Source organism: Perissodus microlepis, chromosome 1 (assembly GCF_051167445.1).
Source record: "Perissodus microlepis isolate ML-2025 ecotype Zambia chromosome 1, ASM5116744v1, whole genome shotgun sequence".
Lineage (NCBI taxonomy): Eukaryota > Metazoa > Chordata > Actinopteri > Cichliformes > Cichlidae > Perissodus > Perissodus microlepis.
In genome coordinates, this window is record NC_140461.1 from 3,333,492 (window position 1) to 3,405,580 (window position 72,089).

Below are 72,089 nucleotides of genomic sequence, written 5' to 3' on the forward strand. Positions count from 1 at the left end.
GCAGGTTGTCCTGGAGACCCTGATCAACATGATGTAACCGAACACCAACAGCTGCTTCCTGCCGACACACCCGCTGCCATGAGCTCACTTCCTGCCGCTCAAAGACACACACTCACAGTCTCTGACCTATTGTTCTTTGCGGACTCAAAAAGTAAACAGCGTGTTTATCCTCCTAAACAGGATGAAGAAGACATCACAGCTGAGCTCACTCAGCCCATCAAAGTGGAAAACCAATATTATTCTGACAGTGAACCGAAAACCAAATAAAGAGCGAGATGATGAAATCATTAAAATTTTCATCAGTGTCCTCAGTATCTGTCAAACAAACACATGATTGTTAAATAAACTCTTGTGGAAGAAGAATCAGGCGGTAAATTAATGAGGCAGCAGATAATCTCATCTGTTCTTCTGGAGCTGATTGATCTGCTTTCAATACGAATCATCTTCAGATCAGTCAATGAGGTTATCAGATGTTATAAGAGGCAGCAGCAAAGCAGACGAGACATACTGAGAACCCGCAGCTCATATTTCTAAAGAGAGAAACTGATGGAACAGCTTCAGCTTTAGGCTTTGTGTTGAATATCTTTTTATAGGTGATAATTACTGTTATTTCTGTTATATCAACCGTTCTGCTTCCATCAACAGAAAGTGAGCAGAGTCCATTAGCTTCTCTCTGAGCAGCCAATGCTAAAAGTATGTGAGCAGGTCAGTGTTGAGTGCAGCAGTGCACCTGTTGTACTCTGACAGTTTCCCCACGCTGTGAGAGACAAACGTGAAGCTGTGTGTGAAAAAACAGGGCAGCAGCATCTGTCCTGTGTGAGGGAACGTTCTCATTTCCACGCTGATGAAAACCACAATGATTTCATTTTATCGTGCTTTTATTAAAGCTGGATCGTGGTTTGGATATTTATCCGTAAAGAACAGAAACTCACTTAATCACGCTGTTAAATGGTCTAGCAGGCCGCTCGGTGAGCCACAGCAGAGCCCCGTGCACCAGTTACTGCGACTGGCTGCTTTGATTTAACCCTTTGTCAGTTTAACCGTCCTTCTTCTGGACGTCATTCAGATAAACAAACAGCAGTTTTCTTCTCCTACGTACTGTGTGCATACCAAAGTTAACATAGTTAGGCATTTTCTAATTAGGTTTTATTTTTATTTAACTTTGAATTTTAATTCAGTTTTGTCTCAGTTACTGGGCTTGTTTCACTTTAGTTTTTATTGCTTGAGAATGCTTTGCTTTTATTTTTATTAGTTTCAGTGTTAGTTTTAGTCTTTTATTGTATGGAGACATGTGGCACAGGCAGTATTTAGGAACATCAGCACAGTGTGACATTAAAAACACTGAACTTTTTGAAGCAGTTGACTCTCACTCTTGTAGACATCCAAAGTCTCATTAAACATGTCCATCAAAGCTTTATCATCTAAGTTATGATAACTAATTTTAGAAGATTAGTAAGTACTGAAACTAAGGACATTTCCTCTATATTTTTATTTTATTTGAGTTAGTTCCTAAAATATTTCAGTTAGTTTGAAACTTTCCTAAAAATGTCCAGTTTTAATTTTAATTTTAATTTTAATTAGCTAAAATGTTTTGTTCACATGTAGTTTTAGCTTTGGATGGATGAGTCGCTAACTGCCGCAGACCAAATTTACCTGTGGGTACACATAAAACTCACCTGAACCTGAACCAGCATAGACTGGACATAAAAGATGGAAGTGCTTTATTAACCATGTACTTTTTTGCGACAAGCAGCTCGTAACAAAGTGCTTAAAATATAATTTAAAATTCTTTCCCAAGTTATCTGTTATGTATGGAAATTGGACTGGTTCATCCACTGAGTTAGGAGCATTTTTGTAATTGGGAATGATCCGCAGATCACACTTGAGTAGCTTAATAACCTCCAAAATGAGGTCAGGTCCATGGGCTGGACTTAAAATGAACAAAAAAGCAGCCAATTTCCAAAGAAAAACTGTATGACCTTCAAAAAGCCTGGAGAACTATTGCTCAAGACCACTTTAGTAATTACAATTAAGTCTCCTTGGAAACAAAATATTAAAAAATAAAGAGTGACTCACTAATTTTGCACATGACCGTACATGCATCTTTTATATACAGTCTGTGAATGAGAGCCTCAGAAATGTAGTTTCTGTGGTATTCACAGAGATTTACAGCGTTTAGGACGGTAACCTCCTGAAACTGTTGAAATTGTTGGTTGTTTCGTATCATTCACTCTCGTTTATTTGATCTGATGGCAACAAAGGGGACGGCCCTGCATTTTTCTTTCTGTCATCCTGGCCCTTTATGCAGCACTTCCTTTCTGAGACAAGCTCTTTGAGCTTCTGCCTCACTAAGGCCTTTCTTCTTCTTCTCTCAGCTTCCCTTTAGAGGTTGCCACAGCAGATTACCTGCTTCTATGTCATGCTATCCCAGGATCCTCCTCTGTCACACCAACCCTCTGCATGTCCTCCTTCACTACAACCATGAACCGTCTCTGTGATCTTCTTCTTTGTCTTCCTGCCTGGCAGCTCCCTCTTCAACATGCCTTCACTTCACTTCTGATTGTTCCACTTCAGGAAGCCTGATGGAGGGTTTCCTGAAGCTGGCGGTGCCTCAAGCAGAGCGCCATGTGACTAAAACTAAATAGCTAAGAATTCAGGGTGCCTTAGTTTCACTTATGTTGACCTCATTATTTGAAGCAGTGTCTTTGTTTAATACAAACATCCAGCATTTTAAAAATTATATCATGAGTGTGAAAGCAAAAGCTTCTTTTAAAATGCTGCCTGCCAAATCGCTGTCAGCCACTTTGTTTACATTTTCAGCGATCGGTCTTGAGATGTCTAACTTGGAAATTTCCAATTCAATTTGGTTTCCACTGAACAAGAAAGATGCTGAGATTAAAGTGCTCCCGATGAAAGCGTCTCAGCTGTTCTTTGTCTTTGTCGGCCTGCTGCACCGATCAACCTGCAGTTTCATTTTGTTCTGTTATTAAGGTGACGACTGTCTGCAGCGTTATATAAGGAGAGAAATGTTTATGTGAATATGGTGCTGAGAAGAGAGACGCATTTCAACCGTTTCAAGCAGAATAAAGAGCTTCGTGTTTTCGGTATAAATGTCAAAAATGCAAATTTGCTCATTTCCTTTTCCCCTGCTGAAAAGAGAAAAATATAAACCATAAAAACTTCTGGTGTCTGAGAGGTTCCTTTCTTTAAAATCAAACAAATACGATTAAAGCGCATTTTTCTGTTTTTAACAAGTTGAGCAGGACATGAAATGCACTGGAGTACCTGCAGATGTTTGCAGCAGCGTGTAGGCCTGCTGATCCCGTCTTACTGGATTCTACCTGACAAACATCAAAACACCGTTGCCATGACAACAGAAACACAAACAATGATTTAATCTGTCATTGCATGTCCAGCAGGAAGTTTCAGTAAAGTTCAGTTTCCTGCCACAAGAAGAACTGTTTGTGCTGCATCTATATTTCTAAAAACGTTCTGCAGGTTTTTTCTCTGCAGACGGAGAAGGGCAAATAAAACATCACGTTTATACTGCACCGTGACCTTTTGACCTCTGCATTAACTTCATCTTCTGGTTTAGTTTGAGTCATATCCTTGTATTTTTTGTTTTTGAAAGTTCTCATTGACAAGGTCAGCTTTACGTTTTAGTCTTATCTTCTATACAAAAGCAATAATCAGTGAATTCAGTGTTCTGAATAACATAAACAAAACAGTTAAAACCAGGTGTGTCAGTCTGGCCTGTCAGGAGATCCAAGTTGGCCCACTGGATGAAAATTGAAGACAAGTTACTATTATTTTTTCAATAAAATAAATAAAATAATAATTCAATAAAATGCACTGTTATGTTATTTCACAGTGAAGTAAAATAATGTTTCATACTGTCCTGTTTCAAAACACAATATATGTGATGGTTTTGTGCCTTCAAAGAGCTGCTGTAGTTTCAAATGTTCGTGTAAAAAAACATGGAAAAGTCACACTTATTTTCTCAAGAGATGTCACTCAGCTCATATTCTGTTTTAGAAATATGCAAACCTTTTCAGAATCTGCTTTATTTTATCAGGTAATGCAAAAGTTTTCCTGGTCCAGACGTGCCTGAGATCAAATCAGGGTTTACGGTGCACCGTGGAATAAAATGAGTTAAAATAGTTTCACCCTTCTGCTTCTGCAGCTTCTGCTCTGAAACACATTATGTGTCTGCACATGTGTAGCACCAGCTGATCCCAGCGCAGCAAAATCGGTCCATGTTTGTGTTTCGCTCATTTATCAGTGTGTGAATGAGTTTGCAGTTGTGCTTACACAGAAGATGTCAGCCGAGAGCGTGTGCAGACATTCTTGCACACTCAGCTGTAAAAATGTGATCGTATGCAGACCAGACTTCCTCCAGGGCCTGAGACTTCTCAATGGATGCAGGCCTCGGTGCATTCTGGGAGTGTTTACACCTGTAGTCAAGTCCACTTGTGATCAGACCTAATGCCATGAGTTTATGACATTTCACCAAGCTATGATTTTATCACGCCGTCTGCCTGTGGCTTTTTAGGACTCTGCACTCAGTGAGAAGCGAAGTACAGCTTCAGTAGAATCAGTAAAATCATCGTCAGCAACAATAACGTGAAGCAGCATGTTTTTTATGATTTTATCAGTCTCATAGTTGTGGAGGAGTTTTGGCCCACTCTTGTTTACTGCATTGGCTCAGATCATTGAGGTTTGTGGACATTTGTTTTTGCCCAGCTCTTTGAAGGTCCCACCGCAGCGTTTCAGTCAGACTGAGGTCTGGACTTTGACTGGATCACTGCAGCAGCTTGATTCTTTTCTTTTTCAGCTACTCTGTAGGAGATTTGCTGCTGTGCTTTGGATTAATCACTTGCTGCATGACTCAGTTTGAGTTGAGCTTTAGCCATCAGACAAATGCATTCACGGGCGAGTGGCTGAAAGGCCGCACCACAGTGACTGCAAATTATTGAGGTCCTGTGGCTCAAAACAAGACCAGTTCATCAGCCCCCCACCACCCTGATTGACAGTTGGCATGAGGTGTTTGTGCTGATGCGCTGTGTTTGGTTTTCCCACACTTTGTCTGTCTGAGCTGACACTGATCCAGAAGACTTTTGTTCAGATGCATCTTTGCATGCAAACCTAAGCTGTGCTGCAATCTTCTTTTAGAGAGAAGAGCCTTTCTCCTGGCAACACCCTGAAAACAAGCCATACTTGTTCAGTCCTTTTCTAATTGCCCATTTCATGAACTTTAACATTTAGCATGCTAACCGAAGCCTGGAGAGTCTGAGACAGAGCTCTCGGTTTTTTGCAATTTCTCTGAGCATTGCATGAGCTCAGGGTGAATTTCTGGGACATGGCAAGAAGATTACACGTTTACACACATGTAAGTCGTCCAGAACAGCAAACCGATGAAACTCCTGCTTCTATATAGGTGCTTACACTTGCTGGTGATCAGTTAATCATGTGCACTTGATCAGCAGCACCTGGCTTCTTATGGTAGAAGGAAGGGTGCACTTGCTTTTTCACATGACCGCATGTCTCCTTTTTACCTTAGAAATTCTCCAAAGCACTCTGTGTTTGCCTCTCTGTCACTGGCAGCAGCCGTGCTGCCTTTCAGCCGCTCGCCCATCATTACGTGCAGCTTTGACACAGAGGAAGGGGCCAGACTGCAAAGAGTATTTACTCAGAAATCTGTCATCATAACTTCATTAAATCTTATTTTCAGCCAGTGTATTGAGCAGCTGCTAAAACCTGCCAAAGGCTCAACAGAGTGTTTTTCTTGTTTTATGTTTATACTTTATCCAGCCTTTAATTTCAATTAAAGCATAAAAATCTGCATGCAGCATTGTTATATGATCATTATGACCTCTGACCTTTGACCTGCAGCTGTGGGAAACTGCAGGAGCCTGCATAAGCGCCCTGCCGTAGGACCAACCCTCCCTCTCTCTCCCCCTCGTTCTCTGTTTTATTGCCCTCCCCTGATGTTGGACAGGATGTCGCCAAGGCGACGGGGTAAACAGATGATAACAAGCCCTTAGCTCTTCAGAACTCATTTGAATGCTGCCACCGCTGCTGAGGGCCAGAAGAGGGAGAGCAGAGGCAGACGGAGGGGACTGAAGACCGACAGGTAGGAAACTGCAGGACACACATGCAATAAAAAAAGAGAGAAATCGGGGAATTTAAGAAAAAAGTTTTAGAGAATAAGACTCAAAGATTGAGTGTGGTGCAAATGTCAGAAGTGCAAAGCAAAGAAGAAGAATGGAAAAATTAAGAAGAACAAAAAAGTAGAAGTTGATGTGTTTAATGTAAACAGACGACTTTGTAAAAATATACAAGGATTTTTTTAATGACAGTTTTCAGATAAATTTTTAAAATCTTCACGCAGTCAGTGCTGGAACAAGTTTTTAGTTTTATTCCAGAAACTTTTTCTGCAGTGATTGAAGATCAGAGTCGGTTTAATTTCAGACATGCACAGAGAGCAGAATGTTTGGAGTCTGCACAGCTGGAAGCTTCAGTGATTCATCTGCTGTGTCTTCAATAATGCTGCCACTTATCAACTTAAAATGTCTGAAAGAAATAGTCATGAAGCGTTCTCGCCAAACAAATATTCAGATCTCACAAAAAACAGCAAACAGCAGGATCCTTCACACCAGACAAGATGTTTGATTACAATTTGCTAAAAATTGCTTGCTTAAAAAGTATAAAATTAGCAAACATGCAGGGATTTAATGTGCAGCCACATGCTGTCATGTTTTATGAATTTTAAAAGTGTGGACAGTCGGTAATCTGTTTATTTGTCTTTGCATAGTGACACACACACACACATGCACACACACTGACTGGCACGCCCATACACTTTACACAGTCTGTGTGGCCCCATGACTAAAACACACTCAAACTGAAGGAGAGCTGCTGCTAGAAACAGAGCGTGTGAGCCTAGCTGAGCTTTGTTTTTAACACTGAGACAGGACTGAAGTTCCTACTATTGATTATCAATCAAGTTTTCAATATCTGTCTGTGCGTCTCAAAGCAAAAAGATAAAGGAGCAGTGAAGTGTCAAAACCCAGCCTTTTCCCAGGTTTCACCTCTCAGGTGCAGCTTTTCCTACCTGCCTGGTGATAATTGTGCATAGAATATTTGTTTTTTCAGGAAACCCAGGAATTACACGAAGTAAAAGCAAGTGATAGGCAGATGCTTTAGGCGGTAAGCTACAGTCAGGATGCTTTTGTAACAGGCTGTTGGTCACTATGGGCAGAATAAAGACGGGGAGATGTGGGCAGCTCAGTCTATCGATGGTTAAGGAAAAAAAAAAGAAAGTAATTTTCACACATAAATGTTGGACAATTTCACAAGAATTAGTTCAGGAGAGTGTCTGAGAGTGCTAGCATGAAGCTAACAACGTTCTCACTACATGCTGACTTTTTACCACTGTTCCACTGTTTAATGTCTCATATAACTGCGTTGAATGTTTGTGTCGGGTGGTATCGTAAAAAGTTCCCAGCTGCAGTGCAGGTTTTAAATTAGCGCTGCAAATATTGATCTGAATTTATGTTTTTGTGTTTTTCATTATTTCTGTCAACGATAATACACAAGAAACACAATGAGGATGAGAAAAAAACTGTTACGCTTCAAACTGTTAGTCTACCTTTGCACAGGGAGGTTTCGCTTGCTGTTTCTGCCAGATGTGATGTCACAACTGCTGGCGTACCAATTTTTTGGTGCCATTTCGGCTTGTTGTGCACCACCCAGATTTGAACTTTAACCTTACTGTTTCATCTTTGTTTTATTCCTCCAAGTAAGCAGGACATTTTTCTGAGCAACGATACGTGTTTCTTAGGAAAAGACTACAGTGAGTTAAGTTCAAGTACGCTGACGTTAACGTTTATGTAAGCAGTGACCTTGGTTTTAACCTCGGAGCTGCAGCGATCTCCCATGTCACCTTCCTCTTATTTCTAGAATTTCTAGAATCGCATGTACCATAATACATCCGATTAACATTTGGTTATAGTCTCCTTTGTCTCTAACGCTCCTGCATTTCTCCTCAACCTCTGTGCTCCTGTTTTAACAGTTATTCATAGATTTGAATGTTTTAACATGTGATCGTTAAATGTCAGTCTCTGTTGGGATTAGTTGGCTTGGGAATGGTTTGTATCAGAGTGAATCATTCTACCACAATAACAGCTCAAACTTGACTGAACTCAGAACAGTCTTAACTTGTTGATGCACAAAGAGACCAGATTAATTCCTGCTTTGATCTGTCTTCAGTTTTAACTGCCGTGATTGTGGGATTTGGGTTCAGAGATGACCGACTTTCAGTCTTGCACCTAAACACATCTGATAGATGTTAGACAGTACCTGCCTTGCTGTGAGCTAATCCAGTCTGACTCCTTGCAATTAAACTATCGGTTGATTTTTAAATGTGTGATTTTGTGCAATATTTTCTGTTTTCTAAAGAAGCGATACAAATCGCTGCTCATCACAAGAAGTGAGTCCCTGAAGATTGTTACAAGAGCCAATTGAATGCAGAGATGCTTCTTATGTTGAGATGTCTAAAAAGAGACTGCAGGGGAGCTGCACTGATCACTCTTCCTAAAAACAAAAAGCAGGTTTAATGAATCAGCTTCCAAATAGAAGAGATCGCTTCACATTAAAACTGCAGCTGCCTCCACTGCCTGGAATCTGACACCTACACACCAGTTTTAATGGACAGATGCACTTACACCTTTCACACACTGTGTGTGTGTGCGTGTGTGTGTGTGTGTGTGAGCAGGGCTCATATTAACTATCTGTACTATAACTTCAGCCGCTATGGCCCGCAGCAGCTCTGATTCAGAGTTGTGCAAGTGGAATTTTCACCAGAAGCAGCATGACAAGGAGACACAAGTGTATTTGGACAGAGATGAAGCCAGTTCTGTTTCCATGAAACCCACTGTTATGGATTGCATCAATGTGTGTGTGTGTGTGTGTGTGTGTGTAGTCGCACAAGCCTGAGAAACCACAGTGAGGTCACGTCTCACACCCTACACACACACACACATATTCTGTGGGCACATGCACACTTCTGCTGGAGCTGCAAAGATAATCAAAATGATCTTCATGTCCAAAACACCTACACACAGAAGCAACAATTTCTAGCTGCTACTGGCACAGCAGAAGGTTTCCCAAAGGGAAAACTAAGCATTGTTTCCAAGAACCATTCAGAAAGAGGAGCTTTGCACAGAGAGGAGGAAATATCCACTCTGCTGGTTTATTTTACAAAGTGCTGTGCACGACATATTGACCTTCAGGAAATAACAGGATAGAAACTGTAACGAAGCTGTGCCAGAAACTGCAGTTCCTCTAATGGCCACCGGAGGGTGACTTCAAAAGCGAATCAATCTCCACAGAGAGAAAAAACATAATGGCAGCCTGATCTGGGTGTGGTTGCTCTGACTCCGCCGACACAGTCACCTGTTCTCTTGGCCCATCTGAACCACTAAACTGGATCTGTCAACCACAACTGTGATGTTGGTAACTGTTGAAGCATTTTAATTAGAATTATCTGACAGTGTGTGTGGCTCCAGGTGACTACAGGTGAATAAACTAAACGAACAGCTGTAATACATATGGCTTTGATTTATAAACTCAAAATGCTCTCATAAATCCTGTAGGGGGAGGAGATTACCTTCGCACACAATCTCCAGTGTTGTCCTCTGCTTAATTTTATTGTAGATTATCTTTTCATCATGGCGGAGAGTGCAGACATGGAGCAGCTCCTCACAGCTTTCAGGAAGTTTGCAGTCCATGGAGACACAAAGGCAACAGGCAAGGATCTGACCGGGAAGAACTGGGCCAAACTGTGCAAAGACTGCAAGATCACTGACGGCAAGAACGTCACCGGCACTGACGTGGACATCGTCTTCTCCAAAGTCAAGTGAGTGTTCACATCAGCGCCAGTGTCAAAAGACTGCATAAAATGCAGTTCCTCTAATGTCCACTTGAGGCAGGCTCCAAAAGTGAGAGTCCCATTTTATAATCCCCAGCCTCACAGTAGAAATGAACTGGTTAACTGTCATCATTAAAATGTAAAGCCTGGAACAGAAAGCAAATTTTTCCCAGCTTTATAACCAAGTTTGTGACCATCGGCTGATGAACTAGCATCTCATCTTAACATGGCCAAATCTCTCTCCAGAAACTCAAAAGGATTACAGAGGTGACTTTACACAACACCCTGCTGGTGACATGTGCGTTTTGAGTACTGGAGATATTTTACTGTGGTATTTGAAGACCTGCTGGTCCACACTGAATTTGAGGAAAATTGAGTACCATTGAGGTAGCTGTCACATTTTTATTGCATATGCACATTTAATGTGGATGATGGGGAGCTCAGTGTTTGGTGCAAACCTTGAAGGGCTTTGTGCTCGGACACGCTACAGATCATGTCTAATCTGGAAACGCCCTTTTAGAAGCGCCGTTCAAGCCTTGCTTGTAATGTGGGACAACAGTGCGTGCAGGGAGTGAATGTGTCCTGCTCAACAAAGGTGGGGCGATTAGTCGAACTTATATTTGTAAAACCACCTCCCTTAAAGTCTTTTGTTACCATATTGTATGAAAACACGTGCATAAATCTTACCTCTGAAAGACTTTTTGCTCCGTATTTAGTTTTTAAGTCAGTGTCTCCTCCACACGCCCTGATAAAACTGCAGCACTTTAGTCTATATTCAAACACAAATGTAGCACATAATTAGTTCAGACAGCGCTGAAGTCATACTCTAAAAACTGATGAGTGTCATCCATCACATGGGTGTAACATGGGTGGGACTGGCGGATAAAGACAGTCGTGGAACTACATTATGGGGGACAAAATGTTAAGCACTGGATGAAATGATTGATGTCAAGTATTTCTTTAGAAACAATAACATACACTGGGGGACCAAGAAAATAATGGAAATGTTTAGGGACCCGTTTTGAACTATGCCAAAGATTTAGACCTGCAATAAGAAGACTTTTTGCTGTGTTCCTGGGATGGATGTTTTTGAGGAATTGCAGTGCGGTGTATCGAAGGGGCAGCTGTTGTTTGTTTTCTGTAGTTTTGTTGCTCTACTTTTAGTTACTTGAGTTATTGTTGAATTCCCAGTCACCACCATTACTCTGACAGTTGTGCCTGTGTTCAGCTTCCCAAACTTTTCTCGATGAAACAAAATATCTGTTTAATAATTTAAAAACAGCTAAAAGACATTTTCCAACCAAGAGAATTAATAGTACAGTTTAGACTCTGAACTCTTCCATGTCTGTGTTCCTTTTGTGTATTTCTGTACAGACAGAAGACGTCTCGGGTCATCAACTACGAGGAGTTTCAGAAAGCTCTGGAAGAGCTGGCTCCAAAGAGGTTCAAAGGTCAAAGCAAAGAGGAGGCACTGCAGTCTATCCACAAGCTGGTGGAAGGCCGAGAGCCTACCAACGTTGGTGTGACGGTGAGACAAGATGCTTGTGTGCCTGTTGTTTTAAAGCTCTAAATCCCACAATAAAGATGCTCAACAGTAAAACAGGAAATTGTGATTCTATGCTATGTATATTTTGTGAAATGTATCATTTTTCTTTTTGTGCATATGTGTAAAAACAAAAGCAATGAGTCTCCAAAAGAAAAGACTTAAAGGTAAGTGTCAATGTAGTTATATGGATTAAGCCATACTGTCATACTAAGCCACACCCATACTTATATATAATAGTCCCCTCCATGAATCGCCACCTTACCGTGGTGGGGGGGTTTGTGTGCCCAAGTGATCCCAGGAGCTATGTTGTCTGGGGCAGTTTGCCCCTGGTAGGGTCTCCCAAGGCAAACTGGTCCTGGGTGAGGGGCCAGACTAAGTGCGATTCAAAATGTCTATGATTGGATTCATCAAGGACTGAGGACCAGGGATACCAGGACTCCACCCTGGAGCTACACCTGGGGTAGGGCCTCATTTGAGAGGGCAGTAGATAACACAGTGTATTTAAAGTAATGATAAAAAACATCAAGGGGCGAGTGAAGTCGGAACCAGAAGAACATAAAACTGCATCATCTGCATAGAAACGAATTTTTCTGATCAGTTTAGTCGATTTCCCAGCTCCACACTCTGAGCTACAGTTTGAACAGAAGAGTGTCTGTCTGTGAAAAACAGCAGCATAATCATGAAAACATGATTAGACGAGTTCGATTATGTGCCGCTCATATTTTATATTTAGCTCAGCGTTTAATCACCTCAGGCTCATCTTCTCAGTTTTCAACTGTAGAAAAACAAGTCCTGAGCTGCTCCACAAACAAGCGTCTTACTGCTCTAATGTTTCAGAGCCATGGCTCAATCACAGCTGGCTCATCCATCAGATCACAACTGCACACATCAAAGAGCTCTTATTTTATAATGATGAGGTCCTCAGAGCCTGAGCCAGCAAGTGAGGCAGTCTGGATCCTCTCCAGCTCATTAAACGCTCTTCAGTCATCAGAGCAGATACCGTCAACACTAACCTGACTGAAATGCATGCATTACAGATGACAGTCCATGAGTAAAAAACACGATCAAGTTACAAGCATCGATTCAAAGTTTTAAAGTTTTCATGGATTAAAGCAGAAGTTCTTGCTATCTGTGGAGTTACAAATGACACTGCATGTCATTTAAACTTTACCTATCAGCAGTACAATATGGGACTGTTGGTACCTATGGTGAAAATCAACTGTTTTCCTGAGGTGAAAAAGAACTGTTTCATATCCAGAATAAATGTGACTTTAAAAACTATCAGATGCTTTATTTAAATGTCCATATTCTTTAAACTTTGGTTTCTACTACCCTTCCCGTTTGCCTTGTTTTGCCTGCTCTGACATTGGGCCTTTTTTCATTCGCTTAGTTTCCAGTTACTCTATCTTATCCTCATTTCAGCTACCTGAAGAAAACTAATGAAGAAAGCAGAAATATTATTCTTGTTGTGGTTTTGCAGTGGAGTCTTCATTTCAGGCCCTGGCCAGAGAGGATTGCATAATGAAGGTGCAGTTTACAGGGACCCAGTGCAGTTAAATGCAGCGGGCTCCGTGTTATCTAAAATACTGTGCAATGATCACAATCATAGCTTAAAGCAAACAACAATTTTAATTCCACCTTAAACTAAACGTGAATCAGTAAGAGTTGCTTTCTAAGTGTTGTTGCACCCATGGTCGTACAGAAAACACAGAAGTTATGAAAAATAGTTGTAGCCACTGTGATATCACTTGTTGACTTCATGATTTTGCATTTTAATGATTTTTGGAATCACACGTTATCATCTGTGAGTTAAAAAGCAGACGAATAAAACACAACAAGCCAGAATATTTAATGTGTCATCTATTAAAATGCTCTTAAAGGCTCCAACGCCCAAACACACGATCAATAAGTAATGTTTAGTGACCTGAAGTAGTGGATGGTTTATGTTAGAGGCTGTAAACATGCTTTGTAATGTTGGATATTTTAACATGGAACTCTAGAAGGGCCAACCTCATTGTGGCCTCAAGTGGTCATTAGAGGAACAGCAGTTTTTGGCGCTTCTGCATTGTCTTCATTTTTCCCCTCTTGTTAAAAAAAACAGAGACACGTCCTGAAGCAGGGAAGATATTTTTTCTTTTACTGACTTTAATCTAATGTTTCTACTTCCATCAGAAAGTGGCAAAGACAGCAGCGGTGGACCGTCTGACCGACACGTCCCGTTACACTGGATCACACAAGGAGCGCTTTGACGACAGCGGCAAGGGCAAAGGTCGCGAGGGTCGTGAGGAGATTGTGGAGAACACGGGCTACGTGGGAGCGTACAAGAATGCCGGGACGTATGACACAAAGGTGAAAGCTGAGAAATGAGTGAGCCGGAGGAAGCGCCCCCTGCTGGGAGCTGACTGGAAGCACAGCTCCCCAATAGCGCACTTAGTCTGGACCAAACCTTGAACTTTGACCCTTCTATGTCTGTGTGGATGCCTGTGTGTTTGCACTGGACAGAACTTTATGTTCATTCTGATTTGCAGATAAATATGTGGATCTGACAGAGGTGAGGTATTGGCCTCATATCAACTCATCAGCGCCCCCCTTAGGCTGAAATATTCATCACACATCTGGACTTTTTGTTCATTCTCGGTGCCCTCATTCAGAGCAAGGAGGTGGGTGATGTAATCAGTACCTGCTCTGCTCAGTGATGGTAATCCAGTCTGCAGCATGTGACTCAGTGTTCAGCTCAGTAATAATGAGCTGTTTCTCTGACCTGGCTTCTCCTACTGTGCTTTCAACCCTGTCCAGAGCCTCATTCATGTGATTCAAATTCTTTCATTCTCCCTATGAAGGCACTGGTGCTGCTGCTAATCTGATTATCTCTATAGCTTTTATTTGGTTACACAGAAGCAGACTTAAAAACAGGAAACAGGTTCTGCATTTTCTGGAAATCATTTTAAATCTAATGATACACGTTTAAGTTTGTTGACTAAATTCCATCTCTGAGGATAACTGCACACACTTTGCTTCCCTTTGAGTCAGTAGCGCCCCCATGGGGAGGCTTTTGGATTTGTCCTGCTGAATGTCCACTTCTCTTACGAGTCCACTCATGATACTATGCTATCACAATAAGTCACCTGTGATAATGATGGTATCACGATACAACAACTCGTGATATTTGACACAATGTGCAACAATCAACGATGCAGAGAAAAATGTATTTATTCTCTGCTTTCATCTTTAATAACACAATAACACAATAATTCATTTAACGCTGTCCACACTGTTCTGGTTCACTGCAGTTTAGGGAATGTCCCTGCTCCCGCTTCCATTTCCATGAGGAGTCATGAAATGCTGATTCCAGGAATCCATTTAGCACACCTGCATGTTTGAATAAAAATCTCAGTATGTGCAGCTGGTGTACCAATAACATCACAGGAGGAAGCAATAAAATATCAGGACTGTAGAAGCTTCTTAAATGAGAAGTGAGACGTCTTCACGAAACTTAAAGGAGTCCAATCGCTTTATTCCCAACCTCCTTAGACTAAGATATCACATTATTGAGACTTCACTCCTCTGCTGTTAGCCTGAATAACTATAGTGACGGCTTCATTGCTCACCTCCTTCTATGAGGTTCATGTGTCTGAATGGGGCTGTAGTTTGTGTGTAAAGTCGTTTAGCAAATTAAATTCTCACTGCCCATTACAAAAAAAAGGTGTTGACTTATGGATACTTATAGTATATATATATAGTATATTCAATCTCCTGCAAAAAAGAAAGTCAAACAAACCAAAAAGCTCAATCATCTCTGGATCCACATCAGATTAAGATCAAACTGTTTCTGCAGCGCTGAGGTTTCTGAAGCCATGTTTGCATTTTTTTTAAAATCTTTCTTTGTTATATATAATTTTTCAGCCTGATTTTTCTTCTGCAAAACAAATATTTTACATCTTCCCCAAGAGCTTTACGTGTTAATTATTGTTGTTGATGCAGTGTAAGTAACTTTAGTGAACAAATAAAAGCTTTAAAATGTTTTTCTTGTTTCTTATTTTTGTCCCAAAAGGTATTTGCAGGTCAGTTTTATTTAAAGTAATGAGAGAAGACAGTCAGGGGGATGAGGAATAAAGATTTTTGCTGCAAGAGTTCAGCTTTTGCATTCTTTTATTTACATTTTACAAGCCGTCCAAACTTGTTTGGGAACAGGATTTGAAAATCCTAAGGCTTCCTTGTCTGCATGATGCTGGGGCTGGAATACAAATACATTTCACGTATTTGTAGTTTATAATATACAAATAAGCCCTTCAGGTTTCTGGACAATCTGACCGTATTTGTAAAAGACAGAGGACCTTTTCAATCACATGACAACCAAAGATCCAGATTGACAATTTATTTAGAATAAAAGCCTAAAAACATTAAATGACAAATAATAAAATCACACAGAGCAAACTAGCTGTCACAGAGTATTTTGTGTCCATAGCTGAACCTCCATGGATACGCCATGCACTGTGTATCTGAAGCATAATACCAGCAAAATCACTTCTAATGACGCCTCTGATAGAAGATGCCGCTAATATATATGATAAGATAGAAACACCCTCATCAATAATCCGGTGTGAGAGTGTAACATTAATCCTGAATCTCTGTAATATAAATCATATAAAACCTTTTACTGAATCAGGTTTTATTTATGTGTGTGTTGCTGGATTATAGCCCAGAGCCACTCCAGGTTATGGTCAAGCATTCAATAACATTTTTCTCAAATTAAATTCAGTTGTCAAATAAAAAGTGATTTGAATGATAGACTGTATACGAAAGGTGGAAGCAGCCTTTAGTTATGAAAAGTAAAGCCTTAAATTTTCTTATTAATGATCAGCTGGAGGAAAATCCTCAAAAGAAGTCTGATTGCATAGAAGTGTATGAAAAAATGACAGAATGTTTTACTTGACTTATGACCTCAATAAACATTTTCCTCAGATATTTGTGATCTCAGTCACCAGTTTTGGGTCTTACTGAACAAAACGTTAAAGTTCACTTTGTAAATTATTATTCCAGTTAGAGTGAAATAGATGATAAAGCAGGGGATGATTTAAGGTGTGGCTACTTTGGTCCCTTTGCTTTTTGCACGCTTCATCCATGACATTTAGTTGCAAAACACCAAGATGGTTTTGCCAAAGTGACTCATAATCATAATCAAGATTCAGTGCAGAGTCACTGATGTCATACCACTTGGGACAAAATGCAGATCCTTGTCTTTCCCTTCCACTGAAATTCAACATCGCTTCACACAGGATGAATCGCACCCCAAACTCCATGCCGATGTTTCCGTAACAAAGATTCAGCAAAGACTATTTTTTATTCTGCTGCCACTGTCATGGTCCTGAGCCGGTGACCCAGTGTTTTTGGTTGTGTGCTTTTACTTTTGATAGTTTTTGTATTATGACTGTTGTTTTGGGTTTCCTAGGGTTTAGTTGTGTTCCCTCTGTTTGGTGTCTTCCCTGCTTGTGTATCCCCTTAGTGTATTAGGTCTCTGTGTTTAGTCCGCGTCTCTGAGTCTGTGTCATTACGCGTATGTGTTTCCTGTTTTACTTTGAAGGTCTCTGTCTCATGTCAGTGTGTTCTGTTTACGGTTCCCCTGCCTCGTCAGCTGTGATGTCTTCCAGGTGTGTTCCCCTCCTGTTTCCCATCCCTTGATTCCTGGTGTGTGTATTTATAGTGTGTGTTACTTCGGCATCGTTGCTGTTTCGTCTGCTTCTCTCCGTCTGTTTTCCCGTGTCTTTTCCTGTGCCTCCCTGCATCTTCGTTTCTGGTTGGTTTTATTAGTTTTGCCCAGTTTAGGTTTTCTTAGTTCCATGCTCACCTTTGCCATTTCTGTTTGTATCTACTTCTGTTTAATAAACTCACTTGCACTAGAGCTGCTGCATTTTGGTTCTAAATAACTCCCACACGGCTTGCCCCGGCAACCCGTGACAGCCACTCTATTTTATAGAAGTTTTATTAAATATGTTTTAATGTTTTGTTTTATTTTTAGTCCTAATTTGTTAAGCACTTGTTGACTGTGTGAAGGAAGAACCCCTTTAAAACAGGAAGAGACCTTCTGCAGAACGATGCTTGCGCAAACTGGTTGGGGCGTGAGAGGACAGAGAAGAAAAACAGCGTATAGGCAAATAGTATGGGAGAAAGCAGCACTTAAGGCACGTGGAGAAGAGGGGTGGAGGAGAAGTTCTCAGTGCATCATGAGAAGTCCTCCTGCAGTCTGAGCCTCTTGCAGGGTCACCTGATCCTGCCTCATGCTGCAGAAAAATGATTAATTGGAGCAACTGATATGTTCTTGTCATGAATAAATTTGTCATGTTCAAGTCAACCTGCAGATGGAGCCTTTACCTCTCATTAATGCTATCAATGCAAACAGCAGTGGGGAATCTGACCCAACTCACTCTCATTTAAAATTTCACAGCAGTGAAAAGTGCTGAGGTGGAGCTGCACATCCAAATATGTTGGAGTGGTACTTCAGTTTTATGAAAGAATAAAAGACAGAACTTTATCCTGTCTGCACTGAGTTAGGCAAGGTTTAAAGTAGATTTACCTCCAATCATCATTTATTAAATCTGCATCCCTCGTAGAGCACCACCCTTGGCCGTCTGTAGCATCCACTAATCCTGATTACACATGGAGAGACAGGATGGGGTCTCCACCCACCACACCCCACCCAGAGATGAACGCATCACAGACTGAGGATGGGATTGCGACGACCACAGGAGGACACGGGAGACAGAGAAGAGACGGAGGACACGCGTACAGAAGGGGAGATGGGACGATGAAGGTGGAGGAAAGCTAAACTTTACCAACATGGACAGCAGAGGGAGGAGAGGAACTGATGGATCTTTCAAACGCTCATCCATAAAACGCAGCGCGTCCTCTGCATCACAGAAGGTAGGATGGAAAACTCACCTGGGAAGGTGGCAATATTTACTGCGGTGGCCAGGATGAGATCATTACTTACAGCATCAAATGGTCAAAAAGTACCTGAAATGTTACCTATAGTTCCTCTTTTTGAACTGTTAAAGAAGCTCATCGATAACTGCAATTAAAGCAGGTGGTTAAACAAGCATTAAGAGAAAAAGCTCTTTAGTAGTCACTGCAGGTAACATCAGCTGTATACATGCACAGCCTTCTATCGGATGCATGCATGCTGCAAGACTTCTGTTCTGTCACTGGACCCACCTGGCCACTATTTAGCTCCACTCCTGCACCTCAGACTTACCTTAACTCTCAGAACTTGAATGTCCTGCAATCATTCCCCTTGAGATTGTTTAGCATAATGTTTTGTGTTTTGAGTGTAAGTTAAAATTAGCCGGTGGGTGTGAACCAGAGTGAGCTCTTGGAGAAATGTTTCCTGGTCTCTCAGTTAAGATGTTAAGATGAACTCTGTGAAGCCTGTTTGATTTTTTTCTAGAATTTTTTTGGTGTCAGTGTTTTTCAGCAAACGTTCTGAAACTCATTTGCAGTTCTGAAAACACTCATTGAATATCTGAAGGCCTCCTCGTGCTGGTTTGGTCCTTGTTTGTGGTTTGTGGTTTTCTCTCACTGGTGCCATTGTGCTGATTTAATCATTTTTCTTTCAGTCTTACTTTTTCTTATTTGTCGTCTTTATCTTTGTTCTGATCATCATCATCACCACCGCCTCCATCTGACTCCGAGGTTTTGTTCTGAGACAGCTAAAAATGTTTGAAAAACTCCACAGAAAATTATCTGCAGACACTGAATCCACAGGGAGACAGCCAATCAACAACAGCATGAACACACAAATCACTCTTTGCGCTCTTTTATGACCGAGGGTTGTAACAGTGCAAAGCCCCCCCAGGGTCAGAACAGGAAGCTGGGTTTGGAGGTCAGTTAGAGGACAGTTAAACTGGTTTAAATAAAGTGCTACTGCAACTTCACTTTTAGTAGCATTAAAAAAACAAAAAGACAAATATCTGAACAAAACAAAGAAATCAGATTTTTGTTTTTAGGTTCAGGGAGGAAGCGGCAGCACCTTCTCTCAGACCATGTGACCTACTCATACCCTTCTCCCCTCCTCTTCCTCCTCAGATCATGTGTCCCGCTCACTTCACGGTTCATTGGCTTCATGTGATTTTGCTCAATGAACACAATCATCTGTTTATTTTCCCTGGAGAACATGTGACTGTGAAATCAGACACATTAAAGTGCGAACAACAAAGGATCTAATTAATAAAACAGAGACGCCAGCGTCGCACAGATGAGTAACACGTTCGTCTTAACACTCGAACCAGATCCTTTCTGTCAGACGCAGGCGTCACCTGTATCTCCTCAGTTAATCAGTTTCCCGTTAATTTGATAAATGACAAAAATGGGAAAAAACGTTTCATATTGTGTAAAAGTTTTTAGGAGTTATGAAGAAAAGGAACAAATAAAATTGACTGAATGTCATCGAGGGTTATACTTGTTTATAAAAACTAAGACACACACTTTTCCTATAGGAAGAAAAGGATTGCACAAAGCCTTTTGTAAGATAAAGTGCCAGAAAGGCAGAAAGAACATTCATTCATAGAACAACATAAGAATTAAATTAGAAAAAAAATCCTAGAATATCCTTCTCCCAAACTGGAGCAAAGAAGTTTTGGATTCTCTATTAATACAATTAACTGCACATTAATCTGTGATATTTATCACAGATTATACTCATATATAAAATGAGTTTGATAAAATTAATAAAATGGATTCATAATTGTATGAAAACTTTCAAAAGGCATCATCATAGTAAACCTGCATGTGACTCAATTCAGTAAATCAAATTAGTGGTGACCAGTTAAACATTTCAGCTAAAACCACCTTTACAAGCATCCACCTCAGACTTAATAATGCCAATTTTGAGCCTTAATGCAACTGAAATGCTCCGTACGAAGTAGGTATTATATAAAGAGAACCCAAAACTGTTTCACATCGCAGGCTGTAAACATTACTTTTTAAATTTCTGCTGTAAAGTTGGACATTTTAAAAAACTGGAGGCCCGTGGCGATCGTGGGAACTGCAGGGTTTGTTTTTGGGGGTTTTTTTTGGCACAAATGCTTGATTTTTCTTTTTAAATTCTTCCAGCATTTATTCATTGAGGTTTTTATTTTAGCTTTTTGATGCTACTTTTTGAGATATTACAGAAATATGTTTGTTGCTGTTTGTGTGTCTGTCAGAAAGATTGTGTAACAACTGCCCTGATGAACCTCAGTTAAGTGTTGATGCAAGTCCAAAAGAAGAACTTTACACATTTACTTCTGGCACAGGTTTATCAGTTTCCTAAATATTACTTTCACCGTTGAAAGAATTATCATCAGTATATATTTTTAATATGTTTTCATACAATATTTATAGAAATAAATTGAAATAGGCTCCAGTTCACATGGAAACACACGTGCAAACTAGAGACCACCAGGGATTGTTGTACAACCCCAACTGGTGTTGGTACTACATATGTGACATGCACTAAATCTGTCCAAAAACAAGGAGAATAAGTGTTTTATTTTTGCTGATTCCTCCCCATCAATGCATTGTGCTGCTGTTGTGCCAACTGAAGAGATTTGCTGTTTATTCCTACCTTGTTATTCTCTGATTGGTTCAGAGCTGCGGTCCACTTCCTGTCTCTGAGTGAAATAAAATAGAGCATAATACAACAGCTCATTATGCAAACAAGTAGTTCCTCTGAACAGCATTAATCTCATTTAAACCCCTGATAATCCAAATCTCCAGGCCTCTCTCACACACCCTGTGCATTGTTGCTGAGTCCTTCCTTTTTTCTGTTTTCGTTGAGAAAACACTCCTTGATTTTATTTTATTCACTTTAAAAGTACTTTAGCAGAATATTAGTGCACAGAAGCACGGTACAAATACTCCACTAAATGTTCAAGTATAAGTACTGCAATAAAAATCCCTGTGAAGAGGTCCATCAGTATTACTTACAGTATCAGAAGTAAAAGTACATGTTCTGATCGATTAGCAGGGGTCATGTATGAATTTAGGATGAATTTGTATTTTGTTATTGAGGCACCCGATAGATGTAGGAAAGAAGATAAAAGTGTTGCTGTGCTGTTTGCTGATTGCTTTTCATAAGTTGCTATTTCTCACTGATAAGCATTTAAAATGTATGGCTTCGTCTCAGCAAGTCAATTTTAAAAACTATATTTGATATATTCAGACTTCTTATTCAGTCCCTATTATTGATCCTTCTTTATATGCAGTCAGGTAGCTCAGTGCAGCGAGTCCCATTCTAGGACTTCAGACCCTCGGGGGGGTCAGAAGAAAAATATCGGGGTGACTTTAAACTTTAATTAAATTGTGCTTAATTAGCTTTTGTAAAATCTCTAATAAAGGAATCAATGTGCAAATGAAAAATGAAAAAGCATAACATGGAACAACCGGGTATTTGAATGAATCTGCTCCGGCACATAAACTGTCATATGAACTGAATGTGTGTTCGGTCTGTTGTGCAGGCAGACTTTGTTTCCCAGAATCCAGATGCAGTTATATCAGCGGTGCTTTTCTAAAGGCTAAAAATGGGAAAAACGTGCCATGATAAAATGTTAGAAAGTCTGGTTGGTCCACAGGTGAGGCCGTCCTGAATTAAAGTGGGCTCTGCATTTCTAAACTCCTGTGTGGAGGTGACTGTAGTGAAGAAAAGAGCACAGAATTCCTCTCTGAGATGCGGTGGAAAAGCAACCAAATGTAAAAACTGGAGTAAAGATGCAAAACGATTCAAACCAAAGAAGATGGACTCAGTTTCCATGAAGACAAACCGAAATCTTGAGGGGGAGCAGGTTCAACAGGTTTCAGTTTAAAGCTGAGCACATGGAGGATCAGGGTTTGGAAGGTTTTGGGCGGTTATGTTTTGGGGGGATTTTTAAAAGCAGATTTATTGAGTCTGGTCCCAGCAGCTCATGAAAATGCTCTTGTGTTGAAGCTTGATGGGTCATGAGACTCCCAGAAGGATTACCTCGGCCTGGAGTCATGAGACCAGGTCGAACAAAGAGCCCTGCTGCCTCACATGCTTGTCACATGAACTTACTCAGCTGCATAAAGTCAACTCCTTTCTTATCTGCTGAGCTGCACCCAGACCCAGTCCTCACAGGGTCCTCGCGGAGCTGGAAGCCAGTGGGAGCTCACAGAGCTGCTGGGTCTGCAGTTCACTTCAGGTTCAATACTGAGTGAGATGTTTGGACGTTAGAGTAGATGTGCAGGCTGCTGCTGGTGTCCACACAGACTTCTGACTCTTCTTCGCCTGATCTGAACATGAAGCATCTGAGAGGTTTGTTGGTTTCTGAAAGATTCTGTAAGAATGATATTCATAGTGGATAGAAATAGAGCGAATGTACAACAAATCTATTTTATCTGTTCAAAGATTAATTTTAAAAAATGTCTAAAAAGTACTTTTTTAGGTTTATCCCTGTTAATGTGTTTACGACCTCGACACACTGAAAAAACTGAAGAGAAACGAACAAGAAGCAAGATTTTGTCCACCATAAAATTTGGCTATTCTTGAGGTTGACATCCTTCATTGCCACTAGATAATTTCGAGCTGCTTTCTGGGTTTGAAAAAAAAACAAAATCAGACAGTTGTCACGAATCAGTTGCAGTCCATCGTTAGTCAGTGGTGCTGGCTTCAGTCATTGTGCAAAGGTACGGTTTATAAGGTTGGGGAAACCTGCAGCCAGCTGACACTTGGATAAGTGAGGAAACGTTTCTCCCACTGAAAACATTACGTCCAAATGAACAGAACTTTTTGGGATTGGTTCCGTTCCTGGGTTTTTATTCTTCAGGCTGAAACAACTGCAGAATCCTAGCTAGAGGCAATGGCTCACCCACTTTCATTTAACCATTTCTCCCTCTAGCTGTTGTCACACAGGAAACTCTGGACAATTTGGGGAGAATCCTGATGGGAACAAAGTCATCTTTTCCCACATGGAGCTCTCTGAGAAGCATTTTTACTACTGGAAACACTCAGTTTGCTGCAGGTGTGGGCACTGCCTGGCTCAAGCATACATAAAGCAGCATACATTAGAAAGCTGGCCTTACTGGATATCAGACGGATTTGTACTGAGGGCTACATTTGAATTCTCACACACATCCTGATGTGAAAATCATGCCCTTTATTTGTGACTTCTTCACATCTGAAGTATTTTCTCGGACACGTCTTTGTTTCGTTTAAAGTTAAACCCAGAACAGTAACTTTGGTTTCCTTCTCTACAGAACGTTTGCTGCCTGATGAATCACTGAATTTACCTGATTCTCTTCCTCTTCTTCCTCTTCTTCCTCAGCTGTCAGGAGGATGGGGAGGGAAAGATAATGATGATGATGATGGTGGAGGGTTATCGCTCACGTGAAATAGACAATAAAGCTGAGGCTCATGTGCCGTTCGGACGTTAATCCTCCATCATCCAGAGTGCAGGAATTTTACAAAGTGCAGACACACAATAACAAACAGTCATTGGTGCTGTTTGGATTTAAACACACACAGGAAATAGAGCTTTAAAGGGGAGTTTCGTGTGTTTTTCTGTGCAGCTCCAGGATTAGGACGGAGGGTAAGAGGATTGGGTGCATAAAGAAATGGAAAGCTCCACTCTCCCAGAAATTAGCCAGATATATTCAGACATGAGCAGTTTGGTGTTTCATTTGAGTCATTCTACAGCTGAACACAGGAACAAGAATGAACCACAGAGAGCACCGACACGCTCAGCTGACTTCCTGTTTATAGTTTTCTATATCAGTGACTGAATAAAGTTTTTGTTTTTATTATAAAAACTTACTCTGATGACTAAGTTTATCTTGTAATATTGCTGATGTGAGACATATTTAATCCATAATATCCACCTTAGGAGACCCAAACAACATAAAATACACCACCAAATAGTTATTTATTTATTTATTATTAACAGCAGGAAAAGTGGAATAAATCATTTTCTATGATCAAACTGACAAAACAATGATTCAGTCTCTTTGCCTTTTGTTACCTTCTTTGTGCAGATGATGTGATGTGAATTTATCAGTAGAGTTGAAAAAATATAGTCCTTAAATTAAAAAAATCACTGTGTTGGATGAGTGAAGTTTAATTTGATAAATTAATAATTAAAGTTCCTTTGAAGATGAAAGGAAGCAGGTGTTTCTCGGACATTCGTTTTCGTGTTTTTCTTGATGACAGTTAACCTGTTACTTTGTTACTGTGAAGAAGGAGAAGCAGAGTCATCCTCGTGATCACATATTTTCAGATCCAGAGAGCTTGGATCGACAGAACCTTCCAGAAGAGGGAATGTATCCAGATCATTCCCAGCAAAGACCCCAGCAGGTAACGACACAATCGAGTGCAGAACCTCAGAGAGAGAATTTTCTCTTCTTTTTAATTTCTCTCACCGGACAGAATGACTATGAACGAGGAGACGAGGTGCGTTCAGTCACTTTCAAGTGATCTTTATCAGCTGGTCCTCCTCCTCCTCCTCATGCAGCTATAATTACAGCTTCCTCTGGGGTTTGTTGTGTTATTTCTTTTCTTTTATATTTTTTAACCCTCATTTTCATTTTTGGAGTTTGATAATTGAGTTAGCTCTTTGTATTTTTTGTGTTTTGGTCTATTGTTCCGGCCTCTGTTTTCTTGCCTTTGTGTTTAGTTTATTTCCTTTTTCCTTTGTTGTTTCTTTTGTGTCTTTGAGCTAATCCTTAATGATTGTCCTTATTGTCTTCACCTGTGTCCCCTTTCGCCAAGCTGTCTCCACTTCCCTGATGAGCTCATCTGTATAAACAGACCAGTCTTTCACCTTATCCTCTGTGTGTTCTTGGCTCTGAGCTTGTGCTCGTTGGTGTTCGGGTTTTTGAGTGTAATGTAAATTAAGGCTGGTTTTCTGGAATCGCTCCCGTCTGCCTGAGTGTTGTAATTGTGTCGTACTTGAGGCCATGAGTGCAGCTTTTTAACTTGTTTTTGTTACAAGCAACTCAAGTTCCAGAGGAGCCAAAAAGCTTTCCAGTGACTGGAATCTTTCTATGTCTTTATTAGCTGCTTCTCTTCTACACTGATCGCTTCATTCAGTGTAATGTGACTGGTCACTCGCTGTTGATTATGTGCTTTAGTCATATGACCTCATGTCTGTTAAATGACAAACGAGACGAGCTTGATGGTAAAAACGAGTTGACCACCAGTTTATAATATGAGTTCTGCTGCTATGAGGAATTCTTGGAGAATCTGTACTATTAGTGTTTAACTTCAGGTTCAGTAATTTTATTGGCAGTAATGTTGCATAAAACATTCAGTTCCTGCAATTTAATGAAAGCCTGTCTGCAGAGTTGATATCCTATAAAAGCAAAAATGGTTAAAGTGGAAATGATAGTTTCTCATCTCGTCATATTATAGTAGAAACGACAGTTCCCCCTCTGCTCAGTGCAACAGTCATCTTGCACACTGAGGCGGTTAATGAACATCAGTGCCTGTAACCTGTTTGTACTGCTCTGTTTTTGTTCAGGTGTAGCTGTGGTCAGCTGGTGGCACAGCACACCGCCATCCCTCTGGGGGCCAAAGAGGACGGGGCCCCGCTGGTCCAGCTGGAAGTCCAATCTACGGAGAGATGGAGTGCCCTCAAACACACCCAGGTCTCCCCCACTGATGCCTACGGGGTGCTGGAGTTTCAGGGAGGAGGACATGTCAACAAGGCCATGGTAGTGTGCCTGAGGAGTGACACGCCAGTTTGACTGCTTCTGCAGCGTTCTAGCACTGACACCTCTTCCTCCTCCTGCAGTACATCAGGGTCTCCTTTGACTCCAAACCAGATTCCCTGCTCCACCTGATGGTGAAGGACTGGCAGCTGGAGCTTCCCACACTACTCATCTCTGTTCATGGAGGCCTCCAGAACTTTGACCTGCCTCCCAAGCTGAAGCAGGTCTTTGGTAAAGGGCTGATCAAAGCTGCTGTCACCACTGGAGCCTGGATCTTCACTGGAGGAGTCAGTACAGGTACAGCCTTCATTCTTTATGCAAAGATGACTTGATGCCATTCCTGTTCTTTGACATCAAAAGAGTCATTTTGTATATCATGACATTTTTTTAATTTATTTATTTTTTGTCCCCCAGGAGTTATCCGCCATGTTGGCGATGCTCTGAAAGACCATTCTTCAAAGTCCAGAGGGAAAGTTTGTGCTATCGGGATTGCACCATGGGGGATTGTGGAGAACAAAGAAGACCTGATTGGGAGAGATGTAAGACAAACCAGACTGAGTCTAAGCCAACAGTGTTTGCAGATATTTATGTAGTAAAACACCTGGCAGCAGAATGTGCTGTTCCTCACTTAGGTGAAACATCGGGGTTTCATGTTTTAGGTCACCCGGCCTTATCAGACAATGTCCAACCCACTCAGCAAGCTGTCAGTCCTGAACAGCAGCCACTCCCACTTCATCCTTGCTGATAACGGGACGTGTGGAAAGTACGGCGCTGAGGTTCGCCTCCGCCGGCAGCTGGAGAAGCATATCTCTCTGCAGAAAATCAACACACGTGAGTCAAACATGTGACCTTCCAGAAGGACCCAAAATGCACAATTGCTTTTAGTGTCAGTCTGAAGCTTATCAGTCCATCAATCTGTGTGACCTGTGGGTTTCCCTTTGTCATCCTATGCCTGGAGCTGTCTGTAAGGCAGGGACAGCAAAGGGGAGCTCAGCTGTCACCTCTCACTTCATGAGGCCACCATAAATGACCAGAAAATCAAGAGTTTTTCTATCTAACCTTAACTGTATCAAGTCAGGTAAGTCTAAGTGAGGCAGGCTGTTTCACACTACTACTTGTGGCAGAAATGTCTTTAACAAACCATTTTTAGTTTGAGCACAATGCATGGCTAGAAAGCAGTTCCAGAATGAAAGGGGAGCTGGGTTTGGGTACGTGGTCCTGCATAAAGGTGGAAGATCATACATGAGAGAGCAGTTTTCTGGTGGGTGGCTCAGCAATGCTTCAGAAAAGGAAAACCAAACTGGTGCAAGTGAAGCTAATCATTGAATGCTAAAGGTCATTATTTTGAATTGCAGATGCTGATAGAAGTTAGCCTTAGAACTCGTTTAGTTTTTTACATTTTTGTGTATGGTGGTTTCAGGTCTTGGTCAGGGGGTCCCAGTGGTCTGTCTAATCGTAGAAGGTGGTCCAAATGTTATCTCAATCACACTGGAGAGCTTGAAGGAGGAGCCCCCTGTCCCAGTGGTGGTCTGTGATGGCAGCGGTCGAGCTTCAGACATTCTTTCGTTTGCTCACAGATACTGCGAGGAAGATGGGTGAGCTGAACGAATGTAAAAGCCAGACTTAACTAGATCATCACACCTGGTGGCAGTTATGGTATTGATACAATCAGAGGATTGTCATCGACAGATTGTAGTCTGGCTATTTAACTTCAATGTCATGTAGAAAATCAAATTTGCTTCTAAAATACACAATTACTAAGAATTCAATTTATCAGATCATGTGAGACACTCATCGTATTCCAGTTTTAATATGGGAATATCTTTATCCTTATACCCCTCTGCGTTCCTTAGTTTAATGTTAATGTGGCTACCTGGATGTTTCTCCTGCACAGGTTGGTTAGTGAGAGTGTCAAAGACCAGCTGCTGGTCACCATCCAGAAGACCTTCAACTACAGCCGCAGCCAGGCACAGCAGATCTTCCTCATGGTGATGGAGTGCATGAAGAAGAGAGCTCTGGTAGGTTGGGGGCAAATTGAAATTAAGTTTTTTCATAACTGCATTTGTCTGTCACGTATGTCCTCATCAGTTCATTAATAAACCTGATCTCAATCCCCAACCCATCTCGTCTGTCATTTATCACAAACCAGCCCTACTGCTTTCATACAGTTGTGTTACTGTTGGGGACGAAATAATCCCTGCCTGGATCTGAGCGGTTCAGGAGTGCATGAATATGCTGCAGACTTACTAAAGACAACCGAATGTCAAACTGTGATTTGAGTTCACAATGAAACGCATCAGCTTTTGTCAAAATTAAACGGTCTGCGCCAGTTTTTTTTTTTTTTCTTTTTTTTTTTCCTTCCTTCGTCTTGGCTATGCATTATTTATTTTTTTCCAACCCTGCAAAAGAATTAAAGCCATGTAGAGGCCTGATGACCGAAGGCAACCAGGGGGAGCTACCTTACATGCTAGGGTGCACAAGTGTTGGTGCCAATTTGAGGACAATGGCTTAAGTCTCTGAACCAGCACTGAGCAAACACTTCTGAAGATTGCAATGACATAAGCTCAGTTCTGTACACTTTTTTCCTCCAATTTAAAAATGGTTTAAGTTCTTTTAAACCTCACATGTGTAACTGTTGTAAGCTAACCTACACTACTGGTTGGACACAGTTTCTGCAGATTACAAATTCATGTTATACAAACCTGTTCACTTTGAACTGACACTGCAGCACTTAGTGGAGATTGTTCTGTGACCCTCCACCATTTATTTAATCCCACAATCCTCTGCTTCTTCCAGAGAACAGCTGCAACAGCAGGCTGCCCATAAATTAAAAAATCTGAACATCAATTCACTTAAACTGATCTGCTGTCAGATTAAAATTGCTTGGCTGCAGGTTCACATGTTTGTCTGCAGACATGACCTGAAGTCAGAAACATGAGGAAAATAAAGCTCATGTAAGTCACACACGTGAAAATGCCCATGTTCAGATTTTGACTTCCAAAGATATCATTATCCATTAATGTCTTCCAGAGAAGAACCTGCCTTTTGAATGTAAATAAATTAGTAAATAAGCACAAAGACCAAATCAACAGAATACAGATGGGATTGGGGGGGAACCAGCAGTGCAAAGCATCTGAAAACCTCCCGCACATGTCCAAACAACAGATTCTCACTCCAGATTCATCCTTTACTGACACTTCCTGAGGGTCCTTCATATTTTACCACACTGAGAAGCCTTCAATGTCATTTTCAGTGACACTCGATGGTCTAGCTGAGATTGCCAGATAAGGAGGTTTAAATACCAAACGGGTTCCTCATGAGTAGGCTGGATTGATGCTGCTGGAATATATTAGAGGACGTCATCAGATGACCTATTCTTTCATTTAAGGACTTTTTAAATTAAAAAAAAAAAAAAAATAGATGCACAATCAGTGTTGATTAAGAGTTGAATGTGATACAGCCTGCATCTAAAAATTAATAAAAATAACATTATTAACAAATGTCACAAGACATTTCTGTTCAGGTTGCTGTATTTACTTGAGGCGTGAGGGGTCGACACCACCTCTGCAGGAGAGCTGCTCAGACCCTGGTCTGCTGCATAAATCAAGACCAACGTCTGTTAGATCTGGAATTATGACAGTTTCATCACATTTACATCTAATGTCTGCATCCAACTCTGCATATGTGAATAATAACTGCTAACTTTTATATCTGATCAAAGGAAATAGATCCTTGGAGGCTCAGAGATAACAGGTACAGATTTACCAGATTACGTATGCCTTATTCCATCTCAAATCATCACATTTTTACGACCTGCTTTATTGTCTCCAATTTGCATAAAAATGTTATTGTAGATAGTTTGAAGATAAATGATGATTCCTGTGAAATTTTAGCTTCATATATTTTTAATCCTTTAAAGATCTTTTTGAATCCTTTAAATGATCAGCTGATCCACTTTTCATGAACATCTCAAAAAGGCTAAAAATGTCACTGTGTGAATGAATGAGTACTATGAAAAATTTAAGGTCTTTTGTCTAATATTTGATGCTAAATAAAATGCAAAATAAAGCATGCACAATTCTTTCTGACATTAAATTAATTTATGTTGACTCAAAGAAAGAATCTTGAAAAACATAATTGTCACAGTAATCAGTCTATATGTGTCCAAGCTTTGCACCATAAGATTTATAAGTAAGTTGGAGCCAGCAAAGCAGAAGATGCACATTGATTTGAGTCGGATGACCTATAATGGGGCCGGTTCTCTGCCCTGAGCTTTGCCTCTCAGGCTCTGGGTGTCTGGTGTGGTTTGTGTCGCTCACTGTGCTGTTTCTTTGTTGTTTGTGTAGATTACAGTGTTCAGGATGGGCTCAGAGGGACAGCAGGACATTGAGATGTCCATCCTCACAGCTCTGCTCAAAGGTTGGTGTGTGAAAGGGTTTTAAGAAGGAAACGCACAACAATGTTAATGCTGTTGTGTTAGGTAACATCCTATTTTAGACAGGCGACTGCCTAAGAGAAATGTTGGCCTGCGTTTAAGTTCAGGATCATTTCTCTGATAGGTCTGAGTACATCAAAGCAAATTATGCTTTTCTCCACTTAAATTGGGACATTTGGTGTAATGAGTGTCATGAAAGCCACATGTGGCTGGCAATACAGATAATTTCTTCAAGCATATGGAGTCGCGGTGATTTCACATGGTTTAATTGGTCAATGTAACAGCAACACATTCGTATTTCTAATATTTATTCCAAAAACATGTCTGTGTAGGGACGGAACTGAGGGTGAGATGTTTTTTTCCTGGTTTCAGGTACAAATGCATCTGCGTCTGATCAGCTGAGCTTGGCTCTGGCCTGGAACAGAGTGGACATTGCTCGCAGTCAGATCTTTGTGTATGGACTCCACTGGCCTGTGAGTTCACAGATACAACAGCTTCAGACACTCTGTAAACTTTGTTTTTCTTTCAAGAGAAACTTTTTTCTTTGACATCAGCGTTCTGTCATCCATTTGTCTGCTTCCTCAGCCTAGGTGTCTTTTACTTCTGTGTTTGTGGATTATTGATTCCTCACTTGCGTTTGTTTTCTATTTCAGCCTGTGCGAACTTCACCTTCTGACCGTCCAAAGAGCCCGTTAGCCCAGCGGCCATCAGCAGGAGGGGCTAAAGGGAAACCCCGGGGGAAGAAGGGAAAAGGAGGAAAAAGCAAACCTGAACCTCCTGAAGAGACGGACCCTCGGAAACTGGAGCTGCTCAACTGGGTAGGAGACTGGACTAAAAGTGATGTTATCATCTTGAATAGCCGCCACCAGCATCCGCTCAGTGACTGACACTGACTGATCGAGGCAAATCTGTGATCCAGAAGCAGGTGGCAGGGGATGATTGTCATGATGGTGTTTTTGTGTGGGACAGGTGAACTCACTGGAACAGGCCATGATGGACGCTCTGGTGTTGGACAGGGTCGACTTCGTTAAACTTCTGATTGAGAACGGCGTCAACATCCACCACTTCCTCACCATCCCCCGTCTGGAGGAGCTGTACAACACGGTGAGAGGAGGACCTACTCCATGACACCTCCCGTGTGCATAGTTGTCATAGTTGATTTACAATGAAAAAAGTGCTCTTTGCAAGAATTATATATATATATATAAAAATTAAAGATGACCTTGAATGAAATCAGCATAAAAATCCATCAGCAGCAGAAAGAAATAACCCATTTTAAACCCAGTACAAAGCATCAGACTCATTTTATGACGGGGTAATGAAACTGTGTAACCGATTTATGGTGGTGTTAAACTGGGTGTGATTATCCTGAATTAAGATGTTAGACGTAGCAGGGTGAGAGCCCTTATTATTTGGTGCTCACAGCAGGCTGGTAACACACACATAAACCTCAGGTTCATTCAATGGGGGCTAGAAGAGCATTGAACTGAGTTGCAGTGGAGCTTGAGCACACCCTGCTGGTAATACATGTTATTGTCTGCCTGTTTGTTATTGATGCAGTAATGCAAAGCTTCAAATGGGGAATTCTCAGAAATCCACAGAAAGACAAATAGAACAAGTTAAACTTACATAGAAAGACAAAAAGCTTGTCCATGTCCTGATCCTGTAATACACTATAAGTTATATATTTTTGTGTACTGTGCTACTCACAAGTTTTGGGCCACTTTGAAATTTCCTTGTTTTTGAACCAAAGAACACAGAATGGGTCTGGGTGAAAATGAAACGATGATAAATGGTTACTGGAATCATTAATTATCAGTCATTGGGGGGTTTTAGTAGAGTGGGGATGTGGAGAAACCATCACAGTTCTGCATTAAAGACAAAGTCTGTGTACCAAAGCAGAACAAGCAAGCACTGATGCTACACAATCCAAATAAATGGTATGTCAGCACTGAACTGATGAACGTGATGGGAGGGCTGGTTTGTTGAATATGAGAGTAACATTAAACCGCACTGTTTGAATCAGCAGAAACTTTAAAAAAAAGTTTTGGTTTTATATGATGCATTGAAAAATCTTAATTCTCTCAGGGACACTGCTCATATACATCAGGCAGAAAATGCTCCACTTTCTTGGTACTTCACCATTTGTTACTCTTCCCTTGTAATATAATACCTTCATGCTTGTTTGATCTCAATAAAATTTGGACATCTGTTAACAAAACAAAAGCTCTGCTCTAACCACTTTACTCTCGCTGACACGTTGCTCTGCAGCTTAATGTCCTTCTTCTGTTATATCACTGCTGCTGTCTCTAATCTAGCTCTGATCCACAGACATAAAAGCTCTTAAAACAATGGTTTAGCCACATTATTGTCAGATTACAAAACAGCTCTCTGCTGCTGTCTGCGTGCATCCCGCTCATCACGTCCTCTGGTCTCTAAGTGAATCTGTTAATTTGTATAAATTGTATTAAGCAGAGAAGCCACCACTGTTTTTATTTGCATCACCTTGTTTTGTGGTTGCTTTCTGCAGAAACTGGGACCAGCCAACACTCTGCACTTTTTGGTCCGAGATGTCAAAAAGGTGAGTACCGTGCTCTGGATTCACCGAGTTCATGAAATATTTAAACTGCACTATATGCTTTAAGCTGCTTGTCCCCAGAAGGTACCAGGGCAGAACCGCAGCTGCACATCGTAGAAAATATGTTCATGACCTTTAAAAACGAGGTATAAGTGTCCTGTTCACTGAAGGAAATCTGCTCTTCTACACTGCATCTGCAGAAAGAAAACTAGCAAATCAAAGAAAATATGAGGAATGACTGAACAAAAGATGCATTATCCAATGACATGTGTTTCAGGGGAATCTTCCTCCAGATTACCAGATCACACTGATCGATATTGGACTGGTCCTGGAGTTCCTGATGGGTGGAGCGTACCGCTGCAAGTACACAAGGAAGAGTTTCAGGACGCTGTATAACAACCTGTATGGCCTCAAAAGAGTGAGTAAAGTTGGTGGAGCTGCGATGTCACACTGAACAACCACTGCTCAGTCTGCTACACATCACTTCACCCTCCTGATAAAAATGACCTTGCATCTGCTGTAGCATCAATACACTAATATTTACTCACATTTTCATCTTGTGTCTTACAGCCCAAAGCGCTGAAGCTTCTTGGCATGGAGGTATGTACATGTAGATCTGAAAACTAAAGGTGATCTGCTCTGAGAGGAAGACTTGCTGACCTGCTTGGTTTCTGTAGGATGATGAACCCCGTCCAAAGGGGAAAGGAAAGAAGAACAAGAAAAAGGAGGAGGAAGTAGACATTGATGTAGATGACCCTGAAGTCAGCAGGTTCCAATACCCCTTCCATGAACTGATGGTGTGGGCGGTGTTGATGAAGCGCCAAAAGATGGCATTGTTCCTGTGGCAGCGAGGGGAGGAGGCCATGGCAAAGGCTCTAGTAGCCTGCAAGCTCTACAAGGCCATGGCTCACGAGTCTTCCCAAAGCGAGCTGGTGGATGACATCTACCAGGACCTGGAGAACAACTCCAAGTGAGTCCCACACACAATCCTGGACATCATGTTCAGCTTCTGTTTATACTTTTAAGGCCCTTGTTATCTTTTAAACCTTCTCAGTTGTGTTTGTTAAAGCCACATGCTGGTTTTCCAGCTTTAAAGTATCCACTGTGAGGCAGCCTAAGGAGGGTGTTGGCCTTTTTCTTTGCAGGGACTTTGGTCAGCTGGCCTATGAGCTGTTGGATCAATCCTACAAACACGATGAGCAGGTGGCCATGAAGCTCCTGACCTACGAGCTAAAAAACTGGAGCAACTCCACCTGCCTGAAACTGGCTGTAGCTGCCAAACACAGAGACTTCATTGCCCACACCTGCAGCCAGATGCTGCTGACCGACATGTGGATGGGCTGTCTGAGGATGGGCAAAAGCAACAGCCTCAAGGTACCAGCAGAATACAGCAGCAAGGTTTTCTCAGGAAAAAGGTAGAATAAAGAAACTGCATAGACAGAAAAAGTTAAGAGTTTGTTTGCTTTTCAGAACTTCACAAGTTAAAATATAATTTTTAAATTAAATGGGCCCAAGGATAGAACCCTGAGGGATCCCAGCAATACTGGAGAGGCATCTATATGTTAACATAATTCTGTTAAGCTTGACCTTTGTCCCCTCCTCACCCTGTCTCCAGGTCATTTTAGGGATTATTTTCCCTCCTGCCATCCTGCTCCTGGACTTTCGTCTTGGGGATGAAGCTCCTCATCATTCATCCAAAGGAAGCAATGATGGAAAAACTAAAGATGACAAGAAGTCAAACAAGGTATAAAACTCTCGTGTCGTTAACATCGGCATAAAATTAGGCTGTTTGAGTAACTAAGACTTTGTTTCAGGATGCAGCATCTAATGTTGACGCTACTTCAAAGAAAGGAGATGAAGAAGAAAATGAGAGTGACAAGAAGCACGGGAAGAGGGTTCCTATCGGGAGGAAAATCTATGAGTTCTACAATGCCCCATTCACCAAGTTCTGGTTCAACACGGCAAGTGCACATTTCAATATTTAAAATAAGAAATATATAAAAGGGCGTTTCAGATAATAAAAATAAAACTGAACATTTATGAATATTTTCCCTGAAACTTCGTGTTTGACAGAACTGCAACAGACAATGTTTTTTTTTTTTAATTTATGTTTTATTAGTTTTCTTATTTATACAACATGTACAACAAATTCAACTTAATCACCGTGGGGGGAAAAGCAAGGCAAAACAAAACAACAACAAAAGAAACAAACGGACCAAAACAAAAACAAACAAAACACAAAAACAAACGAAACAAACCAAGAAATACAAAATCGGGCCTCCCATTTTGTACATATTTCAACCATTTCAACCAATATTCGTCAAATGAGTCCGCCTGCCACTTTAGCCTAAAAGTTATTCTTTCCATAACAAAAATAGTATATATCACATCAATCCATTCATCTATAGTAGGAGTGTCCTCTTTAAGCCAAAGGCGAGTTATGGCCTTTTTGGAAGCTACCGACAGCACACTGAACAAATATTTATCCGGTTTGCATAGATTAAGACTCTCTAAGTTACCTAGGTACAATAATGCAAAATGAAATTGTATTTTCTTTTGGAAGATTGTTTCCATGACCTTATGTATTTCCTTCCAAAATGGAACCACATGGGGACATTCCCAAAAAATGTGGAAATGATTTGCTGTTGCATGTCCACAATGCCTCCAGCATGTTGTATTCTGAGAATAATTGGATTTTTGAGCCGGGGTAATAAAATAATGAATTACATTCTTCCAACTGTATTCCCTCCACGAGGGGGAGCTTGTTACTGACCACTGCTGCCTACAGATCCCATCCCATTCCTCTCCTGTTAGGGATAGGTTGCTCTCTGTTTCCCATCTTGCTTTAACATATCTTGTATCATCACCCCGTAGATTGATCAGTGAACAATATTTGGAAATAATTTTGTAATAGGGTCCATCTCTATATGCATTCTCGAATATATATATAATCTCTTCATTCCCAGTCGATAACTGAGGATTTTTTAACTTTTTATTCAGGAAGTCCCTCAGTTGCAAGTATCTAAAAAAATCTTGATTTTGCAACCCAAACTTTTTCTTAAGGTCCTGGAAACTCATCACTTTTCCATTTTTCAACAAGGTACTGTATGTGGTGAGACCTTTATTTGCCCATGAGTCGATCTTACTAGGCAAAAATTCTGGGTCATATGCAAACCACTTAAGGAATCCGGCTCTCTGGTTTAATTGATACTTTTTAAGTACTCTTTCCCATATCTTTAATGAACTTACTATCCAAGGGTTGCCCGGGTCTCCCAGGAGTCGTAACTCTGAAGGACAATGTTATGTGCTTAAAAAAATGGCACATCAAGACTCAGAGGTCTAAGAGTCTGAAACGTTCCCAATTCTAGCTGTCCGTCATAAATCCAGAAGCTGAATTTTTACTTTTAGATTCTATGATCCTTGTGTTTTTTTGTCCATGCCAGATCTCATACCTGGTGTATCTGATGTTGTATAACTACATAATCCTGGTGAAGATGGAGCGGTGGCCGTCTTTGCAAGAGTGGATCGTCGTCTCTTACATCGTCACTCTGGGCCTGGAGAAATTCAGACAGGTGAACGTCAAACACACCTTGGCTGTTTGTTAACCCCCGCCTGCTTCTGTGACACTCACTCAGCAGCAGATTCAGATTTCAGTCCCTAACTACACAAGAACTGGCCCAGGTGGTTAAATCGATCCACATCAGGTTCTCTTCCAGTCTGTGAAGGTGTGCAAGAACAACATTATCTCTGCTGCTCCAAGTTGCAATTTATACTGGTATGCCAGTACTGTGTTATATAACACAGACACTGCTCTTGTCTGACAAGTCTATTTTTTACATTTTCAGACTGAGTGTGAGCTTGTTATGAACTCTGGATTCTGCTCTGAAGGGCATTAAAATTTTGAAGGCAAAGCAAAGTTTGTGCCTGAAAAAACAAACAAACAAAAAAACAGCCAGTAACAGTTAGCATGAGCTCAGTAGGTGTGAGGACAAAATGAAATCTGATCGGGGTGCAGGGTGAGATCTGAAAAGCTAATAACAGAAAAAGAAAGTTTTATTTTTGCCTAATTAGAATTTTACACTTTACTGAAGAAACTACATGAAAAAATGTAACCAAATGCAACTGAAATTATGCTCAATGGCGGAACCTAAAGGTTTAATCCTCTGAGTTGACAGGTTGAAAGGTGATCTCATATTAAAGGGTCTCTTCTTGAATTACACTTTTAACACAACATTTGATCCTTAATTGTTTTGTTCCATTAGAAATGCATTAGGCTGAATTACATTAGCAATATTGATACTTTAGGAAACTTTTCAAATGATTACAGTTCAAGCGGGTTGTACCGTAACGTGTTTACAGTCTCTGAAAAATGAACTTCTGACCTTTTCTTCTGACCTGGATGAAAACACTTGCTTGGTCAGATCCTGATGTCCGAGCCTGGGAAGCTGAAGCAGAAGATCAACGTGTGGTTGGAGGACTACTGGAACATCACAGACCTGGTGGCTATCTCGGTCTTCATCTTTGGGTTCCTGCTGCGGCTGGAGCCTGAGCCCTACATGGGATATGGCCGCGTCATCTATTGCGTCGACATCATCTTCTGGTACATCCGAGTTCTTGACATCTTCGGAGTAAACAAATACCTGGGGCCCTATGTCATGATGATCGGCAAAATGGTAGGACCCCTGGTGTGGGTTTCTTCTTATGTTTTCATTCAGGAAACCACACTTACAGTCAGGCCAACGCAATGTTACACAACCTTTTGTAAAGGCACCAGGAAATCCTAGTCTTACATTTAAAAGGACTGTGATGTACTGGTACCTCACAGTACACAGCTACATGTACACTGTATTATCAGATTTATGTAGGGTACCAGCAGTGCGCACAGGTTATTGTTTATACGTGTGGTATAATATTGATATCGTCACAGAGTCCACTTTGATTGGGTTAAATGTCTCGTGTTCCCACATGTCTCCAGATGATCGACATGTTGTACTTCGTGGTTATCATGCTGGTGGTGCTGATGAGTTTTGGTGTAGCTCGGCAGGCCATCCTCCACCCAGATGAGGAGCCGACGTGGCGTTTGGCCCGCAACATCTTCTACATGCCCTACTGGATGATCTACGGAGAGGTGTTTGCCGACTCCATAGACCGTAAGACTAGAATCCATAGTAAGACAGCTGTTAGTCCCCTGTCCTCATGCTGTCCTTACCCCGTCCTCCCTCCACGCTGTAAACTATCAGTTAGTCCACACACCCTGCTGTCCTCTCCCTCCAAAAACAATTGATCTCTGTATTTACTTTCACTGTACTTATGCTTTTTATTAATGATTTGGATACTACAAACAAATTTTATTTTTTCCCCTGCAGTTGATTTGTTGTGTTCATTGTGACTGTGATTGTCATCCTCTCCTTTGTTAGACATTATGTCCTTCAGTGGTTCCAACATGAAGTCTTCTTCACTTTCTGAGGATTTTCAGCTGATTATTTTTCTTCCTTCTTTCCTTCCGCTGCTCATGGACAGTTTACGCGATGGAAATCAACCGTAAGCATCTAAAAGCACTAACCCACTCAAACCAAACAGTCAATGTTAATGTGCTCATCTGTGCGTTTGAGATCATACAAGGCTAATCTCATAGTATTGTGAAATCTCAGTTGTATTATCTACTTACCATCATTTGTTGAATTTATGCTTTTAAACTCATTGATTTTCTTTTAACTCCCTTCGGCTCAGTCTCATTGAACCAGAATAGGCTGAAATGAGTTTAGCAGCTGAAATAACTAACCTACCCTCCACAAAAATGAGCATTGTGTCATTTCATAAGTGCTGTCTATGAAACAAGGAAGTTCTGAGGGTGGGTGTTACAGACCCTATTTAAAATTTCTTTGGTAGCACTCATAAAAGCTCAGTTGCTCATAAATGCTGTTGCCTGATGTTGTCTTTTGCATTGTTATAGTTTACTCTTTATGTCAGATTTAATGAGTGCTGCAAGTCTATGCGTGTGTGTGTGTATTTGGGTTTCAGCTCCTTGTGGAGAAAACTTATATGATGAAGATGGGAAGAAGCTTCCTCCCTGCATCCCTGGAGCCTGGCTCACCCCCGCCATCATGGCTTGTTACCTGCTGGTAGCCAACATCCTTCTGGTCAACCTGCTCATTGCCGTCTTCAAGTCAGTACACCGAGCAGTCATTGCAGACACGAGCTGTAACATATGTTCCATCGTGGCTTAAAAGTCACAACATAAAGAGGAAACAACATTTAATTTTAAATCCGTTAGTAACCCGAGCTACACATGACAGCCCAGAGAGCACAAAGACAAAAACTGGCATCCCCCAAAGCCAGCCTCAGGCATGCCTTTATCCACACCTTGTAAGGTGTAGACAACTGTCAATTAAGCTTTGACACTTGCACTGCAGACAAGGAAATTAGGGGTTGCAGACACTGACTCAGACAAAACCCACTTTAAAAACACTTGTCATATTTTTCAAGTTAAATGCAGTGAAGAAGAGTTGAGTTTAGTTTCAGTGTCAAAAAAGGGGAAAGAGGGGAAACAGAAAAATATGGGGACAAAATACTGAGAATGATCCGTGTGTGTCCTAAAAACCATTTGGCTGCTGATTATGGCAGCGTTTACTTTGCCGTACTTACATACTTAGTATGTGACGTGAGGTTCATGATCAAGTGGTGACTGCCCAAGTACACAGCTGTTCATGTCCACAAGCATGTATAATCCCGGCCTTATACTCACTTATTTGCTCGGAGCTGGAGGATGAACACACTGTTTGTGCCCTTATAGTTCAAACTCTTTAACATTAGTGTCACGACAGACTGTAGAGCATGCTGACATCCAAAAGGAGCCTCATGTTCACCCCACTGATGACAAATTTTTCATCACTCAGACCCAAGCAGACTCTTGCACACTTCCAATTTAACAAATCTTTTATCAATCAATCAATCAATCAATCAATCAATCAATCAATCAAAGCTTTATTCGCTTTTTTAAATGAACTTTGACCTCAGCTCTTTCAAAGTTTTAGCTTCTCTGCTTTGATACAAAGGGCTGTGTGGTCAATAGAAACAAAGTATCCATCTGGCAGCAGGAACATAAGTTGATGTTATTGGTGCTATACTGCGTCTATATCAAGACCTTGAGAGGAAATCATTTTGTTGGAAAATTTTCTATCCAGGGAAACATCTGAGGACAAAATGCTTAGATCTGCAGTGTGTCCCCTCAATTGCTCTACAGAGGTACAGTAGAGATGCATTGAAAACAATAGCCAGGGCTGGGAATGTCACTTCCTGTGTAGATGTCACCATAATCTATTAACTGGTGGGAAGGAAAAATACCTAGAAACCATTTTCTAGTTAGCTCACGGTTCCAGTTGATAACTTCACCTTGAACTTTGAAAACCTGATTATATAATGATAAACTGATAATTAAGCGATTTTCTCCACTTCCTCCACAGCAACACCTTTTTTGAGGTGAAGTCCATCTCTAACCAGGTGTGGAAGTTCCAGCGATATCAGCTGATCATGACCTTCCATGACCGCCCCATCTTGCCCCCGCCGCTAATCGTCTTCCCCCACATCTACATTGTACTGAAGAGGCTGTGCTGCCACTGCAGACGGAGAGCAGAGGGTGGAGAGTACGACGACCGTGAAAGACGACTGCGTAAGACAGAGACCGCCATAATCAGAACCTGAACTTAAACTCTGCATCCTGTTCAGTTTTTTTTCCAATATCTGATATCTAAAAATGTAATATGTTTAAGCACATCACTAACAGAAGCTAAAGTAGGTTAAAGGCTCAGTATGAATACAGCATAATCCTGGTATTTCTCGAGCTATTAGAACCACCCCTACCAGTCTGAGGCACACATTGCAGTCACGTGTGTTTGTGTGCCGAGTTTAAAATGCTGTGTTCCCTCAGAGCTGGTGTTGAATGCAGATGAGCTGAAGAGTCTGCATGAGTTTGAGGAACAGTGTGTGGAGGAATACTTCAGAGAGAAGGACGATGAGAAGCAGTCGTCTAACAATGAACGAATAAGAGTCACGTCTGAAAGGTTCGTGTTCATCTCAATCAAAAATACATATGTTAAGAACTGAATAAAACTTAAAATGATGATAAATGTGAAAAAAACAAACAAAAATGTAATGATTTACCCGGCAACTGAAACTTAAGTGAGACAGCATAACTTACAACTTGTTGCCATCACAGGCCTGAGTACTCATGTCGTGTGTTCAGGGTGGAGAACATGTTCATGCGTCTGGAGGAGGTAAATGAAAGGGAACACTCGATGAAGGCATCCCTGCAGACGGTCGACCTCCGCCTGGCTCAGCTGGAGGAGTTCTCTAACCGAATGATAAACGCTCTGGAGAAGCTGGCGGGCGTCGACCGAGCTGAGCTCGTCCGCACGCACTCCAGAGGATCGTCCGTGTGTGAGCCGGGCACTCTGCTGCGCCAAGGCAGCATCAACAGCGTTGACGGGTACAGTCTGTACAGATACCAGCTGGAGCACGACGACAGGACGTCGGTTTTCGGAGACATGGAGGGAAACGACAAGAGGGTCCAGCAGAGTCCAGAGAGGCAAGGTGGGAACAGCGAGGGAAGAACCAAAACAGGTAGGACAGGAGATGAGTCTTTATTGGACGCATTATATCAGAAGAATGAAGGTAAACGGTTATCCTCTGTTTGAACTTCTCTTTTTAGGTGAATTGAAAGACTTCTGCTCAGCTCTGGAGGTACAAGGACTTAAGGACACTCAGTCTCTTTCAAACGTGGACATCCTGATCTCTCCCTGTGACCCAGACATCAAATCCCCCAAGATCTGCTCCATTTCACCTCAACGTGACTCGGCTGACAGTAACAAAGATAAACCCATAGAGAAGGGCCGACTGGAGGCGGCTGTGTCCTTTCCTCTGGAGAGGTCAAAGGTCACACAGTATTTATCCTCTCCAACCCTCAGCAGCTCTCCATCCTCCAACAAGAAGTATGTCAGCAACATCATCTATAGCCCCGGCCAGCAGGACCAGAATTGGGCCACTGAGTTGACCAGCAAGGAATCCAAAGAGGAACTAGATGAGACCAAGCTGCAAAGCCATGAACAGGAGGGTCAGAATAATAATGCAGAGGAGGAGGAGGAGCTGCTGGTAGGGGAGGACCAGATGTATCCAACGCTGCGCTCCAAGAGTCTCAATGCCAACCCAAGAAAGATGAGGAAGAAGAAGAAGGAGGACGAGGAAACACCACGTACAGCCAGCAGCGTCAAAGATCTGGTTTCAGCGTTCAGTGGGGGGCCATGAGGACACGGGGAAGGACCAGGTCCAAGAACTCTTCAGACGACTGTTTATCCTGAAGGACTGAACCCTGCTCTGAACTCACGGGAGATGAATAAAACAAACATAATGCTTCAGTATTCCTGAATCAATAATAACTCTGAAATAACTGCTAAACCTGAAGCTGCAGCCCCCCCCCCCCTGCCCAACACAAAGCTCCTGCATTTTGTTCGTTAAATTCCAGAAGAAAAAGTAAATGTAACCAGTTACAACAAACATAGTATCCTTAACCTAACTGATCGTTTTCTCTGTCACGATCTTGACAGACAGCAGCACAAGAAAGGAAAACTGAAGAGATCGCATGCTCATTGGCTACGGGCTTGTGACTGACATGTCGTTAGCCAATGAACATTCCCTAAATAATACTACTTTTTTTACTCTTGTATTGATCATATTTTATAAACTACAACAATTTCCTTGAAATGAATTCAGTTTTACATAGTAAAAGTTCACAACAACATATATCACAATGGCAACTCATACTTTAAGGGAAACACATTACAGTCTTACCTCAATGAGAAGCTCAATGATGTGACGATCATGTGCTTTTCTTTGTGTCTGCATTAAAAACATATTTGTCTTTAAACTCAGCAGCACAGCGAAATCTTCTACTTTATTAGTTTATAGCAACTGTGCAGGACTGAAGCCAAAACACAACGAAACCTGACTGATTTTTTGTTTCATACAGAAGCCACGTGTGTTTTTTCTTGATATGCACTAAAGTGCTTCATTAAATCTGCAGTAAAATAAGTATAAAACTGTCTAGAATAATAAGATTAATTAACATAAAATCTTGCTGTAGACTTGAAATTTTCACTGTTTATTGTTTGCCTTCATTATCATAAGAATCTTACCTGTTTTGTAACATTGTTTCATTTAATCCCTGACCACCTCTCACTGAGTAATGAACAATTTAAGAAAATGTTTTAGTTTGAACTTTGTGTCAAAGCATTTCTTCTATCCCAGTACGACTCTGGACTGGAGACTGCTTCATGTTTCATGGTCACCACAGGCACTGCTGAAAGAGTGGAATGAACAGCTTCAAATGGCAATTTTATCACCCTTACAAATGCTGAACATTCTTAACTTTTTTTTCCTGTTGTCACCCACGTGACATATGCATTATGTCCTGTGGGTGGCACAGTGGTGCAGTGGTTAGCCCTGTCACCTTACAGGAAGAAGAGTTCTGGTTTGAACATCAGATCTCTGTGCCTGCACGGATTTCCTCCAGCATATTATACATATATGCATTTCAATAAGGTGAGATCACTTGTAAGAATTTGATTTACTGAGAAGGAGAAATTAATGTATCTGGTGATTTGACTCCTATGACCCATCATGGCATGAAGGAATCGCAGCAGTGATAGGATTTAGGACATGAGCCCCTGGAGTCTGGATGCTGGCGGGGGTGAAGATGAGGACTGAGGTCTGACTGATTGAGGCGACTGTCTGGTGGAGATGGGAAGGAGGGTGGGTTGCATGAGTGTAAAAAGGAGAATGTGATAATAAAGGACGTATTCACACAGCGTTACACACTGGGTGTTTGTTTTTAAATTTCGATCGCTTTCTGCAGGAGCTTTCGAGCTGCCCTCCTTCAGCTTCACACCACACGCAGTTCTCTCTTCAGGTCCCGGCAACATACTCAAGTGAGGAGACATGGTTATTGATAGATTATAGTCTATGTGATTATTATTATCAGATTATTGGGATCAGGTTTGTGAGCCAGCCTCACCTGACACCACACCCTAAACGCACAACTCCACCCCTCCCCTGCAGATGGAGAGCACAGATTTAAACTACGTGAGTTGGAGGCAGAGTGGCTCAAAGAAGGTGGGCAAGAAGACGATGATTTGACTAGATTAATGATGACAGCTGAGGCTGACAGCGTGAGAAAGAGGTAGTGATGTAGAGAACAGAAAAATAGACTAACACCCAGGAAAGTAGTCAGATGATTGATTACAGATCTTCCTTACTGAACTTACAGAAATGCTTTATATTAGGTTAACTGGTGATTCCACATTGGCTGACAGGTATAGAAAGCATATTGAATAAAGCACTATATGAATATGTCGTTACGCTTGGTCAGACGTGTAGTCTAATGCATTGAGTCGTCAGTAAACCTACAAAAGTGATGCTTGTCCATTTAATAGTCATATGACCTTATTCTTAAAGACACAGCAGACTTCCATGTTTTATAGCATATTGTGTGCTACATAATGTTTCTTGTCCAACGTTCTGTGTAAATACCATGCACTTCACAGCACATCCAAACAAAACAACTGATTCGGGCTACACTTATCCAGGGTTACACTGAGACCTGTCACAGTCTGCGCTGGCAGACTGTGTGGAGTGGAGAATAGAGGAGAAAGTTAAACAAAGTTAATTTTAACTGAAATTGTGGCTGATAAAAGGTACAAAACAAACAGCTAGTCAAAAACAATATGACACTAAACAAAAACCTAAACTGGGAAACTAGAAAGTAAGTAAAATCTATTTATATAGCGCTTTTCACAGATAAAAATCACAAAGTTATTTACAACACAAGAAATGGAAATATAAAACAATGTAACAGTAACTAAAACAGCAATGTAAAACAATAAAAACATAAGAAATTAATCAAATGCTTTTCTAAATAAAAATGTCTTCAGCTATTTTTTTAAAAGAATCAATGGAGTCCGTGCAGCGTAGAGACAGTGGAAGAGAATTCCACAACCGTGATGCCGCTGCCTGAAAGGCCCGATCACCACGGGTTTTAAAACGAGTGTGCGGTACCACCAGCAGTCTCTGACCTTAAAGCTCGAGAAGATGAATGTGGTTTCAGCAGGTCAGATAAATATTTGGGAGCTTGACCATGTAGGGCCCTAAAGGTTAGAACTAAAATTTTAAAATGAAACCTAAAACTTACAGGCAACCAGTGAGGGGAGGCTAAAACTGGAGTAATATGAGATCTTCTCCTGGTGCCTGTTAAGAGACGTGCTTCAGCACTCCGCACTGAAGACGATTTAAGGCTGATTTGTGCAAACAAGTAAAAAGACCATTACAGTAGTCTAAACGGGAAGAAATAAAAGCATGTATAATCATCTCAAGTTCAGGCTTTGACACCATTAGTGAGTTTTGAAATATTCCTTAAATAATAAAAACAGTTTTGGACCAGCTGCTGAATGCTGCTCGAGCAACATCGAGCTGTTAAATATGACACCGAGGCTCGATTTTACATAAGGGTCTAAGAAGCTGAAAGTAAACATGAAAAACCTAAACATGGAACCTGGTGAGAATACATAAATACCTGGAAGTGTGAAACCTCGGAAACATGGCATGAACATAACAGACGTCCTGAGAAAGAGTGAATGAAAACTCACAGGCTGTATCCCAATTCAGGGTCTGCAGCCTTAAAGTACGCAGCCTCAACGATCCTCAAGGGCCGCGTACTTAAAGACCGCTAAGGCCGGAAGTGCGAGGCTTGTGAAATGGGACGGTCTAGCCTCCGTTGCGCTGCCCAGGTTGCCTAGCAACCATGATACTAACAGCTGGAAACGTTTCATACAGCTTTGTTTGACAGAAATGAAGGAGAAAATCTTTTGTTCATTTGTTTGTTTGTTTCTACATGAGCTTTGATCATTCTCTGTAAGATTAAGCTCAGCTATTGAACAGCGCATATTTTAAAGTAAAGGCTGTAAAACCAAGTTAGTACAAACGTCACTTATGTCACATTCAAACTTGAGGAGCACAAGAGTGGATCAGAGTGTTGGAGGAGATTTTGCAGATGACACATTGCCAGCAGGACGGTCCAGATGCACTGCAACTCTTTTGGAGACAGATGAGAAGATTTTCTGTTGTTGTGCAGATGAAAAAATGGTCATTAGAGCATTTCAAACTCCAGGACCGAACATTTGATCCAAACACACGATCCTCCCTCTGTAAGCTACTGGTATATCAACATTTTCTCTCCACTCAAACTCCCAGTAACAGTAACATTTTTGCACAGCAGCTGAGGTTTGACACACAATCTGTCTAGATTAACTGGATATGACTGAGTTTTGTTCATACATGTCAGCAACAGGAGAAGGTATCCAGCAATATCCACTAAAACATGTGATATATATGAGTTTGACTAACAGCATATTAACACACACACACACACACACACACACACACACACACGAGAGAGAGAGAGAGAGAGAGAGAGAGAGAGAGAAAGACAAAAGAGAGAGAGGGAGCCTTTCGTAAAAGCTGCATATTAAAATGGTTACATTTTGAGTCAGCCTTAGACATCCATAGCTATATCACTATGATATCTGTAAATATCACAATATTTATTAAGATTGCAAAATTGTTGCAGTGACATATAATTTGCTTCTGTTTGGAACAGGCTTTGTTCTAAACTGATTTTATATTTTTTCCCTCAGAACAGGAGAACAGCAGCTATTATAGTTTTGTTGTATTAATGTCAGTTGCAAGACATTATAAAAATAAATCTTATATTTACAAGATGGAACTTGAATCCCAACCTAAGCATTTCTCTGATGTCTCAGTCCATCAGAAAGCTTCACGCTTGAATCATCCAGGTTGTCCTGAAGATTTCTCAAACTTCAGGACTGGGAGTTGAGAACTACGGACAGAGCTTCACAGTGTCCTGCATTGGGTTTGGTATCTCACTGGTCCTGCAGGACCACAGCTAATCTTGCAGCAGCGGGTAGCTATAAGTAGCTAGTGGGTACTTGGAACCATTGTATTATGCTATGATGATCAGCAAGTTGTATGTATTTCTTTGAAATGTGTCTTAGGTACGGTGTACATTTTAGGACATCGTCAGGTCTCAAGAAAAAAGTTGTCAGGTATCAGACAAAAAATTGTCAGATCTCAGTTGTCAGGAAAAAAGTTGTCAGGTATCAGACAAAAAATTGTCAGGTCTCAGTTGTCAGGAAAAAAGTTGTCAGGTATCAGACAAAAAATTGTCAGGTCTCAGTTGTCAAGAAAAAAGTTGTCAGGTATCAGACAAAAAATTGTCAGGAAAAAAGTTGTCAGGTATCAGAACACAAGGTACCAGACAGAGAGAAAATCTTCCTGCAGGTGGCGCTGTTGTCATGTCCCACCCGAATTGATTTCCAAATACGTCATCAACGTGTGACAGTGGGAGAGCGCAAGGTCATTGACCTCACCGGAGTTTTACCGCGGTTCAGGCTCCTAACGACACAAGGTAAGTTTAACTTTTTCTCCCTTTTGTTCATATTTTTGCCACAGTTGTGTTATATTAAGTTGCGGTTATGTTGTGAAAGTTACATATCAGAGAAGGAAAAGCTAGTTTTGTACAAAACCAAATCAGTACTATTTTTGTCTGGCTAATTCATTCTAGCTAGCGACAGTGGTGAAACGTGATTTAAATTTAAACTGTTCAGTAATTGTTTTGTATACATTTCAGCAAATGGACAAGCTGAAAGCTTACAAGCAGCCTGCATCCTTTCTGTCGCTCTTTTTCTTTATTTCTCTTTTCTATATTGCTACTGTCGGGATATTTTTTGATCCCGATATGTTTTTTTTCTGTTGTTGTTTTTAGACTTTGCTGCAATATGTCATCTGACGATGATGAAAGGAGTATCCGACTCTGGCTGGTTCCTATGACTGTACCAAAAATACTTTTTTTTATTAAAAAAAAGAGCATTAAAAATAAATGACTAAAGTACAACTTATTTATTAACTACTGTTCACCTCTTTCATATCAAAGAAGTGTATGTTTTGCTACACATATTTTATTTGTGGGCACTGAATAGACGATGCTTTTAGTGTAATTGCCACATAAAAAGATTTAGTAATTTACTGGTTAATTACTTATGTTCAGTGTAAGAGGTGGGTGATCAATTAGACTGTTGTTGTTACACTTAACCTTTCAAGATACGATGATAATAACGTTGTTCAACAAAGGCTTAAAACAAAAGGAAATCAGCTGTGCACTGAATTCATATGGGCATAAAATAAGGTAAGTCTGCATTTCAACAGTTTCCGTGACAACTCTCTAAAATTACATTAAACATTTAATAAAGTGTTTGATTACCATTTTCAAGGTCTTTTTTCAGCTGCTCGTAAGCTTTCAGCTTGTCCATTTGCTGAAATGTATACAAAACAATTACTGAACAGTTTAAATTTAAATCACGTTTCACCACTGTCGCTAGCTAGAATGAATTAGCCAGACAAAAATAGTACTGATTTGGTTTCGTACAAAACTAGCTTTTCCTTCTCTGATATGTAACTTTCACAACATAACCGCAACTTAATATAACACAACTGTGGCAAAAATATGAACAAAAGGGAGAAAAAGTTAAACTTACCTTGTGTCGTTAGGAGCCTGAACCGCGGTAAAACTCCGGTGAGGTCAATGACCTTACGCTCTCCCACTGTCACACGTTGATGACGTATTTGGAAATCAATTCGGGTGGGACATGACAACAGCGCCACCTGCAGGAAGATTTTCTCTCTGTCTGGTACCTTGTGTTCTGATACCTGACAACTTTTTTCCTGACATTTTTTTTGTCTGATACCTGACAACTTTTTTCCTGACAACTGAGACCTGACAATTTTTTGTCTGATACCTGACAACTTTTTTCTTGAGAACTGAGACCTGACAATTTTTTTGTCTGATACCTGACAACTTTTTTCTTGAGAACTGATACCTGACAATTTTTTGTCTGATACCTGACAACTTTTTTCTTGAGACCTGACGATGTCCTAAAATGTACACCGTACTACGGGTTTTCTTTTAAAACTACTCTTCCTCATAATCATATAGTATTTGCACATGTACCAGAATAAATATCTTATTTTAATATTGCATTGTTAATCACAGGTTAGTCACCAGGGGCACCTCCAGAATCTTTTCATAGGGGGGGCCACTAAAAATACTGGGGTGGCACACCAAAAGCAGAATTTAGAGGGTTTTTATGCTATTTTCAGAAATCGGAAATCGTGATGGACACAATAAGAGTGACAAAAATTGTATGTGCACGAATAACTAAGTTAATTTTTCAACTCATTGTAGGGTGTCTTCCTCTCTCTTGTGCTCACGTTTATTAAAATTACCAACATAGGACAGTCTTACCACTTTTACTTTAGGCTGAACCATCAGGAAATGGATGTATTTCAGTCAGTGTCTTGGGCAGTTCTTCTCCCTTTCTCGTTGTCAGTTGTTGTTGGGATGATGGCTGCTGCAAGTTGTGCTGCTATCCAGAGATGAGCAGAGGGAAGGAGAGGTTTGTCAGCAGAACATCCACTGATGTAGACTGAAAGTCCAGAGGAAGTCCACACTCATCTAGACCATCAAAGGTGAACGCACCATGGAAGCCTTCAAAGTTGCACATTCCTGTTTCTTTGGCTTCAGTAAAAAGGGGATGAACAACTTTAAGCAAGCTAAAGCTTTTCTCTGTTATCAAATTTAGCTCTTTGAAAATGCATAGAAATGTGAACTGGAAGTCCTGATTGGCTCTGTCTTTGGTCCAGTCCAGGGTGAACAACTAGCTTGTTTTTCCATGTTATTGTTTCAGGTGTATTTAGTGTCCTGGATGCTGTTTCATTCAGTCTTACCGTGTCTTCATCTTTGTCCTGTCCAGCCCCGTGACTTCAGTTTACATAAGCACAGGTTTTGGAATAAAGAAGTAATAAATAGATGAATGAATTAGTGAATGAATTCTAGATAAAATTATTAAACAGAAACATCCATTAAGGTTTTTTGTACATTTTATATTGTATAGTATACACATACAGCGATATACTTGACATCACCATGTTTAACCAAACAGTACGAGAGTACAGAATATTACAATTGCTTCCCTTTGTTATGCTTTTACGTTTTAATAAAGATGGTAGTTTTATTCACTTTCATTTGCCGGGTTTTCATTTGATGCCATATATATGTTTCTTCTTTTCTTCTTAGCTCTGCACATATACTGGCAATAAATGTCGGACAATGCCCTTCACATAGACATGAGAGTCCAACGCTTGTTGAAGTCAGTTCATACTTTATTTACACAGAAAGAAACTGTGGTCAAACACCTGTGATTACACACACTATAAATATTACACAGATCATCAAATATAGACCTTGCTCACTGCCTAGTTAAGTCAAACCATTGGTAGTACGTTGCTAATGTGGAGTAATTGTCCATAAACATGTGTTATTGTCTTTCATGCACACACATTCATCACATCCAAATGGTCATTTCTGAACCTGTTCTCTGTCCCCTAAAAGAAAGGAAACACATAGTTTGACTGTGGACCAAAGCTGAACGAGCTTCATTAATTATTAATACGTTTTTAATGAATCAGACCTAATTTCATAACGTGAGACACACAAACAAACACCAGATGTTATAAATGTCATTTGAATCGGGATAAATATTCAGATTTCATGTTTTCAAAGGTTCAAAAAGGTCGCTAATGAATAAAAAACACAGAATTATAAAAAAACTGAAATTATAATCTGAACCAGCACAATTATTATAAATAGATAAATAATTTTACACCATTAAAACTGAAATACAGATTAAAGTTTTTTTAATTAATTAATTTATTTTTGTATTGCAGAATTATTTATTATATTTTAAATATAATTACAATTTTTTAACTGATCTGGTTACTTTACTCAGTCAGATCTGGTCCTTGTTTTTGTTGAATATATTTAAACTCGCATGTCTTTCTTTTAGACTCTCGGTCAGTCCAAACAAAATGAATGAAAATATGAAAAATGTAAACGTTTATGTATATTTCATTTGTATATTGTATGTAGTATGATATGATGACAGTTTACATTTTCAAACTGAAAGATTTCAGGTTGCGTTAATGGTCTGAAAAAATTCTCTGCTTTAAAAAAAAGCAACAACAAAAAAAACCTAAAAGTATTAAAGTTTCAAAATTTTCGATAAAAAAACCAACACATCACAAAATGTTTTTTTAATATTAAGTTTAAAGCTTAAAAACAATATCTGAAATATCTTTACAGTTTCTGATGAGTCTCTTGTTTTCTTGTGACTAAATCCTCCAATCACGCGCCGTCTTATTTTCATGTGACTTGCCTCCAGCAGATCCACTCAGACAAAGCTTTCCCTCATTTACTGCTGGATAAGCACCCTGAGCGTCATTTATCTTGGCCCTTCATATGTTGGTGGTGGAGTGTGTGGTGGAGAAGTTTTCCATGCGAAAACGAACCACGTTTTCTGTGGGCGGCGGCGGGTACAGGAAGTAGCAGGTAAAGACCTTGCGACAGGCTTTGCGGAAGTTCTCAGACAGGAAGGCGTACAGGATGGGGTTAACACAGGAGTTTCCATAGGACAGGCAGTGGGACACGAGGCGGAAGACATAGGTCGCCTGGGTCAGGGGGAAAGTGCCGAACTCCGCCCACATGACGATGATGTGGTGGGGCATCCAGCAGATAGTGAAGACAGTGACGACCAGGAGGACCGTCTGAGCCGTCTGCAGGGAGAGATAACATATGTGTGAATCTACAGGATGTAGTCGTACAGTATATCAGCACGCCCCTTTATACTCCAGCAGTAATCTCCTAAACTTATAAATACTTCACCAGTGCTCCACCATCACCATCACTCAGCCAGTGACTTCTCCAACACTCCACATAGTCCACAAACACTCCCTAATCACTTTACAAATACTCTCCGAGCTCCCCACACATACCAAACCAAAACTCCATAAACAATGTGAATTCACTTTCCAAACACTTAGAAATATGCCCGACAAATATTGACCAAACACTCCTCAAAGATTCCTCAAATCTCCATTAATATTCCTCAGTATTATTCTCTAAAGTCCACCACCGCCACCACTCAAAGTAATCCTGTTATTCTTTCCTTATTTTCTGTATATACTTTTTCAGTGGCAGATGTTCATATTAAACATGGAAAAATATTTGAATGATGAGGCCAAAATATGTACAACTAATCTCTGCGAGCCAAGAGGTAAATGGACTTAAATAGCATTGTTCTACTCTGAGCCAATAACAAGCCACTTTACCCATTTACACAAATATTCAGACAGCACTTTCTTATTATCACACACTCCAATGGATGCATCAGCAGTAATTTGGAATTTGGCATTTTTCCCATTGATGCTTCAACTTGAGGACTGGAGGAGTCAGCCATCGTCAACCCACTTCCAGCTCAGGCTTCAGACTGCTCTGCACACTCACTTTCAGACAGGCTTTTCTTCTATTGGATCTGCATGATGTCCTAGAGGGAGAATATTGTTAAAATGCCATCTCGGGCACATGCCTCTGACTGTGACCACGGCAGGCTGACTCACCTGTGGTTCAAAACCCTTTGTGAGGTGCAGCCAATCAGAGGAATTTTGACTTAAAGTGAATGATAAACTGCAAGAGCAGGGCAGCATAATTGCAGAATAAAATACCAAATCAAATCTATCAGAGTCCATGAATAAATGAATGAATGCGCTGGAAATTAGAATAATTGGTCCCCTTTTAAATGCTCATTAACTACAGTATGTTACCATTATATCTGTGAATCACTAGAATCACATTATTTTCCATATTTTTGTCTTTATTTTAATTCAGAGCTTTTGAGTGATCTCTCTTAGTTTATTCTTTTCAGTTCTCAGAAATCTTATTTTTGGTGCGATTATTGCAAAGCAAACAATAACCACTCCAACTGCACCTCCCTGAGCCTGTTTTTTCCTGTTAAAATTCAATTCAGTTCAATTTTATTTACACAGCACCAAATCACAACAACAGTCGCCTCAAGGCGCTTTATATTGTAAGGTAGACCCTACAATAATACATACAGAGAAAAAACCCAACAATCATATGACCCCCTATGAGCAAGCACGTTGGCGACAGTGGGAAGGAAAAACTCCCTTTTAACAGGAAGAAACCTCCAGCAGAACCAGGCTCAGGGAGGGGCGGGGCCATCTGCTGCGACTGGTTGGGGAGAGAGAAGGAAGACAGGATAAAGACATGCTGTGGAAGGGAGACAGAGATTAATAACAGATATGATTCAATGCAGAGAGGTCTATTAACACATAGTGAGTGGGAAAGATGACTGATAAGAAAATACTCAATGCATCATGGGAACTGTCACCAAGAACTTGTCTGATTGTTGGCGGTTTCTCTGTATTATCGTAGGATTTCTACGTTACAATATAAAACAGAAATTTAGGCTCCATATGACCATAACCAGCGAAAAAGCAACCCAAGATAGATCAAATATCCCTTTGCATCATCATGAGCGCATTACACTCAAACTCACCTGTCACCACTCATCCTGCTGGCTCCCCAGCTTATATTCCAGTGGTCCACGATCACTCTTTGTCAGACTGTTTTTGTGTGTTTGTCACAGTTATCTGCCTAGAGTTTTTTCGGTACTTTTTTAGACCGCTAACTCAGCGTCAGCCCTTTTCTTATCATCCCAGTCTGTTTTGGGACTTTGAGTTTCCTCAGCTGTGATAGTTTATTTAAAATATCTTTTTGAAACATACCAAAGACCTAAATATTGTTTCATGAACTATTTCCTAATCTGTACTTTACCCGTAAGATGGTAATGGCTATTTATTTTACCTTTCATGTTTTATGTTATCTCTTGTTACTGTAGTCACTAATGGAGATCAGAGTTTGTCCTTTTTTGAGAAGCAAGTTTCCAAGGGTCACAGGGTTAAGTGTGAATTAACTGTGTAAAGTCCACATTACAAAACTGTAAGCTATCGCAAGTCTTGGCAATCACTGGACAGTAAATGCATCTTCTAGCAACCACAAAATCCTAAACAAAAGTTTGTTTCTTTGTTTTTTAAAAATAAAAATCTCCAAACTTGGGGCAAGGAGATGATAACTATTAATTATTAACTGTCAGAAGGCAGGTCTGGACTTCAAAGACTCGGCCGATAATGCAGACACCAATCCTGCTCCACTTCACCTGCACTCGGTAAACACATCAGTTAACAGAGTGTCGCTGTTTTACTGCTGAAATACTTCACAGCAGAAACTGAACATAGGCCTGATTATAAATGGAGGTTTAACAAGCTGTTCTCAAAGAATATCTGCATTTTTTGTAAATCTTTGGCAATGAAGAACTGACTTTAAAAAAAATGAAAGTAATAACAGAAAAAGTAATAACCCATCCCCAGACACTTCATCCTGACATATATATGAGTTCAGTGTTTGTCTTAACAGCTTCAAACCAATTTTTTTGTTGTCATATTTTTACCGTGACTCATCTCCAAAGTCAGCACATCACATTTCCGCCCACAACCCTGGAACCGCACATTTATCCATACTCAGTTCATGTCAATATTTAATCTAATTAAAAAGCCTCTTCTCCCACACAGGCAGCTGCCATTTCACACTTCAACTCGGCAACAAAAGCTTCTCAGCTCTCATTTATTAAGCTTTCGCTCTCCCAAAAGTCCTCACTGCTTTGTCCCAGTTATGTCTGATTTTTTTTAAATGTGTTCACACTCACTTAGTATCCCGTCTGCAAAGATTCTTTCATTATGCGCTCATGAAAATGTTCACTTGACTTGATTCTACAAGTGTCCTGACTGTTCACAGTTTCCATGCTCTTTTCCATAAAAGGGTTGTTTTGTTCTTGTTTGCTCTCACAAAGTCTAATCCTGTTACAGACAGCACTCCATTCATCCTCCAAACTAAAGCACACCACTAATGTTTACATGGCTACACTTTCAGATAATGTTGCAAATTTCAAGTTGCAAAAAAACAAACATTCGCTAAAGCGTCATCTTCTTTCCAGAAAAACTCCCACATGTCCTAAAATATTCTCATGTTGTAATCTCTGTCTGAGAGACCCAAAAATATTTGTTATGCTTGTTTTTAACGTCTGTCATACTGTATATATACTATTACATTTGAAGATGATCATAACAAACATGGCCAAAGTACTCCCTGAGAGCCAGAAGCTCAGGCTTCAGACTGCTTTGTTTCCACCTGCTGTCAATGAGGGCGGATATCTCTAATATGATCATGTCAGGCACACAGCTGTTCCTTTTTTTTGTTTGAAAGAAGCACCAGTTAAAGGGAGCTAAAGCATCATTTTTCAGACAGAAGATGACCTGAAAGCCTGAATTAAGGCCCAGTGTAACATTTAAGGATTACTTTGAACTGTAAATCAAGCAAAGCTGATCTAGCCAAGACTAAAACTGTGGAGCCTTTGCGACTTTTGTGGGTTTAAGACCAGTCTGATGCAAAAGCAGGTGAGTGTGTTAGCTGATGGACAATGATAAAATACGCAGGGCTTTATAATCCAAACAGAGCGGCTGACAGGTGATAGATGACAGTCTGTCCACTTCAGACGTACAAACAGACTCTGAGCGCTGAAAGCAATCCAGCTACGCTCACTTTTACAATTTCCACAACTGAGTCTCACAAAAATAAAATTTCTCTCAGGTGAAGGACGGTGCTGGGCATCATCCTGAGCAGGTTTCAGTTGTAGATTACAAATGTATTAGGCAGGTTCAATATGTCTTCATTTCTCTGGATGATATTAGTCTGTTTTGTTTTATCCATACAGGAAGTTCAAAAATGGCCTCTGCTCATGTCCAAGGATCCATCTGCCTAGGTTCTCTGAGCCAATCGGCTCATAGTTCCTGTCCTTTAAATATGCTGTGATCCGTCGCTGCCTTTCAGCTCATTCACAGATCGTAAATCCACCTCAATCTCCACCTCGGTCAGCTTGTTTCGACAAAAGTGCCCATTGCTTCATCCATGATTGATGTTGCTTTTCATCAGAATTCAATCAGAAACATTTACATTTTACACTGAATTTTGTTATCTCTCGGCTAAATCCTGGGTTTCGGTGCAGCTGCCATACTGTTAGAGGGCAGCCGCCTCTCCTAATGCATGCTTTTATAGCGTACTGAGGCTGCTGACAGTAAGAGATTCATGACAGATTCATATCATGCCTTCAAACATCAACTAATTTTATATTTGAGCATTACAAGATGTATTCACTCGTATATTTAACTTCTCCTCCATCACCATCAGGAGGCATCTGAGCCCAACAAACCAAGCAGAGTCCTGATTTGAATATCACTGAATCAAAGCCAGCGCTAAACCTGAAAATCTCTTGAAGACATAGAGACAGAGTAACTCCATAGAGGCTGCAAGACCCTTACAAGAAGAAGGAGACAGCTGATGAAGGTGTACTGTGGGGATCTGTTGTTGATTTAAAAGTTCACACAGCGAACACTGATTCGATTTAGTTTTTTCTCTCTTTACTGCACAAAGATCAAAAAAAAAACTATTCATCCTCAGGACTGTGGGCAGATGAAACTGACCAGCGACCGAGACGTCTGCGTTTCATTGTATGAGACTGAAGATAACAGCTGACTGCGTGTCTGACAGCGAGGCTGGAAATGGAAAAAAGCATGTCCTCCGAGATGATCTCAGTTCCAAAGTAATCATGCCGGGTCTTCTTGTTTTTTGAACTCTTGTGTTGAAATCGTTGTTTTTTTTGCAGCTAAATCTGCGTCGTAAATTTTTACTGCAGTCTTACGTGAAGAGATTAGACTCAGCACTCAACCCGAACATCAGCTGAAAGATTATACTGTTTATATGGAAACAATCTCTCTGTTTTCAGCTGCAATAAAGTTTCCACGACCTTTCTAAAAGGTTGTACAGTTAAGAAGCCACATGTCCACTGCATGCTCAGTGTCTGAATATGGACACACTGGATTCTATTTTAAAGAGCTGTTGGACTAATGTATTTTTCTTTATAACAGTAACCCTGGCAAGTTAAGAGCAACAGATCAGACTCACTAATGCCACCGACAGACAAAACTGCACTAAACAGTGCCCAGATGGAAAATCTCAGCTGATTGCTTAATATGGAGTTGAGGACTTTTCCAAGTAATATTTTGAAAAGGTTGTTTGGTGTGCTAACCACTGCAGCATGCTTGCCTCACAGCAAGAAGGCCCTGAGTTCAATTCCACCATCAGGTCAGGATCTTTCTGTGTGGAGGTTGCATGTTTTCCCCGTGTTTGCGGGAGGTTTCTTTGGGTACTCTGGCTTCCTCCCACAGTCCAAAGAAATGCAGTTAGTGGGGTTCACATCTAAATTGCCCATAGGTGTGAATGTGAATGCAAATGGCTGTCCGTCTGCGACAGACTGGTGACCTGTCCAGCGCGTACCCAAAGACAGCTGGGATAGGCTCCAGCCCCCCCGCGACCCTGAATCGGACAAGCGGAAGAGGATGGACGGATGGATTCTATTCCACAGGTCCTCTTATTTCATAAGTTGATGCAAATATTTGTAAATTCAAACAAACTAATGTAGTCCGGATGGAAAGCACTGAAAGGTGCCAAGTTTCCAGCCCCTTATTTAATTTCAAACATAATAAATTCACAGGTGTTGTTTAGTCATACGATGCGTTGTTATATTTTATTACTTGGTTTTATTGTCTTTCTTGTTTGTGTGAATTCATATGATGTTTCTGCTCTCACACTTTAATCAAGTGTGTTATCTAACCAGCATAAAACCTTGCACAAATATTGTAACAGGAAAGAACTGATGAAACATTTCTTGGTTTATTTATGCCTATTTTGGGTGTTTTGCATATTTCTGACCACATATTATATATATATATATATATGTGTGTGTGTGTGTGTGTGTGTGTGTTTACATCATATGTGTGCAGTGCTGGGGAGTAACAGAATACATATACCGGCGTTACGTATTTAAAATACAAAATATGAGTAACTGTATTCCGTTACAGTTACCATTTAAAAAGGTGGTAATCAGAATACAGTTACTTTGTTGAAATAAATTGAATACACGGCGGCCATCTCCGGTTTAATGGTAAATGGTAAATGGCCTGTATTTGTAAAGCGCTTTTCTAGTCCCTAAGGACCCCAAAGCGCTTTACACAACCTGTCATCCACCCATTCACACACACATTCACACACTGGTGATGGCAGCTACGTTGTAGCCACAGCCACCCTGGGGCGCACTGACAGAGGCGCTGTTAGCTTAAGCCCTCTCTATGCCTTCTCCAATTGTGGTGATTAAATGCAGTCGGGTGCAGGTTTAGCTCAGTTGGATGAGCATACGGTCACATGCCTGAGAGTAGCCAGCCCGGGTTCGAGTATGACCCGTGGCCCTTTTTTTTAATGAGTGGCGGCGTCAGTTACACAATGGACCCAGAGCCAGCAGTGCACGGGCAGACCCGCAGCCCGCACAGCCAGTCCAGCTGCTGGGCCAGATGCTTGCGGAGATCATGGCGATGCATAAAGATGCAGAGAGCAGAGATTGACAAACTTCAGTACCCAGCCAAGAGCCAGACCTAGGCATTGGAGAGGATGGATGGGGCAACTGTGCACCCCCTCTCTAAGGGGTGCCTAAAAAGTAATACTCAAAGCCATCTATATCTGAGGCCTTAGAAGCTTCTATCCCTCTGGTATACCATAGAGATAGAATCTAAGACAATAAACCAGATGTTCTCCACTGAACCATCCAAGGTAGGGGAACAGTATGAGAACAGCCCCACTACGGCTGGAGACAGAGCAATACTGTAAGAGCATCTGGGAGGAGGACGCAACCCAACATGAACGAGAAATCAATTCACTGATACACACCACAAGGAGGTACAGCAACCACATCAGAATGTCATTCGGACTACAGATGTGTAGTCAGATGGTAACAGAGAGAAGGAAGGTAGCCAGAACTGAGGGGATTGCACTACCAGGAATTTACACTACAGACATCGAGGGCAGCTGCAAGTGCCTGGGAATAGGCAAATGAAGACCATGAAGAGGCCACAAGGAAAGTCGCACCCACCAAAATCCTGCAGAGAATAATGCAACTTCTGAGGAGTGAGCCGTAGGGGAAGAACACGACCCAGGCAATCAACACCTACGCCAGGGGTGGGCAACTCCAGGCCTCGAGGGCCGGTGTCCCTGCAGGTTTTATATGTGTCCTTGAACCAACACAGCTGATTTAATTGGCTAAATTAGCTCCTCAACATGTCCTGAAGTTCTCCAGAGGCCTGGTATCGAACTAATCATGTGATTCAGGTGTGCTGACCCAAGGTGAGATCTAAAACCTGCAGGACACCGGCCCTCGAGGCCTGGAACTGCCCACCCCTGACCTACGCCCTGCTGGTGATCAGGTACCCTGCTGAGATAGTCAGCTATCCAAGCTGGCCAGCCACTGACATCAAGGCAAAAAAGATTTTCTCCATACATGGAGGGTTTCATCAAAAGTCCCTTGAGACTGTATGGTAAGCGTAAAAAAGATGGCCAAGTACTAGTGAGTGTCAAAACCACTATGCAGGATGAAACAACAAAGATCCATAAGTACAACAGAAAGATGGCCACAATTGATAGTATGCTTAGTGAATATCTCAGACAGGAGAAACCCAAGAAAAAAGAGGAGCAAGAGGACGAACCATCATGGAAGGACAGGCCCCTGCACGGCATGTACCCCGGCAGAGAGAAGAAGTGGCTAATATCGAGAAATCCTACCAATGGCTGGATAAAGCTGGACTGAAAGACAGCACAGAGGCACTAACTATGACAGCACAGGAACAAGATCCATAGAGGCTGGGGTGTTAAACAGCAGGCAGGACCCCAGGAGCAGGCTGTGCAAAGATACCCCAGAGACAATTCATCCACACAGAACTATAGGGTCTAAGATGCTAGCAGGCAGGGCATACATGGAACACCAAAACCAAGTGGCTGGTATAGTATGCAGGAACATCAGTGTCAAATATGGCCTGGAAGTCCCGAAGTTTAAATTAGTTCTACCCCTTGGGTTGTTGAGAATGACCAAGGCAAGATCCTGTGGGACTTCCAGATACAGAGGGACAAACTGGTGAGGGCTAACCAGTTGGACATAGTGGTGGACAAGCAGAGGAAGACAGGATAACAACATCAGGAAGAAGGAACGTGAAAAGTTCAAGAAGTACCAAGGACTGAGAAAGGAGCTTGAGAGATGTGGAGGGTGATGGCAAAAAATGGTCTGATCTGAGCACTCGGGGCAGTGACCCTCAAACTGGGCTATTGACTCCAGCAGATCCCAGAAACGTCATCCAAGGAATCTGTCCAGAAGAGCGCAGTCCTGGGAACGATACAGCGCAGGACCCTCAAGGCCCAAGTCCTCTGGTTGACTTGGGTGTGGTGGATCCGAGCTTGAAGGATAAAGACCGTCCACAGGGCGAGCTGGGATATATTTATATATACAGCAGTATGTCCTCACAAAGAACTCAGCTGGCTGGTGTTTCCGTGACACTGAAACATCAATCTGACGTGAGCGCTTACATAATTGTTATCAGTGTTATGGTGTCTCTTGTTTCCACAGAGGATGGAACTGGTGTGAATGAAGGCCCAACATTTCTCTCCTCTTCAGACTTTGTGGGAATCTCCTCTATTCTTAGTCCTGTTGTCTAAATATTTACCCAGTAGCGTTTATTCCTGCTCCACTGACCCGAGAAGCAGTAGATACTTTGCTGTAAATTGCCTGTAGCTAATGTCTCTCTGATCTGTTGGTACGGGAGATCTGCACACTGTCGCCTGCCAGCTAGGACCAAGTAATTCAATCTTTGAGGCTTGTCATCCACACCTGTCATGTTAAACTTCTACTGCTCCACAGCTGTCACACTCTGGGCAAACTATGACCTACATGATGGGGCAGGTGAGCTAACACAACTGAGCTGCTGGCTGAACAGGTTTGACTGTGATGGTGATGTTTAATCATATTATATTGATTTTTTTTCTTGTTCCCTCAGTGGCTTTAAACCTGAGGTTCCATATTATGCAGACCAAAACATACATTTTAGATGGAATAACAAAAATCAACTTCATTAGTTTCAAATACCTCTCCACCCTTATCATGGTGTGATGGGGGTGTACTTGCTCAAGTAATCCCAAGATCAGTATTGCTGGTGACAAATGCCCCTGGCAGGGTCTCTGAAAGCAAAGTGTCGGCAATCTGAAAAAGGAGACATAGCCCCTCCCCCCTGGTAAAGACGCTAACTGGCCCGCCCCCAGCAAAGAGAAAAGACATTCAGAGTTCCTCAGCGTGACAGAAAACTGATGTTCAACTACAGATTTAATCACTTTTAATACAAGAGTCCAATTTCAAAAATGCATCTCTTTTTTTCTATAAAGAAATGCTGATTTGATTTGGGCTTAAATTCTAAGAAATAAATGTGTAAAATTACAGAAACAGTTCTATTAGCACATTGCGCAGACTGTCCCGTAATCCCAAATCAGACATTTTTTAACTGGCAGAATCTGTATTTTGTTTTGCTTTTTGTTACTATGAAAATTATCCGTTTTTATGGTACATAGTGAAAAAACACAAATTTTCTGATATTTAATTGTTTATCTATTACTTATTTATTTTGGCGTAGTATGAAATGCCATGGGGGAGGTCCACCAGACCTAAAAGAAACAGGTGCTGTCTTACACCAGACTCTTTGCTCTAACAACTCAGATGCTGTTTCAATTCAGGATTACAACTTATTGTAGAGAAGATAAAAAGCTGTTACTAAGCTAATGGGTTGATCACCTTCCACTGAACAGGTCTACTCCAGAAAATCCTGCCCAGAACAAAACCTGTTATTATACGTTTGATTAATATGCCATCCATCCTCTTATCCTTTTCATGGTCACGGGGGGGCTGGAGCCTATCCCAGCTGTCTTATGGCGAGAGGCAGGGTACACCCTGGACAGGCCGTCAGTCTGTCGCAGGGCTAACACAGAGAGACAGACAACCATTCACACCTAACCCCACTAATTGCATGTCTTTGGACTGTGGCAGGAAGCTAGAGAACCCACGCAAACACGGGGGCAACATGCTCCAGAAGAGATGCTCGAGATGGGCAAGGTTTCCCCACATTTCAAATGAATGCGGTTCATTTTTGCCACTAAACATTCTAGTTTGTGAAGCATTTCTATGTGCTAAGCACCAGAGTTATAAGCATATGCATTTCTAAAAAACTAAATATATGCAAAAACAAAAAAATATTTGCTGATAAAAGAAGATGGCTGCATGTGCATTCAGGTAGGCACCACTTTTTTGTTTTTTTAAAACTACCCTCTCCACGTCATCCCTGTTTCAGCTTCTTTATCTCCCGAACTGAGCTGTGTTTCCTGTAAGAAAAACAGATCAACGTTCAAGCTCTGCTAACGCTCCTTTTCTTATCTCTCCTTTAAACGTAACTGTTCTCTCCATGTGGCTCACCGAGAGAAAGAAGACAGAGAGGACAATGCCAAGAAGAAAAGACCACCTTCAGTGCCAGCTGCTATTGTTTTGGAGGAGCTCATAAGTTTCTTTTTCAGGCAAAACCTTTTAAGATGAGCCAGTACTTCATAATGAACCTGTTTCCTTTTTTTTTTTTTAATTAAAGAACCTGTTTATATTCTGGGAGAAAAAAAAACATAGCCTGGCAGCCAAAAGTTTCATATAAAACAACTAATTTCCTACAGTTAATACAGCTGCCAATCATCCTGTTACAGGGAATCCTCCTCCAGCATCTCTTCATCTTAACAGTAACAGTGTTCAAACAGCCCGCTGGTGCTCGTTTTCAGTTTTGACTCTCTCTTTTTCCTGTATGGTTTGATAATACTGTGCACGGCACTGGCTTGCTGCTGTACCAGTACCAGACCCATAGTCCCCACCAGTTTGGATGAAAGTTTACTTACAGGAAACAGCAAGCTGTCTTTCCAACAACTCATTAAAAATAAAAGCTGGAACACATGCAGCCTTTTTAATTCACGAGCCATGTGTAATGCATTTACAACTGAGTGATTCTTCCACAGAAGGTAATCGTATGCTTGGTCTCCCTGCATGCAGCGCAGCACAGAAGGAAGAGGAGACCCTTACTTTTTTTTTGGAGCGCTCAGACTTCTTGGACATGTTCTTCATTTTTTTATGGAGATGAAATAAAATCTGGAGAGAAAAAGTAGAGCAGACAGATTAATTTTGAAGGAAATACTTCTTAATGATTCATCAAAAACGGATCAACTGGTCTGTAAACAGCAAATGCATCAACATGGTCAACTTGTACTCATATCAACAGCTGAAGGTTAAAGTTACACAGTTAGGTGCCAGCTGGAGGAAGTCACAGGCCACACCAGAGGACTTTTATTGTGACAGTCGGCTGTTACATAAACACAAACTGACTCTGTGCTACTTCAGCTTGACACTTTTATCTGATAAGTGACTTTAACCGTGAAAAAAATCCAAATAAATGAACCTGGAATTTATTATGAATTTATTTATTAATTAGTTCCCTGGTAACCGAATCACAGCTCGTATTAATGCACACTGGCATCTTTCAGGAAGCAACAGAAATGTTCATTTTAAATCTGTTTTATCTAATCAATGTGTAGTTCAAGTCAACAATCTGTAGGTATTGAAAGCACTTGGCCAATAAAATAAATCCATTTTTCACATTCCAGTGGAAAGCTGGGATTGGTTCCAGCCCCCCTGTGAACCTGAAGGGGATATGCTGATGGAAGGACGGACTTATACTTATTTAATACTTATTATTTTATAAGTTTTGTTTGTTTATTAAATTAGTGAGAGCAAATGGTTAACCCATCAAAACTGAATTTATATGTAAAATTAATATTTTTGTATTATTTGTTTTTAAACAGTGCAAACGTGTTCAGAGATTTTTCTTTGGCTGGATTCCAGACTTTTATTAGCAGAAAATATGATTAATTGCATTTTAAAGCAATTAATGAATGAATCAGAAAACATTTTACACATAAACTGATAATAACTGCTACAGGTATCGCTGAACGGTTATTTATGACTGACTTATAACAGATCAGCTTTGACGCTCACAGATCTCTGACAGTCTGATCATAAATTTAAATGCAGAGGATGGATATTAAACTGGTTATCGGGGGTCTGGGAGGCTGATGTTTTTACTGCCTGGTTTACAGAAAATGAACCATATTTGATGTTAAGTTTTATTTAAATAAAACAGTTGGGGAAACGAATATTTAACCTCTGGGAAATGTCTCGATAATCATTACGATGAAGCAAAAGCTTCTTACCTGCGTCTGGTGCGTTTATTCTGAAACTTCAGCTGGGTATTTTGTATGATGTTATCATAGTTTGGTCATATCAGTTTATCACATGTGACCCACATTAAGCTGACCTATTGAATTAGTTTTATTCTGAAGCGCCACACCGGTGCTGGTGAGTGCGCGCCTCACGCGCGTTTTTACGCACAGCTTTTATGATCTGCAGGACTTTGTGCACGGCCTTTAGACCTTCTGCTCTGTTCTTAATGCCTGTTTTACTGCAGCTGGGAGTCAAACATTACCACGTTAAATGCCTCCTATTTTGAACTGACCTTAGTGTAACAGCAGCTGATGAGGAGCAGCGGTAGCAGGTACCCCAACACCAGGAGGGTCACTTTGTAGGCGTTTTTGGAGGCTCCGGCCCAGTCCTCCCAGCAGAAAGTTCCGTTGTGGTAGCTAATGAGGCCCTGGTGCTTGGCCACCGGCACCGAGCACACCAGAGACATCGTCCAGATAACGCACAGCCCTGTCAGTGCGTTCCTTGGGCTCCGGACGCTCAGAGATTTGTTGGAGCGCACCACGGCAATGTAGCGGTCCACGGACATGGCCACGAGCGTGAAGATGCTCACAAGCATGTTGACGGTGAAGATGTAGTGTACAAACGTACAGAGGAAGGCCCCGAACACCCACTCCGGCAGAGTGTAAATGGTGGCTTGGAAGGGCACGCAGAAGAGCAGGAAGCCGAGGTCCGCCACGCTCAGGTTCAGGATGAAGATGTTGGTCGGGCTAAGCGAGCGCCTCCCAACTCCTCCTCCACTTCCACCGCCGCCTCCCCCACCTGCGCTGTACCCCACCTTCCCTATCACTACTAGCACTAGAATGTTCCCCACCACCCCCAACACGAAAATGATCCCGAACACCACCGGCACAATCACCGACTCCGGTGTGTGTCCGCCGTCCACTGACCGATTGAACTCGGGGAGGTCAGCCACGGAGCAGGAGTCGTTTACCGGGAGCGCCATAGTGGGGCAGCTGGAGGGTTAGAGGTGCAGAGAGGGACAGGCTGACAGAAAGACCAGCTCCATGATCCCGATCAAACACCTCCAGCAGCGGAGTCAGCGGAGACTCTGAGGACTCCTGGAAACACTGCAAGTTTGGGGAAACATTGAAGGCTGTTTCCTGTCCGGGGACTTCAAAGTAAAGCCAGGTTATTCACAAGCTAGTCCTCTATTTCTTACTTTTTTTCGTGCTAATAAAGAACCTAGATGTTCAGCAGTGAACAAAGCATCTTCATTTCATCTTGAGAAAGAACAAAACAAAACGTCACTGAGAACCAGAGCACATAAAACAGTATTAGAGTGAAGGCACATAAAGCAGGTGAAATTTTACTTTAGCTTAAAGATGTCAACAGATTCATTTAAAAGCTCAGGAGATATTTAGTTAATTGAAATTATTTATAAAACAAAAAGTTCACTTTTTAGGGAGTAATGCAAATAAAAAAATAAAAAAGCTCCAATGCAGTCTGTGTGACAACATTTTATAAAACTCAAACAACACTTTTTAAAACAAAAATTATGGACCTATTATTATTTACATCAGATGCATATTTTTAAAGATTTGTGTCCCAGAGATAATGTCACTTTTTAACATGTTGTGATATAGAGACTAAAGTGCATGGCATTTGTTGTTGTTACTGTATATTCTTGTATAATGGGTTTCTGGTCACTTTATATAGTTAAACGCTATGAGTGTGGAGTGTAAGAGTTCGACCTTTTGCAAAAATGAGCAGGAATGAAGCTAAACTACTAAGAGTTGGTTTGATATTTTGTGCTTTTTTCCTCATTATTTTTTGTCCATTTTTGTATCTGCACATGTTTATACAATATAGATTCTGTTTATGTTCTTTGATAGGTTTAAAGTGCTTTTTTATTTATTCGTATCTGTTTTTCTCTCCCAATAACTAACAGAATATCAGTGACATGGGTTTCGTGATGTTTCTCCTCCTCAAAACTTTCTGTGTCGCTCCCAGCTGTCTTGACCAACGAGGCTTTTATTTTGTTGAGCAATTTGTTTGCCATTTCCCGTTCAGAAGTTTTGAGGCGTGTCTCAAGTTCAATTTATTTCGATGGCACTTCGTACACGCTGAGCTTTTACTGTCTGCTACGAGTCACCACAGCGTTTCATTCAGGTCAATATTTAGTTTAAAAAACGAAGATAAAGTTTCTGTGAGTCTAAAATCGGAGTATATCTGATCACTTTTCTTTTAAACTTTTAAACTCGGTTACACTAAAATCCTCTCGTGCTGATGAGTCTAACTGTGGATCATTGCACGCACAGATTATGTTTTATCTGGTGAGATAACATTATCACACATTACATCACACATTTTCTACGAGTGCTTCTCAACCTGCAGTCTTTACTGAACCAAGAAGCCTTTGAGAAAAAGTACTGTTCTGCTTCAGAGCAACACACCTGTGCTCAGGACGGTGTGGAGAACTAAGTAGGAGCCGTGGCCTGTTAATAATACATATTTTAAACCAACCACTTTATTAAGAACACATACGCAGCCTAATGAAACCCAAAACAACAGCACAGATTCCAGTTTTGTTCTTTTATGCTCATTAAAGTTGCAGTAGGAGGTGGTTCACTGCATATCGTGATATTGAAAAGTGTTCCTAATATTTTTTCCTAGTATAATAAACGTGTAGCCCAGGTTAAAACCTGTTGATGAATCAACATATCACTTCCTTTTGGACTTTTGGACCTGTTTGGTTTCTGCTACCTGGTGCTCTGAATGGGTCAGTTACCATTTTATATTTACCAGCCTCGCTAGTGCTGTTTATGTTAAATGAACACAGATATTGTTGTGTAATTAAGGTTTTTTTTTTATGCTTTTATACTTATACTTTTATACAGCTTATAAGATTATATTTGGACAAAACTTTACTTAATTTAATGTTGTGCAACATCAGTCAGTAACTGTTACTGGGGACTGAGCTGGTCAAGCATGAGGAAAGTCATGTAGTTTAAAAAATAATTTTTTTACAGAAAATGTAAAATAATTAAACAAAAAAAGTCAGAATTTTGGTTTTGGTGGAGCTTTTAAAGGAGATAAACAAAACAAAACTTACGTTGTAGTGCTAACATATAACTGAGTAATAAACTAACTGCTCAGATAAACTCACCTAACATCCAAGAGAAGAATGGGAGCTTGAACACTTGTTGATCAAATAAACTTGAGTACATATTGGTGACACGCACTAATACATGACCTGATTACAAAAAACGAAATAAAATAACTTACTTTTCAATTATTACTTTCACTTAATGGTTATTAAACCCAAAATATCTAAATAACTAAGTCAAATGATATGAACAACATATTTAAAGTAACTAGTTTCATCATCTCTTCCACCCATGATATCGCAAAAATTGGTACAATCCATTCATGACTTCATGTATTTAATAGCCAGTACCATCTGCTCATTTCACTCCCTCAGCAGCTGTACCCCCCAGTGCAAAGAAAACAAGAGAAAGAAGTTAAGACAAAATAAGAAAGTAGTTCGGCAGACCAGGACCTTTAATTAAAAGAGTGCACTCTAAATATAACTAAGTGTTTTCATAGGTTACGAATTATGATTAAGGATAGGCCCGCCCAGTAAAGTCACTGTGAGCTTCAGCTGAATTCTGTGCTTCAACTATAACTTACATTAATTCATACAATTTCATAATGAAAACCTTCGACACACATACCCCAGATTAGTTCTTGCAGTGCAAGCTTAGTTTAATTATTCGGTTCAGAGTAGTTTAGCATATCGCAGTGAGCAGCATGACTCAGGAGGACATTGAACGGGTGGACCTGTGCAGGTCCCACTTTGGGAAGTACCCCTCATGTTTCTTTTACACTAAAAAGAGCTCATTCATAATTTGTTCAGCTACTTTTAAAGAATAACGCTACTAAATTTGCTAATACAAATATTCTGTACTCATAATCAACTGTTCTAATGTGTGGTGAAAATGTTTCTCCTGTTTGTTGTGACTTTGCAGCAACTGCTAAATAAACTTGAATCTGCAACATGAAATCAAAAATCACGTGACATTTGTGTGCAGTGGAAAATTGGTTTTATTTAAATGAGCTGGGCATTTATTTATCTTGGGTGTCTAAATGAGCCTACCACTTATGAACTGGGCTTTAAAATCCGTCAAATCTCACTTCCTGGAGTCACTGTTCCACTAATTAAAACTGAAAATGTGGAAGCTTTGAGAAGTTGCTGCAGAGCTGTAATGCTTTCTTGATAAAGTTGACGCATGTCACAGGTGACAGACCGGGGAGAGGCAGCGCTAGCATAACAGATTCATTTAAGCAGCAGCTCACCCAGCTGAGCCTGAAAGCTCCACCATGATTAATATTATTATTGTTCATGTAATTAAAAAGGACCAGTGTGTATGTATATATATATATCTATATATATATCTATTTTTTTTTTTTTCTTCTTCTTCTTTTTTTGTATTTCCAACAAACCTTCAACCTTCAGGCAGAACCTGTTAAACATCACATCATCAGTGCAGCTCATTCAGAGTCAGAGCCGTGCACTCCATCCTGCTGCTGGAAACAGAATTTTATTCATCTGTCAGAGATACATACAATTATAAGAAACATTTGTAGGAAATGGAATAACTTTAATAACGGTCAAATTGTGTATTTTCAACCCAGTTAAAAAACGTATTGTCAGTAGTAATGAGTGAGCTGAAGGCCGAGAACGCCACAGACAGACTGACAGTCACTGGGAGTCTGAGATGGGCAGATGTACTGATGCTTTTTCCACTTGACAACTATATTTTTCTCTTCGTGCAGCTGATAGCACTCTCATGGAGAGTAAATGTGATTAAAACCTGACGTAATCAACAAAGCAGAAGGTGATCAGACAACATGTTTACCAATGACAGGGTTCATTTCCTGTCTGATTTATGGCATCAGACATTTAATAACATGACTGTGAGTGAGAGGTGGTAGTGGTGTGTTTGTGTGTGTTTGTCTGTGCATTTGTGTGCACATTTATCTGCTTGTTCTTGACGTATCTTACTCTTGTTTCTCCCTTGTTACGTCAAACCTTTCTAGGATTCCTGTTTTTATTGCCTTCTGGGAATTCTAGTTTTTAGCTTACTTATTATTACTTATTATTGTTCAACCAGCCTGCTGGGTCCTCTCGCCAGCTTATTATGACACTAGTGTCCTTACTTTTGAATACCCCCAAAGGAAGAAGAAGAAGAAAAAGATGCAATAACTCAGAAATTAGTTCAACTAAGCAGCCAGCTGTGAGCTCAGCTCTGTCAAAGATAACTCACGCCACTGTGCAACAAACAAACCACATATGAAGAAAGTAAACATACCATAAATGCACTGATATCTTGGAGTAAGCAAAATAATTAGATGCAAACATATGAACATATTATGTGAATGAAAAAAATATTTACCCTTGTCCTGATATCTTAGAGCTTTTGATTTTTGTAGGTTAAAAGATCTCAAAAAGAAACATCATTCCTTGATCTAAAGAAGCTCAAGAACAACTGAGAAAGAAAGTCAGTGACATCTATCAGCCTGGAAAGGGTTACGAAGCCATTTCTAAGGCTGTGAGACTCCAGTGAGCCATGGTGAAGACTCCAAAGGTTGATTCTGTTCATCTGGACGCAGCGTTTTCAGTGGCAGAAACGTTTCGTCACTCATCCAAGTGACTTCTTTGTTCTCAGCTGACCGCAGCTTTCCTAAGCCTCATAAACAGGACATTTGCACAATGTCGGAAACCAGCCCACCGAATGAACAACGGCCTGTGAGGTCAGTTCCTGGATCATGTCAAGGAACTGACCTCACAGCCCGTTGTTCATTCTGAACAATCTGATCATCAAAAAGTGTTGAAAACTTGTAACAGTGGTGAACTTATTCCCGAGTAGCTAGCCTCCCAAAATTACACCAAGAGCAAATCAACGACTCATTCAGGAGGTCACAAAACTCAGAACAGCATCTAAAATACTGCAGCCCTCACTTGCCTCAGTTAAGGTCAGAGGTCATGATTCAACAATAAGAAAGAGCCTGGTAAAAAAACAGAACACTGTTCACAAAAAAGAACACAAAGGTTTGTCTCACATTTGCCAAAAAACATCTTAAAAATCTCCAAGTTTGGAAAATATTTGGACTGACGTGACAAAAGCTGAACTTTTTGAGTTCAAATCACACATAAAAACACATCCAGCATTTCATAAACATACCCATAATACCACCAGTCAAACTTGGTGGTGGTAGCATGATGGTCTGGGACTGCTTTGCTGCTCTAGGACCTGGACACTTGCTCTTGCTGATGGAACCATGAATTCTGTTCTCTCTCCTCAAAACGTCAGAGAAGGTCTGGCTCAAGTGCACTTGGGTTTTTCATCGGACCCAAAACACACCAGCAAGTCCACCTGTGATTTTGGAGAGGCCTAGTCAAAGTCTGACTCCGAACCATTTTAGATGCTTTGGCCTTAAATAGGCCGTTCGTACTTGAAATCCCTCCAGTGTGGCTGGATTTAAACAATTTTACAAGGAAGAGTGGACCAAAATTCCTCACCAGCAATGTGTAAGACTCAGTGCCAGTTATCACACATGTCTGATTGCAGTTTTTGTTGCCAACCACTTATTAGGTATAAGGGGCAGTGACTTTCGCACAGGGCCAGCTAGGTTTGGTAAAAAAAATCCTTAATAAATGAAATAGATTTCTTCAAACCTACATTTTGTATTTACTCAGGTTATCTTTGATTAACGTTAGAATTTGTTTGATCTGAAGCATGTAAGTATGACAAATATGTAAAACACTAATAAATCAAGAAGGAGGAAAATTCTTGTTCAAGCCGCTGTACAACAACTGAAAGGATAGGAAGATTTCAGAAGAAACATAATGTGATTAACCAAATTTTTGCATGCATTAAGAATTAATTAATTCAAAAGAACAAATGATGGGACCTGGAGAGACTCTGCTCCTGCAAAGCCTGCTGCCTGTGAGACAGGAAGAAAGAATTTTAAAATCTCTTTAGATACCACTGACTGTTCAGGAGCTGTTGTTGATTGGACTTTCTGAAATATAAAACAGAGCCATGCTGGTGGCTTCAGCATCAGATGAATATTAATAATATGCTGCATTTGCAAATTAAATTTGACAGATTTTCAGGCATCACCATTCGTCAGTGGTTTAAAGACAAAAACACAGCAGCAGTCTCCTCCTTTGAAGGGGCAGCGCGAAGTAGAGCAACAGCCATTTAAATGGCAGCAGGAACCAGTACCAGCCTCGGCACTGGTTCAGTCTCTGAATGCTGCATGCTCCAGGACTCCAACAAACACAATGTGTCCAAGCTTTGACTGTTGTTACTAGAATGAGGGGTACATAAAAGTAAAATCCAGCGCTTCTGTTAGTCTTTACCCTTTAAAACATGAAATCTTTTTTTTGTTTTGTTTGTTCTTTTGCTGTTCTGTTACCACACTCGGCTTTTCTGATGCTGTAAAACTTTCAGAGCTTTCATTGCTCAATTAAAACATGAAATTCTTTTTTT

The 72,089-nt window shown here is 40.8% G+C and overlaps 3 protein-coding genes across 3 annotated transcripts; 2 read left to right on the forward strand and 1 right to left on the reverse strand.

The window, feature by feature from the left end:
- The first annotated feature begins 6,027 nt into the window (after nt 1-6,027).
- Nucleotides 6,028-15,499, forward strand: tppp3 (tubulin polymerization-promoting protein family member 3). Its single transcript, XM_084926942.1, has 4 exons — nt 6,028-6,133; nt 9,718-9,919; nt 11,306-11,459; nt 13,650-15,499. The coding sequence occupies exons 2-4, from the start codon at nt 9,732-9,734 to the stop codon at nt 13,842-13,844; spliced, it is 537 nt and encodes a 178-aa protein (XP_084783068.1). The 5' UTR covers nt 6,028-6,133; nt 9,718-9,731; the 3' UTR covers nt 13,845-15,499.
- Nucleotides 15,500-17,956: 2,457 nt separating this feature from the next.
- On the forward strand, nt 17,957-44,027 carry LOC146393140 (transient receptor potential cation channel subfamily M member 1-like). Its single transcript, XM_084924991.1, has 29 exons — nt 17,957-17,967; nt 18,221-18,395; nt 24,737-24,813; nt 25,979-26,171; nt 26,252-26,465; nt 26,583-26,707; nt 26,828-26,999; nt 27,589-27,763; nt 28,063-28,186; nt 30,515-30,587; nt 30,976-31,076; nt 31,257-31,421; nt 31,573-31,707; nt 33,134-33,184; nt 33,459-33,599; nt 33,752-33,781; nt 33,859-34,151; nt 34,327-34,555; nt 34,797-34,925; nt 34,996-35,142; nt 36,625-36,753; nt 37,603-37,854; nt 38,157-38,331; nt 38,702-38,722; nt 39,203-39,347; nt 40,645-40,850; nt 41,109-41,241; nt 41,424-41,800; nt 41,889-44,027. The coding sequence occupies exons 1-29, from the start codon at nt 17,957-17,959 to the stop codon at nt 42,479-42,481; spliced, it is 4,791 nt and encodes a 1,596-aa protein (XP_084781117.1). The 3' UTR covers nt 42,482-44,027.
- A 6,194-nt stretch (nt 44,028-50,221) lies between these two features.
- galr1b (galanin receptor 1b) lies at nt 50,222-65,636 on the reverse strand. Its single transcript, XM_084926955.1, has 3 exons — nt 64,844-65,636; nt 63,358-63,423; nt 50,222-51,970 (listed from the first exon to the last, which is right to left on the reverse strand). The coding sequence occupies exons 1-3, from the start codon at nt 65,531-65,533 to the stop codon at nt 51,653-51,655; spliced, it is 1,074 nt and encodes a 357-aa protein (XP_084783081.1). The 5' UTR covers nt 65,534-65,636; the 3' UTR covers nt 50,222-51,652.
- Between the last annotated feature and the right edge of the window lie 6,453 nt (nt 65,637-72,089).

Coding starts and splice junctions, on each gene's coding strand:
- tppp3 (XM_084926942.1), top strand. CDS start 9,732: ATGGCGGAGAGTGCAGACATGGAGCAGCTCCTCACAGCTTTCAGGAAG. Junction 9,920..11,305: donor ATCGTCTTCTCCAAAGTCAA/GTGAGTGTTCAC, acceptor ATTTCTGTACAG/ACAGAAGACGTCTCGGGTCA. Junction 11,460..13,649: donor CTACCAACGTTGGTGTGACG/GTGAGACAAGAT, acceptor TACTTCCATCAG/AAAGTGGCAAAGACAGCAGC.
- galr1b (XM_084926955.1), bottom strand. CDS start 65,533: ATGGCGCTCCCGGTAAACGACTCCTGCTCCGTGGCTGACCTCCCCGAG. Junction 63,424..64,843: donor TCAGCTGCTGTTACACTAAG/GTCAGTTCAAAA, acceptor TTTTCTCTCCAG/ATTTTATTTCATCTCCATAA. Junction 51,971..63,357: donor CTGAGCGCTCCAAAAAAAAA/GTAAGGGTCTCC, acceptor CTCTCCCTGCAG/ACGGCTCAGACGGTCCTCCT.
- LOC146393140 (XM_084924991.1), top strand. Junction 31,422..31,572: donor AACTGGAGCTGCTCAACTGG/GTAGGAGACTGG, acceptor TGTGTGGGACAG/GTGAACTCACTGGAACAGGC. Junction 37,855..38,156: donor TCATGATGATCGGCAAAATG/GTAGGACCCCTG, acceptor ACATGTCTCCAG/ATGATCGACATGTTGTACTT.